The sequence below is a fragment of the Ixodes scapularis genome, unplaced genomic scaffold (assembly GCF_016920785.2).
Source record: "Ixodes scapularis isolate PalLabHiFi unplaced genomic scaffold, ASM1692078v2 PGA_scaffold10__122_contigs__length_95168666, whole genome shotgun sequence".
NCBI lineage: Eukaryota > Metazoa > Arthropoda > Arachnida > Ixodida > Ixodidae > Ixodes > Ixodes scapularis.
In genome coordinates, this window is record NW_024609836.1 from 67,013,881 (window position 1) to 67,082,392 (window position 68,512).

Genomic DNA, 68,512 nt, shown 5'->3' on the forward strand with positions numbered 1-68,512 from the left:
TCATGAACCAACTAGGCCAACAACAAGTTTTAATTGACATTCATTTTTCTTTTAAAGCGAAGCTGTCTATGGCTAGGGTTCCGTGGATTTTTCGTCTGCGTCAGTAAAAGACTCAGATCCCGAATTTGATGCAAAATCGCTTCATTCTATGCAAAAGCTTACACGCCTCATCACTTGGATATGTATTTTCAGTAGGTTCGTTATCAATAGACACCATTTTCAAGATCAGTAGACTCTCAGGTGGATAATAAAGGTTTCTCAAAAAATGGCCGCCGTGCAATTCGCGACGGCCATGTCTACGCTCGCACCGCCCTCTCTTTGTCGTCGTACCAGGCCCCGCTTGCGTGGTTTCCTTTCCTTCCGGTCTCTCGGGGTGGCGGTCCCGTCGCGTGTCTACTTTCCGCCGGGTGGCGGTCCCGTCGCGCGTGTCTACTTTCCGCCGGCTCCTCGGGGCGGCGATAGTTCGTACCTTTGTTTAAAATTCTGTGTCACGTCTGTGCCGCGTGTTAAACAGCTTCGTTGGTCATCCACCGATTTCCCAAAGTGGAATGGCTGATAATTTCTTTCTTTTTTTTAGAACAGCTCCCTTTGGCGCAGACATGGCGCAAATTGTGCACAAACACAACCTTTGAAGCAGCATGTAGCAGAGTTTTCGTTCTGGCGCAGTTTGGCCTAAATGGCGCTGCAATGGACCCTTTCCACATACCGAAGGCACCAGGCGGTGGCTGCACGAACTAAAAATCGAGGAAGTGACCTACCTGCGCCACCAATCGATAATGGGAGCTACGCTCCCAGTGTCTTCGCTCTCTGAGCTGCGGCGCGCGCCCAACGCGACTTTAAAGAGGGGCATCCGTGGCGTCCACCCAAACGTCGTGTTTTTCCTTCCGTACACTTTCTTTTTTTGTGTAACAGAATTATATATATGCTGCAATTACGTGTTCTACTCGTTTATCTAGACTCCTTCCAAATTTCCTCGATTTTTCGTTCCGACTTCCGCCGCTTGGCATCGGGCGCTCGCGCGTGCGCAGAACGCTTCTCGGAAAAGGTCCATTCCACCACTGGGTAGTTGAATTGGTTGAATGCCCTGCGGCACAGTGAGGCTTGCGCCCCCAAAGGGGCGATTGCAGCAGTTCTCGGTGAGGGTAGGCGGGGTCCCCGGGAAACGGAACAAATGGTCCCGGAACAAATGGTCCCGGGATAAATGGTCCCGGAATAAATGGTCCCGGAACAAACGATCCCAGAACTAATGGTCCCAAGTACAAACTAAAAAATTAGAAAAAAAAATAGTCCCAGCTAAATATCGCCAATATGGCTTCTGCGTTTTCAGATAAATCCGATAAAATCCAATAACACTCGCCGAATTTCGAGGCTGCCGGTTGCACGAACTCGACCGGTTTTTATATTTTTCTGGGGAGCTCAGAAATATTTTGCGCTATGGAAACCTAATGCACCTATAACGGCATCGAGCTCCGCTCCTTATGTGTGCTACCACTACGCGGCATGACGAGATGGAAGTAATTCGAGTTTCATGGCTTCAACAGCCACGAAACTCGAATGAGGGGGGAGCGGGAGGCACTCGCTTGATCGATCGAACGACCTACGCGTTCTTGTGCGCGTAGGTCACGCGCTTCCCGGAAATTGCGTATTTCGTGAAGGTTTTGCTGTTTCCGGTGCGCTTTATGAGTCAAAACCGTGCGCGTTGGTTAGGACGGCGTGCTTTCGGGCGAGCGGAGACCATCTGCGTCAGACGGCGAGGAAATGGCTGGGAGAGGAAGGCGCAAGGAATTGGCGCGACGTCACGAAATACGCAATTTTCGGAAAGCGCACGGCCTATGCGGGCACCTAAGAAGTCGATCTTGAGGTCTTGGCTCATTCACAGCTTTAGGAGCAATGTTTCGATCAGTCTTTGCTTATAAATAGCCTTGAACGTCCAAATCATACCCTGATCCAACGGCTGTAGATTTGACGTAGTGTTCGGCGGCAGAAACTTGAGCTCTCTGTTTATGAGCTCCACGTTCGTGTGGTGTGCCGAGTAATTGTCGACAAGGAGGCACGCCTTGCGACCCTGGTCTGCAAGCTCAGTGTCCCAGTCCTTGAGCCATTTTTCAAAGATATCGCGCATCATCCATGACTTCTTGTTCCAGGTGTATGTCACAGGAATATCGTGGCGGTTGCGCATGCAGTTCGGGGTCTGAAACTTGCCAACCACAAAGGGTCAAAGTTTAGTGCTGCCATCTATGTTTGCAGCCAACAGAACCGTGATGCGTGCTGTGTTTTGCTTACCGCCAGGGCACTTCTCCCCCGGGTGTCGAGCATTTGTTGCGGAAGCATCTGCCAGAACAGGCTTGTCTCATCAGCGTTAAAAACTTGCTTTGGCTGATACTTTGCGAGAACATTGGGCCACTCTTGTTCGAGCCACTTCTTTATGTTCTCCATATTGGCGTCCCCGCTTTCTCCAGAGACCGTCTTTCCGACAATGTCGTAATGGGCTTTGAAGCGTTGAAGCCACCCGCTACTTGCGGCGAAGTTTTGTGCTTTGTGAATGAACGCGAAGTTCTTTGCTTGTTGTTGAAGCATCAGCCCCGAGACCAGAATGTTCCGAGCCCTTGCGTCCATAAATCACTTGTGAAGTGATCTTTCCACGTTTTCGAAGGCCGGTGTCCGAACACAGTGTGCACGGAGTGCTTGCATTGTTCAGCCTTCAATATGATGTAACTTTTCGTCTTCAGCAGCGTGCTCAAAGTGCTTCGCGGTATGTTGTACGCTTTGGCGACGCTGGACTTCTTTTCTCCTTTTTCAACGTGGCGGATGATTTCAAGCTTTGTCGCAAACGTCAGCAACGTACGTTTCTTTACATTTGAGGCCATCCGTACACCACACGCGGTTGATGCAACGTCGGAATAACGAAACTATGGGAGCTATGCAACAAGCGAAGTGCATGAAAAAAGCGATACTGGTGATGCTGGCGATACGACCGAGCTGACTGAGCCTGTACTGAGCCAGCTAGAGCAACTTGGGGTTAAAAAGATGAGGCAGAAAGGAACAAAAAAGACTCTGGGGGGCCTAATCTTAATCACCGATCTTGCTTACGTAGTCGAGGGTATTCCTGCGCTTGCTTGAGCACGTGTTCATGTATTCTTATACCAGAACCTCCTGAACCCCATTTTCCGCTATACTCGTTTTCACCTAAAGGAAAAAGGGACGTTTTGCACATTGTTCATACGCCGCACGAAGTACAGTAGAACCTCGTTGATACGTTCTTGGTTGATACGTTTTCCTGTCCGTTGCGTTCAAAAACGCCGGTCCCGTTTTACTTCCATAGAGATACATGTATTAGTTTCCTGCCTGTTACGTTTGCTTTCCCGGTTGTTACGTCCAAAAGTGCCGGAATCGCGGCGCCTCGGCGCGCCGTGCGCCAAGGTGCCACGCCGGCTTCGAAGCGAAGCGAAGCAGAGCCGAACAGCCGAACCACGCATCGCGCGGCCGCGCGGCACGCGGGCGCCCTCCTTCCCTTTACTCCTTTCCCCCTCTTTCCCGGTCTCCTCACTGGGCTTTGCCGCTTTGCTGAGCTCTGCGAAAACGCTCGTTCTCTCTTGCTCTTTCTTTTCATCTGTCCTCTCTCTCCGGCGCGAGTTGTTTACGCGCCGCACGCACGCCGCGACGGCTGCACTTCCAGTTTCTGTTCCGCTCGACAGCTCGACTGCGTGAACAGTGCCGTTTCTGAGTGCGTGCGCGTTGACGACGGCCATGACATCCCGAAAGAGAAAAGCACTCTCTTTTAAAGAGAAGTTTGACATACTTCGCACGGTGGATCGAAATCCCAGCCGGAAGAGGTCTGAGGTCGCAAGAGAGCTGGGACTCGCGCCGTCAACTTTAAACAGTATCGTCGCGAGACGAAAGGAGATCGAGGCGAAGGCTCCTTTCTACCAACCAGGCTTTAAACAGGCTCGGGGTGCAAAACACGCAAAGTTAGAGGAGGCCCTGTTGGTATGGTTCAAACAAGCCCGGGCATCTTGTGTCAACATCGACGGAGGCATTCTGCGAGAGAAGGCGCAAGAGATTGCTGATCGTTTGGATATCGCGGACTTTACGTGTTCCAACGGGTGGGTCGACCGCTTCAGAAAGCGTCACGGTATTTCGTACCGCGCGGTGAGCGGTGAAGCTGCCAGCGTTGATCCAATCTGCGTGGAAGCATTTAAGTCATCGCTGCCTTCGATCATCGCCGAGTACCACCCACGTGACGTTTTCAACGCCGACGAAGCTGGTCTTTTCTTCAATGTGCAGCCGACGAAGTCATTGAGCCTGAAAGGTGAAGCCTGCCACGGAGGAAAGAGTAGCAAGGAACGGCTTACTGTTCTACTGTGTTGCAATGAGGACGGGTCAGAAATGATGAAACCGTGGGTGATCGGGAAGTTCCGTAACCCGCGATGTTTAAAGAACCTTCGTCGGATGCCCTGCCACTACCGAAATAACACTCGTGCATGGATGACAAGTGCTCTTTTCGAGGAGTTTCTGCGATACCTTGACTCACGAATGGGGTCGCAAAACAGAAAGGCACTCCTGTTCATCGACAACTGTCCAGCCCACCCAAAGGAGTTGTCGTTTCTCAGGAACGTCCGGGTGGAGTATCTTCCTCCGAATGCCACGAGTCACCTCCAGCCGCTCGACGCGGGCATAATAAAAAATGTCAAGCACTTCTACCGGAAGTGGATTGTCCGGCGATCGCTTGCCATGGTGGAACGAGGTGCCGCTCCGACCAAGCTCTCCATCCTAGATGCGATGCACTTTCTCGCTACAGCGTGGGACACCGTCTCTGCTACCACTGTGCAGCACTGCTTCCGCAAGTGCGGGTTTCAACGCGCGGGGCAAGTACAAGCGTTAACAAAAAACAACGCTGACGAAGATGCCGATGATTCTCAAGAAATGGAAGATGCTATGGCAAAAATGGGAGCTCCCATTACCTACTGCGAATATGCGTCGCTTGACGACAACGTCGTTACCTCTGAACCGCAGAGCATAGCGGACATTGTGGCCGACCTCACTACTGCCGACAACGAAGAAAGTGATGAAGAAGACGAGCAAAAAACGAACGGTGACGCTGCACCCACGTTTGCGGACGCGATCGCTGCGTTGGACACCTTGCGCCGCTACGTAAACGTTCATGACTGCGCGGAGAGTGAGAGGGGACTGCGGCTTCTGGAGAAACGACTTTTACTGCATACCATTAATTCGAAGCGGCAGGTGGATATTACGCGCTTTTGTGAACGTGTTTGAGTCCAAAAGGGTTCGGTGAGTGCATAAAATAAACCGTTGCATAAGAGCTGCTTTCTATCTTATATAGAGTGCCTTTAAGTGCGTTATCGGTTGCTGCGCTTTCCCGGTTGATACGCTTTTTTTCCGCGGTCCCCTGAAAAACGTATCAACGAGGTTCTACTGTAGTTCTTAAAAGATTTGGTTGTCGGAGGAAGAAGTGATGCTTTCGGCGTTTGAAACGTTTACGTCTTGGTAAGACAGCACCATATCCAGTCTAAAATATACCTATATAAGTCTTAATGCTCCACATAAAAGGGAGAATTAGTAATGCTCTGCGAGGAGCCAGACTTTTTTTACTACAGTTTTTGAGGTGAAAACAGGTATAGGTGACCCCATTTCTAAAAAATTTAACTGTCAAGTTGCTCATGTCAAGATTGCGAGCAAACTGCAAAAAATTAAAAATGTAAGAAATATTAATTTTTTTTAGTATGTTTTGCACGAGTGATTGACCAAGATCGTTGCGCTTGCGAGTTTGCCTTTTTACTATCAAGCACAACCCCCAGATACAGATAAAACCTAACTTTGTTTAATACACATAAATGATCCTTGCTTGCTATGATGCTTCAGTCGAAGACCTCTCACTGCTCTCAGCTTGCGTCGGTGGTTTAATATAATCCGGGAGCCTCTCCAGCGAGGTCTGAAACAACAAAATGGGCACAATGTTCGAATAATAATATTAATAATTTTTATTAGCGAATCATATATGAATCATATATAGCATAGATCTCACCGGGCCTAAATTTTTACACCTCTGTGGCGTCGGTTTTTCTTCCTGAAGGACACCGCACCTCATTTCTTGTTTGTCATCAAAGCTTTATGGCTGTGCTGGGGCACTAGATGAGTAGAAGATTAGGACCACAAAAATTTATGCTTATGCTCAAATTTTGATAGATTGCTATAGTTAACGGCCCCAAGTCCACAAAGCTGAACTGAGAACTGAAATTACGAGCCTATAGTTAAGAATAGGTCAAGGATAAAGTGGAAACCCCCCCCCCTCACTTCTTTCCACTTTAGCAAAGTGAATGCAAGAAAGGAGGTCGCCTTCTCTCCAGCGTTCACTCTGCTAAAGTGGAAAGAGGTGGGAGGAGCTTCCACTTCGTTCTTGACTTGTCACCAGCTATAGTGCCCATCTAGAAATTATTGTTGTAAGCTGCAATAAATGGCTGTTGTCAATAAGAGTCGATTCTACTTGGTTCAAAAAGAAAAAAGTAATGGGTCTGCACCAAAGAGGGAAAACATTAGATTGCCTAAGGATAATTTTTAGTCTTTTCCACAACAATCCCGACTTTTCCCTTAAAAATCTATATACACTAGTATAAGTATTATGCATTCAAACAAACTATTTTCTGACGTGTTCCTTTCGTGCCGTGCTAGTTTTATGAGCGTCCAGCTTTCTACCTAGATGTGAATTTACATAGTTTTGCCAGTGCTACCATTACATTTCTTGCCCTCTTGTCGTGCTGTGCTAGTTTTATGAGCGTCCAGCTTTCTACCTAGATGTGAATTTACATAGTTTTGCCAGTGCTACCATTACATTTCTTGCCCTCTTGTCGTAGCCTCGAAAGAGAGTCTTCTGTCTATTTGCATTCAAATTCCACAAAATAACATGTTTAGATGGGTCATCATGATAGAAGTTCCCTGGAGGCTCTAGATAGACTTCCCCAGTTTTCCTTGCTCCTAGGTACTCCGCTTCCCTAGCACGCCGTTGGGAACTACACATTCAAGGGCTGTTCACACGTACACTGACCACAGTGCAAACCAGGGTGTAGAACAGTATCCAAACTGAAAACTGGAGCAAAACCGCTATTTTCGACCAAACCAGGACAAAACCGTAACCGAAATCGGATGTTTGATACTGAACACGAACCAAGACAAAACCGTAATCTCACGTGGAAGTTACTATAGTTCATCGGAAAACGGTTCAGCGTAATAAAATGTGAGCTGCACCTTCTTGCGGGTGGCGGCAAGAAGTTAATAAATATTCGTGATCGTGGGGTCAGGCAAGCTCAAATATAACGGAACGAATAAATATATTTTATGTCTATGTGCAGCACGATTTGTGTTGCGCGTATACATACAGTTTCCTACTCTGTTTCACCTTGTAATGGAGTGCCAAGGACGCTACAGGTCACAGGAGCCAATTCACAGCTTGGAGGGTGTCACATGTCCTTCCGGTTGGGCGTAGCGACACAGAGTGTGTGAAGTCATGTGAAAAGCTACGAGCTATGGATTGGTTCGGGTACCTCATAGCATCCATCATGGTACATTGTAACGTGAAACAAAGTATCTGACTATGACAAGACGCTAAAGAACTATTCTTTGTGCAGGTGTGTCCTTTCCTTGCTGCTAAGCAACATTCCTCGAGGAAAGAGAAAGCAAATATAAAAATAAAAGCAAAAAGTCAACGGCTGTCAGCGTGTTTCTTACGCGGTGGCAAAATCTGCAGGCGCCAAGAGTCAAAGCCACGACGAGCATGACACCGTGGCACCAAAAAAAAAGAACTTTTTTTGCCTGTGCGTGCACTTTACAAGAGCAGAATGTTGGTTGTTTTTTTATTCTCATTTTTGTTTTTAGGATTTCTTGACCGCCCTTTGCTGTCTTTCTGCCCTTTAACTCGGTCATTCGAGCAAGGCGTGCGAGATAGGTAGTTTGAGAGTATGGTGCGTGCCACCATCACGGTGTCACTTTTTGTGCTGGCCGACTGACTTCACATGCGAGTGCTTTACTTTGGTACTGTTCCCGAATGCCTGCATAACCGCATGATTTGCAGCTAACCGCATTTCCAATAAAAGGTCAAGATCACAAAACGAAATTAGGCCTATATTTGTTTTGCTGTCCTTGTCTCCACAACCCATTTTCTGATTACATTTTTTTTTTTTAATGTGGAAGACGTGTTGGTTACGCTTTTTCTTAACAACTGGGAGCTGTGAACTTGTCATTCCGAGAACCAGTGCAAACCGGTTTGCGCTTAATGGAACACGCAACCGTACCATTATTTCGAATGTGCCACTGAACCAGAGCTGAACTGGAGTAGCATTCAAAGCTACCAAACCCGGAACGAAATAATGACTAGTTCGACTCCCTGGTGCTAATTAAGTTCTATGGACAAAGTGCCGACTTTGCCACTATATCAGCTCTTCGACGCACGTGACTTTGCCTTTTCCTGCCTACACACACAACGCAGGAGAGTCAACTCAGCCCTGACGCAGCTATGACTTCGCATTATCTCAGTGCAGAGATGCACGTGATGCGTTCACGGTGGAACCAATGCGCAACCTACCTTGGTCACCTTCATTGCGACGCCTTCGGGCAGGTTACGCTGCACGTACTCCAGGTAGGTGTCGGCCGTCGACCCGGTCAGGTGCTTCAACTGTTTGCGAGGGAAATACAATGCTCGGTAAACTGCACCACAACACAAAAGAAAGCAAACCCACACTTTTTGGTTGCACAATCTGACCGAAAGCCACTAAACACGCCGAGCTTCAAAGCACCGACACTTCGCCAATCTCGTGGCTCAACTTCAGCCATCCCATTGCTTAAACGGTCCATGAAATAAATTTTAGGCTGGGTAGATCATTTTAGATTGGAATCTTACTATTCACATGTCGTCTAATGGGCCAAAAGAAAGGGGGTTCTTGGCCGACAAGTGCCGCCGACAGCACTTATCGTCACCTGCGAGTGACAAGTTCCACAGTGTGCTTAAAAGGCGAGGTGGAGGCTTGAAGTCACAACCTTTTGGAACATGCTTGAGGTCACGAACAGGAACGTCACGACCACGTGATCTATTATTTCGCTTTCTAGTTGAGGATTGAAGCTAGGGAAAAAAAGATTAAAAGATTATATCATTGTCCCTTTAGCTTCAGTCTTCTTGTTGCTTCGGATGGTGCCTACCACACTGTTTCTCTGAGATTCCCCGACTCTTTCTGACTTTCCCTGAATACTTCAATTAAATTCCCTGACCATGACAAAACAAGGAAATGCAGAGGACAGAATCGCGGCAGCTCTTTGGGCCGCTCCCGTTCAATCCGGTGGCAGCTTACGCCACCTAGCGACCGCTGTGCAACCGTTACTCGGAGTGAAGGCCATCCGCGCTGCTGCGCGGCAAATCCTCCCACTCTGTTGCACGTCGCTGCGCCATCTGCATCACCCACTTTCCCCGACTTCTTGATGACTTCCATGATCTTTACGGGTGCTTTCACATATCTCAACAATTCCAAGTTGGTAGACAGCCTGCTTGACGTCAGCCACCTTGTTGGTTAAAATCATTGTTGCCACATATCTAAAGCGTTACGTGAAACTGCAAGAAAAAGAAAAAAAAAAAACTTTTCCGTCTTTCCGTATTGTTGAAAAAGACCACGGCGAAAAATCAACCTTGCCCGAGCTGCCATCTACCATTCCTATTTAAGCTTCAGGTAGTTGCGTTTTCGAATCAATATACTGCCAATTCAGTGCCCTGCTCCAAGCACCTACAAGATAACTCAGAAATGATGCGGCCTATTTAGTGACTCTAATCTGACCCAGAGCCCAAAGAAAGCTCCCAATAAAAAATATTAATATAAAAAAAAGAAGCTCTAATAAAAGTTGGGTTAATAAAGAAAAGGGTCACCTAAATTTTAGGTTTTTTTTTATACCATACTTCAAGTACATTTTATAGTCAGCTCTCGAAAAAAACAATTATCTTCACAGTTCACCAAAGAAATGTTTTTCCCTATGTTTCTACTGTGCTTATGTGTTTCTCCTGTTCCCACTTATGAGCACATCCTCAAAGGCACGCACCTGGATGACCTGGAAGTATGTCCTCGCCTCGTACTGCACCATGTGCTTCTTCTTGCCAAAGGGTGCCTTGAGCAGTGTCAGCCTGTGGTGCACCTTCTTGGGTTCCCAGCTGGAAGCAGAAGACAACTCATTCAAAAGTGGGACAAGGGAAGAGACAAGGACGACTAAACACCAACCTAACTTGGGAGTTACGAAGAATAAAAACTGTACTACCACAAGCACGAGCGGGTTATCCCCAACAATGCTTGCAGTGTATTCCCGGTCGGGCTAGACAGTGGCATGCCTCGCGGACTTCGCTCTCGCTTAAAATCAAAAAGAGTTTTTCTACTGCGTGAGGGCGTGACAAGTACTGCCTGAACCACCTTCTATCATCTTGATAGAAACTGTGCGCCAAAGTACTCGTGCGAAACAACTCTAGCGTTCTGATTGAAATATTTTTGGCTTAGGATAAATAAACACACTTTTGTAGAAAATAGTTTTTTTGAAAAGAAGAAGCGTTCCGCGCAAGTCCCTGCAGGTAAGTGTGGCTTCGAGGCCCTTAGATCTAACTATAGTCTGAAAAATCCCCCAATTTGACCCCAAAGGTAGTGCAGTGATGTGATTGGCCTAAGCCATTTTGGAGCCCCTCTTGGAGCAGCCAAAACAGTGTTTCGGAGCAGCAAAAGTGGCCTTTGGAGCAGATATTCTTAGAAAAATAAAAAAATAAAAAATATTAGTTTTAAGTGCTGTACAAATGAAGGGCACTTTGTGCTTTGACTTCTGTAGTGTTCTAATGTGACGTGTTGTGACAAAAGCTCCTGGTTGTGTTTTACTGCTGAGACATCCAACAAGTGTACAGTGCTGTAGGCGTTGCCGAGCAAATCCGAAAAACCATGCGCACTTGCCACCGTTTTACTGATTTCCGGCGTACCAGATTTTCGTCTAAAAAAAGCAAACGTAAAAAAAAAAAAAAAAAAATGGATAGCAAGCTTTTTGGCTGGTGCCTCTGCCGTGCAATCAAGTTCACAAACCCGTGAGGGCAACTTCAGCAGGCTTGCAGTTGCTCGTGCATTGTCACGCGAGCGGAGACAACGTCTGTTCAATCGAAACCGAAACCATGTCACTCCGCTCCGTCGCCAACTGATTCCCGAAATCGTATGCAAAATGAAATTGTCGAGCATACGACGAAAAACATGCCAGCCGCGCGTTCTTGTCAGGCAGGCAAACAAGGTACAAGCTAAACACATAAAAAAAAAAGCAAAAAAGAACCAGAACGCATCGGTGCAACACATCGCAAGCCAGGGTCAAAAAGTTCTTGGAGCGCTTTTTGCAACGACTGAACTCGAGACAAACAAGCGCGCTGTGCGGGCTCAGCGTGCATACATTGCCTTCTTTGCTTTAGCTCACTTCTCTTCACCAACTTTCTTTCGCAGCAGATTTTTCACGTACCGGAATCCCTCTCGAAAGAAAGCCCACCGAGAGAAACCTAGGTAATCAATATTTCGACACAGCAGTCTTTGAGTTGAAGATGGATTTTCGTAGTAATGTACGATTACAAGAAGGACAGGAATTTTGATGAACATGCGGTGGTACTTATAGTTTCATTTTAGAAATCGTCATATCTGCAGCAACGTGGGGACGGCAACATCCGACGTCGTGCAACCACGGTGACTAGAAAGAAGGCAGGGACCAAATATGGTTTTTCATGGCCGTTGCTTTCAGGAGCGAGTGCTTCAGTTCACAAAGTCACTCCCGCCACGCAAAAACGCGGCTTCGTTTCACAGCATGACGGCATGGCTGGTACCCGGTACGCTATAGCGTCGGAGCCTTCGCACACACCCACGTCTATTGTTAAAAATAAAAAAAAAAAGACGCGAGACGAGATTCACAGGACGACGAGAGCGCGAAACGCCGGATGGCGGGAAAGCCATGCAGGACCGGGTGGACAATTGGCGCAGGGTACTTGTATGGGTTGGCCGCTTGTGTATCATAACACACGCAAGCTCAATAAGGTGCTCAGTTTAGTTTCGGTTTTAAAAAGCGAACGAAATGGTTTTTTTGTTTGTCTTTTTGGTGCAGGTTTGGCACAGATTAGCCATATTTGGGCAAAATGTAGCAGGGTTAGCCCCTTGGCGCAGTTTGGCGCAATTGGCGCAGCAATCACATCACTGGTAGTGGCGAACCCACTGAGATGAGGTGGGAGGGAGAAACTACACTGCCACGTGAAAGTCGTAAGAACAAGCGCCTTTTCGTTCCAGCCCAGCCATAGCATGGTCGTAACAGCATGCATGCTTGGCAAGGACGCTTTTTAAGAATGTCGTTGCCATACTAACGTATTGGACACCGTGATGTTGAGCATCTTTGCTGCCTCCATGGCGTACCACTTGTAGCTGCGTAGCACAGCGGGGTCATGACCTCTGACCTCCACCTCCACATACTTGAAGAGCTTGTCCAGCTCCTCCTCCTCTTCCATCGTCTGCCCAGTTTTCTGAAACGGGACATCTGGTCAGCAAGTTACGCATTTATTTATTAATCAATCAGCGGGTTCCTTGCTGTGTCCTGCAAGCGAACTGTGGCTGCGAGGCGCTGCACACGTTACATTGCCATGCTTAAATTTAACGGGCTGCGTTGATGTGACACTGCAACGTGATGTAACGCTGTGACGCTACGTGACACCCCAATGTCACATTACGTTATTACATCCCGTGACACTGACGTCACATTGTCACACGACGCTGCAATTCCCCACTAAATTTAGTGGGCCACGACCTAGACACAAACGCACCTCAGGATCCGCTGCGGATCTTCGCCAAAAACGGCCACCGTCGTAAACATAACCTCGCAGTGTACGACACAGCTAATCCAAGCGGTCGATCGCCCACTTCTGCCGTCTTTTGTTTTGTGTAGCTTTTTCTGGCACGTGTATATGTTCAACATAAAATTCTGCATGCAATATTTCGTTAACATGAAAGCTCGCGCGTCTGTGCAAAACATTTTAGCAGCAACGGCGCGAAAAGAGAGAGACACATAAGTGGAAGACACACAGAAGGACAAATGGACGAGTTGTAAGCCAGCACATCCCTTGTTTGTCCTTCTGTGCATCCCCTACTTTTTTTGTCCTTGTCCTTTTTGCACTGTTGCTGCCAATACAAAAATTCTGTGTTCGGAGCTACTCTGTGAGAGTAAAGTGTGAGCAAGCGCTGATGCCGTCATGCATACGAATCACCATCCCGACTGCATGCAGAGCGAAAAATGTGGCTGAAAACATACACACACGTTCACAAGAGATTAAGGTATATGTACATAATTTGTTGTGCGTATTGGACTGCTCTGGATGGATGGATGGATGGATATTGGCTGTTCCCTTTATGTCGGGCGGTAGCTTGCGCCAACTAGCCTTAAATTATTAATTAAGAAATTTGTTTTTCCTTTTTTCTTCTATATTGTTTTTTCCCTTTACCTCTCTGCAACTACCACCGGGCGGGTAGAGTACTTTCCAGGAAGACCTATGGGGGATTGGGCAAAAAAAAAATTAAACACCGCCCCCCGCCTCCTCCCCCAGGCGAGGGAGTCGCCAGTTTTCCTCTGGTCAACCTCATCGGTGTTCCTCCTTAAACCACACCCACTGGGGGACAGGTGTGAGACTTTGGGCCGGAGCCACGCGGGAGGAAGTCCCAATATTCCTCTGTGCCTCCTGATCCCCAGCTGTGCTAATTGTTCGTCCTTGTTTCATTTTCCCTAGACAGTATCCACCAGTTTTCCAATCTCCTTTTTGTGATGGTAACCCTTTTTTTCTCCATTCCTCCATCCTCGTCCGCAAAACCGAGCGCCCCCGCCAAGTTCGCCAACCCCTCCGGGAGAGCAGGACGAAGCCTCGTAAATTCTAAAACAAGATGTTCCATTGTTTCGTTCTCATTTTGGCAAATGGCACATAATGTGTCCATTTTCTCGAATTTAGCCCTATACGTTTTGGTTCTTAAAACCCCCGTTCTAGCCTCAAATAGTAGGGAACTACCCAGTGAATTATCAAAAACATGTACTTTTCTTATTTGCTGCTTATGTGACCTATGAATTGTTAAAGCTGATTTTCCTTGCATCCTACCACTCCACATTTTCCTTTCGGCTTCTTTTACGCCCTTTTTTACCATTGTGTTCCGCTCAGTCTCCCCCCTAAATGACAGATATTTAAGTTTTAGTTTTCTCGTTCGGTTCGTCCATTTTGTATTCAAACTCTTCATGTATAAATACTTGTACACCTTTCTCGCCCATCGTACGTCCTCCATTTTTGTTAGTCTTTGATCAAATTTCAATTTGATGATTGCCTCTCTACCCTTAAAAGACGACCAGCCCATGTCCCCTTGTACCCCTTCCTTTGGCGTGTTCCCATGCGCACCCAGTGCCAACCTGCCTACACTTCTCTGTCTGACCTCCAATCCTCTCTGAACCTGTGAATGCATACACAACACCGCATTACCAAACGACAAACCTGGCACCATGACTCTTTTTCAAATGCCTCGAACTACTTCAAATCTATTATAATTCCATAGTGCTCTATGCTTCATAATAGCCGAATTTCTTTTCCCCTTTTTTAATATATTTTCCTCATGTTCCTCTAAATATTTCTTTCTCTGTTTCATCCAGACCCCCAGATATTTGTACTTATCTACATAGTCTATTTCAAAGTTCTGAATTATCAGCGGCGCCCCCTTTTCATCATTAAAAACCATCACTCCTGATTTTTCTCTAGTGAAAGTCAGACCAAGCTTGTCGCCCTCTCCTCCACATATCCCAATTAGTTCGTCCAATATTTCCCGGTAAGTATGATGTCGTCTGCATACATCAGTCCAGGTATGACTTGGTTTACTTTACTCCCTCCCTCCATATACGTCAGATCAAATCCCAAGTTGCTCTGCTCTAACCTGTTTTCCAATTCGCTTAGGTATACCATAAAGAGCAGTGGTGACAGGGGACAACCCTGTCTAAGCCCTCTTTTTATTGCTGCTGGTCTTGTAGTTTCTGCCTCCCACTTTATAACCACCTCATTATTTGTATACAATTCTTGCAAGAATCTAATCAAATATGATTCTAGCTCATACCTCCTCAGCAGTTCCCAGAGTTTTTCCTGACTCACATTGTCGTATGCCCCCTTGATATCTAAAAATGCTCCCCATAATGGTCTATGGTTTGTCGCTGCAATTTCTATGCACTGGTTGGCTATAAATAAATTATCTTCAAGCCTTCTATCCCTTCGGAAACCATTTTGGAGCTCACCCAGAATCTGCGTGCTTTCTGCCCACTCTTCCATTCTTCTCTTCACTATCTGCAAAGCTAGCCTTTTGATTTTGATGGCGATGGCAAGGCGGCGCAAGCTGCCGTCGGGTTCAAACAGTTCATCCAGTTATCGATTTACCTCTTGTGTTCTTGCAGCGTTACACTCAATATATTAGTAACTAGAACTAATTTTCATTCTCCTAAAGCAAGGAAATATGCAAAAAAAAAAAAAAAAAAAACGATAACAAATGAGCAAGAGTCTTACAACTTGAGCAGCATCTTGCTTAACGAGGCTCTGTGAGCATGCCCGAAGCTGGAGAGCATAGGGAGCCCGGTTCCGCAAGTGCTGATTCGTGGCGGCATTAAGTCCAGTTGTATCCCTGGACACCCGTCTGAGGGCCGCGTTGATGACCTAAAAAGTTAGGGATCAATCAAGCAAAGATTGGGATTATTTACCACACAAACAACGGCCGACTCTTTAGAGAGACCATGTTCATGATCTCGTAGCGCCCACCACATATGCAAATAATGTCTAGCCAGATTTTCAATGTTAGGAGAGCTTACCTTGGCTGTTGACAATACTCTTGAACACATCGTTGTCCAAGACAGTGACTGCGAAGCCCGAGAAACTTTCGAGAAACTCCTAAAATGCAAGTAGCATATCTGAATCAACCCGACCGAGCACGAGCGTCGAGCACGGCGACCGCAAACATTTTTTGCTGATATTGGATTGGATTGGATTTGCCGTTAGATTCTTAGTAACGCGATGATAATGATAATAGTATTGAATATTGGCTAAACATATACTTACAAATTTTAAAGTAGTAATAAATAATAAACAAATGAATTATTACTAAATTTAGTGCCTTATTTTTTTTTGTTTTGTATAAAAGTTATAGAAATAAATTAAAACTCTCAAATTGAAAAGTAACTTGCGCCACCTGTGCAGGATGCCTAGTTTCACCTCTTTCGATCTTTCGTATATTTATTCGCAGATTTCGCGGTTCAACCAACTGAGGGCAGCACCGTCGAACAATTTCCGTCAAAATTCGACTCAGCTGTAGATGTGCATCGTTAGCCGTGTCGGAAGCATGTTCTTTGTTTCGTAACGCCTGGCTCTTGTTGATCGTCTGGATGCGTCAAATGCGTAGCTCGAGCGAGCATTTTGTCGTCAAACCAAAGCAGCCACCGCTTCCATCACTCTAAGACGAAGGCTGGACATCTTGGGAGACATATACGGCTCCTAGAATCAACGACCTTCAAAACTCGGTGACTGCATTGCCTTTCTCTCTCCGATGTTTCTGCGCGATGTTTTGCCGTACGCGAGGAGTTTAAATGGCACAACAAAGGATCGCGCCGTCCGTTCCTTTATACGCCGCGTTTCTAGGCGCGCCTTTAACCCAGTAACACCCTGTGGCCCGTCTATTTCTAGGAAATAGGTTAGAGCACCACGGCGCCTGGCAGCGCCAGATTTTTCTGCTCGTTCCATGCGCGATTTATTTTTGTTGGCACCCTTCGCCACAACAGCTGACAGTGCTTTGAGGTCGCCCGTGAGTTCGTTGACGAAGTCTTAAGATGAGCAGCGGTCGCTTTTGCTCGCGTGCGAAACGGTGACACATTGTTGTAACGCCGAAGAACTCGTTTTTGTTTTTTTTTCTTCTAGGGATGCTCCCACGCAAGGCTCGTTTGGATCGCGGCGTGCTTGACTCTTTTTAGGCACACATCGGACGGGTGGGATTCTAATATGCATTTGGTTGGGAAGCTTTGTAACTGATTACCCTTAGTGATTTAGTAATGGACTGGATACAAGTTGGAAAACTTTTAGTAGACACCCTGGTATGGTGTCGGCCGTCAGTTCCGCCTCTATGGTTGGGCACAGGGAGCCATCAAAAGGGGGGCGCCCTTTTGTCAAAGTATATAAATGTGCAAAAACAATTACAATTGAAAAAAACAACAAAAAACTTTTGATTTTTTTTTTTTTTTTTAACATCGGAACGATTTATCTTATTCCTAAATTGCAGCATTTCAAAAGCTATTAATGGTAACAGTGCGAGTTACCTGGTGGATTGGAAAATGTTTTGCAACAATGAAAGTAGCCTAGGTGAAGAGACTAACTTGGTTAGAATGCCTTTCCAATGTGTTATTTGTGTCTGTACAAACTGTGTCACAGATTCCCAGCACATGACAGTAAAAACATGGTTGGAATGAAAATTTTAAAAAAGTTATGCAGAATTTTTAATAGTCCCGTAACAGGCTTTGATGGATGTTTGGATGCATTTGTGAACTGTATATGCAACTTGCAGCTCATCAGAACCTTCCTATGTGATGTGTTTGCGAAACGTAAGTGTGCCATAATTCTGTCGCTTTCACTTATCGTCAGCCCGAAAACTGTGAGTCTAACCGCCGAACTCACAAACCTCACTCCAACTGAGGCGCCCCTCCACTTCCTCGAGGACGGTGCAAGAGCAGGCGCTGGCCTACTGTGACGGCGGATAGGCGGCCCTCGCGCCTTTTTGAGGAAGTGCTTCAATTGGAGTGAAGTTTGTGAATTCAGTGGTAAGGAATAGACAGTGTTGAAGCCTGCTATCAAGACATGCTTGCAACTGACACACAAATGCTGCAGAGCAAGTGGCAACCCGTGAATATACACCATTGTTATGTGGAATGAATATGTATCAAAGAGTCTTATGCAATCTAAATCACAATGTTTTCTTTGTAGTCTGTAATGTCGATCATTGCTTTGTCTTTATTGGTGGTGCTCTTTTCTAACAGATGCACACAAACGGCCCAAGATGGGAGAACAAAACGAAGTGCAAATAGGAACACGGGTGTCTTGTGATGGCCACTACGGCGTGGTTCGTTACCTCGGACCTGTCATCGACACCAAAGGTGCTATTTCATATTTTTGTTCAACTCAATTACGCTTGTGCCAATTCTCTGTAGAATCGTGTCTCATTAACATGGACACCGTGAATACGGGTACAACGCGACATATATGAAGTCCTTTTTGGGACGGACTGGGTAGATACCAGCATCTTGGTCTCATTATTATGGACGACTCACATTATGAAGAATTTCTTGCGGGAGCGGAGGTTAAACGAGACGTATTGTTTTCCCATGTTTTGTTACTAATGATGCAATGCCATCTGGCGACAAATGCAGGAAGTGAGGAGAAGGGGAGCTTGTGCCAATAGACCCTTTGCGAAAATCTCGAAAGCCCACGCGTGCCACGCGACGAATAATGGGAGTCCTCGGTACACCCACTTATCGTCTTTCCCCCGCCATAATCTGGTATACGCGAGCAGGCGCAGGTTATCATGGCAACAACATTCGAGCGGCTGGGAGTCGTGTCGGACCGCGACACGCGCACGGAATTGGGAGAGAGGGTTTCACGTTGGCTATTTTGCAAGGGTGTCGCTATCTCATCCCTCTCCTTTGTACCGGCTCTGTCGTCTGCCGCACCAACGCTTTGTCAACCTAGCCGAACCCTACCAGATTTGCGGTGAAAAGTAAGTGGATTAAGTGACACTGCCAGACAAGAAAGTAAGTTGCAATGAGCAACGTATTCAAAGAAGTGAATAACTAGCTTCACCCGTCGCGACGCGTTTGTGCTGCCACTGCGCCACCAACAACGTACGATGTTCCAGTGGATGACGGATGGGTGCTGGCAATTGCTGGTGCTACTCTCGCACGGTCGCGAAGGTGCAACGAGAAAGCGCGTGATCTGTACGGTGTGTTCCCAAAATCCATACATTTTGCAACAGGTCTATTGGAGTGGATAAATTCAAGCAGCACCTTGTTTCACCTGGCCGCTGTGTTTGATTTATTTCAACAGCTATCGTTCAGCTTAACAAAAATTAAGGTCAAGTCTCTTTAATAGTGGTTCTTCTGAAAATTGAAACCGTGAAGAAAGCTACCTCCACCTGCTGGCTAAAGTGTGAATCAGAGGTCTGGGAAGCTTGAGATGTGTAGTTGGCGTTGCAAACATTGTCATTTTGGAGCCAGGAACAATGTTTTCTGATATCTTCACTCCATTTGCATCTAGAGGGGCACCGTTTTATCTTTTATGATCTCCATTATGCCTACGCTAATTGTCTTTAAAAAAAATTTTGCACATAGTTTACACATTGTGACTGTGCAGAGAAGTTCGTCCTTGCGCTATTTTTTGATTATGTTTACCCAACTAGCCCATCAGATGATTTTATTGCAGAGAAGTTCGCACAATATTTTTTTATTATTCTTATTTGTTTCACCTCAAGGGCCCATTAAAGGGACACTGACACCCCAAAAATTTTTTTTTTCATTTTTTGCCAGGCGTTTTATTATGGTGTCGGAGGACTACCCACTTAATATTTTGCAACAGAGTAGCGTATTTTTTTAATAAAGCCAAAAGACGCAACTGCTCGAAAACGAAACCCGACGGAGGTCGGAGAAGTGGAGAGAAGAGAGCAAGTGGCGGAAGTCACGTGGCTACACCCAACCGTGCGTTTTTTGTTTTTTTTTTCTTTTCTTTTTTGTAGCAGACGACACGACATGCGGCGTACGGGAACTGTTCGCCGTGCGATTCTTTTGCAGTTATGTTTGTTCCGCTCGTTTTTCTGTACTCCAAGATGACTTGTTTTGTACATTGAGGAGTTGGAGAATGAGTAGTGAGTGCCCGTGGTGAATTTCAATGATCGGCTCCGAAAAGAATACACCCAAGATGTTGCGTGAAGAGCTGGCTCAGATGTCCTGCGTCCTAAAAAAAAAGGGGCATTGTGCGACAGTTTCCGAAAGATCAACGGGATCGGGACCAATGGCTGGCTGCTATTCCTGTAGAACATATACTGGCACCTCGGAAAGCGGACGCTACCTGATTTATATGCTCCTTGCATTTTGTGCAAAGTGATTGAGTTCGCAGGTGTCAAAAAGGAAATCCCATACCATTTAATTCAGCGACGTGTCGTCCACAACATTTTTTGTTTTGTTTCTTTCTTAAGTGATAATTGTAAAAAAAAAAGAAAAAGATATGTAAACATTACAAAATGTTTTAAAAAAAAAAAAGAACAGGTTTTACGGGGGATCGAGCCCCGTCCTACCAAGTGTGAAGCGGACGCCTTTCCCACTGAGCTACTGGGGCAACTCTTTACTGCGAGATCTCTTTTCTTAGTAATAATTCAGCCGGTAAACTGTAAGTTGGAAAGTTTGATGCCGACTTTTCTCTAGCAAAAGCACTCCCGGGTCGAAGTCGGGAAGCACCACGCATTAGCGACATTCGCACCTAGTAAAGAAATCGTACGCGTGCATATTCAACTCGAAGTAGACACGTCGTGCTTGACATTTGCGCGAGCGATGTCTTCAGCTACGAGAAGGGAGCGACGGCTTGGCGACGTCTTCGGGCAAATCGGCTTGGTGGTCGGGCGTGTCGTACGGGATGAATACCAATTCTTTTGATCAGTCCCAAATTTCTTTTTTAAAGGTAGACAGAATTCGCCGGTACCACGAACGACAGTTCTGAAATAGAGGTCCCACGCCGTCCCCGCGAGTCCCACGATACGCGAAACGACGAACGCGCAGAATGCTTCCGGTTGTCTGTGAAACTTTTTTTTTCAATCAACGTATTTGCAGCTTTTTAGAAGCCACAAAAAATAGGTTTCATATTTTTTTCTATTTTTAATATTGAGTGTGTGCCTTCAGTCACCCACGACTTTGATTAAATTTGGTGGTCGCATCGATACCTTAGAAAACGGCTCGTGACCGCGGAAAAGAGAGTGAGCGAGACTCGAACCGGCCAGTTCTAGATCGGCAGTTTTCAGGTGGAAAGAAACCGAATTTCGAGCCGCAAATTCTGTTCTGGGTAGTTGAGCTCTCATATGTCACGTACAACTAAAAAACTCGGCGAGCATAAATACCCTGTCAGTGTCCCTTTAAGGGCATTGCGTAAGGGGGTTGTCAGAGGGAGAACAGAAATGCTTTTAGCATTTCAAATGTGTGCACCTTCATAAAATAGCAAAAAACCCTGTTCTGTTGCAAAAAAAAAAAAAAAGTATAAACAAGAGTTTTTTATGAGTCACCACATAAATGGAGAAATTAGTAACTCTCCACAGGGAGCTGTACTTGTCTTGTTATGGTTCTTGAGGAGCAAGTGAGCATAGATCCAACACCGCAAGCCTGGAGGCGGCCGTCTAGTGTTGCAATGGGGAATCTACAGGGTGCCTCAAATAGCGGCCAGGCTTTTTAAATCGACTGCAGAAATCGGTTTCTTAACCTATCGCGCTAAAATTTTGTGCAGCATTGCCCAGAGGTGGTGCATTTTTTTCTATGCTCGTTTGTTGGCGGCAGTTGACGTCACGACCGCTTGCGCCATCTCTTGTCTCCCATGCCAAATTATGCCCTATTGTTTGAAGACCGGTGGCTTTGCTGCGTTTCTGCAGGAGTTAAGCCTTTTTCTTTTTTTACTTTTTCCTCAAATGAGTTCGTTCTTTGCAAATTTTATAGGAAAAATGCACAACCTGTGGGCAGTATTGCACAAAATCGTAGCGCGATAGGTTAAGAAACCGATTTTTGCCGTCGATTTAAAGAACATGGCCGCTATTTGAGACACCCTGTATAGTTAAAGAAGTGCACTGCTGTTGCTGTTGTAGCAGTTGCTAAGATTGGTAATACAAGGGGGACTTCGTCTTTTGTTTATTTTCTGGCTTTTGGTCGATTTTAATCTTTTTTTTCCATCATTGTTCTGATTATTGTGGCTCTTCCCAATGTTTTACCTGCATCACTTGGTTTTTGCTGTGTCGGCAGGCACGTGGATTGGAATTGAATGGGATGATCCAAACCGGGGAAAGCACAATGGCTGTCACAACGGTGTGCAGTACTTTAACACCAGGTATTTATCTCTATCAACTGGTCCTTGTCCATTTGTGCTGTATGTATTTCATTGTTTATTAGTGTCTATCAGATATCAGCAACACAAGGACATTTTTTTCCTTTTTCAATATTGCAAAACGCTCAATGTCTCACATGTCCCATGATGGTAACATCTTTCTCTCTGGACACTCACCTAAACCGGACAGGAAAATGAGTGACCACATCGCAACAAACTAAGAACATTTGATCTTAGAAAGAAAGTGTGAATGTTTTACAGCATGTGACGATATTAATATTAGTTTTGTTTGCTTAGAGTAATGAAATGAACTTTTCGTCAAAGGTGTATTTCACGGGTCCGTTTTTTCTTGTAAAATTACAAAGCGTAGCTTACTTTCTATAAAAAATAGGGCCAAATTTCCAGGGTCAACGGCAGACGGTGAACACGGACGACTGAGGCGAGCGGCGGGGTGCGTTTGGCGCAGATATTGATAGATGGCGCTACCTCCTTATCGAGACTTCTCGCAACAGCCATGATTTACTAAAATGAAGATAATGTTTTTGTAGTACATCTTTGGTTTAAAAATAAATGCAAACAATAAAAGGGAAATTACAAAAAAAGATTGCAGTTGAATAACGACGGCGTTTTTGCTGCCGACGAATTTCGTCTGTGTGTCGTCTGCTTGCTTTCGCTGGTCAGCTACACGTTCCGCCACTTGACTCGATCTTCTACGGCGTCGTCTGCCATTGAACTTGGCAAGTTTCTTGGCCCTATTTCTTTTTACAAAAAGGGAGCTACGCTTTGTAATTTTAGAAGAAGAAACCGACCTGTAACATGCACCTTTGACAAAAAATTCAGATTGCTTTGTACAGGTGTCTATTTTTACAGTCCATTTTAGATCGAGCCTGGTGACTCTCTACATTACTTTTGTAGCTTTATTATGTCTCTTATCGTTAAAAAAAAGACTGCTAGCATGTAAAAATGTTTTTTTTCCGTTTTAATTGAGGTGATTGAATTTTTTTATAGCATACCTCCCCCCCCCCCCTCTCTTCCCAGTCTTCAACAAATGTTTTTCGTTAGTGGTCCTTTCACTTTGGCATTTGTTTGTTGTACTTAGCATCATACAACGCCCCCCTCCCTCCCTCCCTGCTTTATGTAATGCCCTAATTGGTCATTAAGAAACTGAATTACATTGAATCATAAATTAAATCACATGGAGATTATTTGAGAAAAACCTTAAGCAATGTCTCGAGGGAATATTTGACGACAATGATGATAACCCAAGTAATTATCAGCATTCTTTCGCTCAAACACCCGTACACCCGCAACACGTGCGCACGACGACGACGAACGATGGCGACCGTCGGATGGTGTCTGCACCCAACTCGCAGGTCCGAGACCGGCGGATCGTTCATCCGTCCCCAGAAGTTGGACGAGACGTTGAGTGTTCCAGACGCAATGCGGAGCAAGTACTTCGCAACGCTGCCTTGTCCGGACGGTTCCAAGGACGTGCTGTTGATGGAGGCGCCGCGTTGCAACCGCATTGTGGAGTTCGTCGGTCCGGAGAAAGTGTCCATGATGCTGAGGTGATGCGGAGCTTCTTTATCGACAGTCTTTGCACACGTAAAGGGTCAGTTTCTGGAATGCGAAAGAGTGGAAAAAACGTTTGGGTAAGGGTGGTGTGAGGTATGAGCTGGGTTCCGGCGGTTCTTTCGGCATATCTCTGCCAGGACGACTCGGAGGCGTTTAGGGTCCCCAGATGGCGGGTTCGAATCTCGGCCAAGCTTTCGGTTGCACGTCGAAAGGCCCCCAGGCGGTCGAACTTAGTCCTCGGTCCTCCGCAGGAGCGTATGCCCTTCGTCGAGTTTGGCACCCGAACCCCCCGAATTCGGCGTTGCGCGCTTTTACGAACCCTGCCAAAGAGGCGCTTTTGTCTCAAATGGACGGCGATTTCTCGTGCACAGTCGAGGGGAGACCATCGTCGAAGCGTCGCTGTCCCACATGCCGGTGGATCGTGCCGGCGACTTGGGAGAGGTGGCGCAGCTGGTTCCGAACCTGCGCTACCTGGACCTGAGCCACACCCTGCTGGCGACCTGGGAGCAAGTGGCGGAGGTCACGAGGCCAATGAGCAGGCTCGTCTCCCTCAACCTCAGGTGGGCGGGGTTGGAAAAGCGGAGGCTGGAGTGGAGGCATTTCAAGCCACACCCGTGGCTCGAGGTCGAGAGGTTGTGGGTTTGGAGACTTGCCGTGGTTCAAGATGGAAAGGCACCAAAACTTTGTTAAGGCCCTAACTTGCAACCTTCGAAGCTTTTGAGGTTTCCAAAACTTCCGAGTGCGACGGCCTTGAATTTTTTTGCAGTTGAGAGAAGTAGCAAGAATTCAAGATTTGTTTAAGTGAGGCAGTTTAATGTCCTTTCACATTTTTCGTAGATCACGCCTTATGGTCGGTGACAAAGTCGAGAACGAAGGAGAAGCTCCTCCCAGCACTTTCCACTTTAGCAGGGCAAATGCTGGAGAGGAGGCGGTTTCCTCTCAGCATTCGCTTTGCTGAATTGTAAAGACGTGGGAGGAGCTTCCACTTCGTTCTTGACCTGTGTTACAGGAAGGCGGTATGCCTCCCGAGTGACGATGTGAAAGAAGGGGACCGCTGACCGAGCGATAGGTCCACGCTGTGGTGGAGAGTCTTACCAATGAAGAGAGACGGAGGTGTGTGTCGGATGTATAAATGAAGTTTAATTTGACAGAGGTATAGTAGATAATTAGGCGCTATATAATTATCAAAAATCACATAGACACCAAGCGGCAGATAGCACAGGTACACACAGTATAACGGTTTACAATTTCATGCTCGGGGTTGCCTAGACAGTACTAGAAAAATACTAAGTTTAAGAGAGTCCTAATGGTGAACTAAAATAGGAGAATAGGTGAGTGCAAAGAAAAAATCTCATCTGGCGTAGAGGTGCTGGCGTCTCCCTGCGCGGTCCGTCCGAGGTGGAGAAATTCCGGCGGGTGGCTTGGCACACTGTGGGCGCGGCTCACTGGCCCCGCACGCCCACTTTTTGCGGTCGCACACTCACTGGAAGCTTTGTCCGGTGCCTGGCGTGGGGCCGTCGACAGGGTCTCGCCGCATCCCTCGACATCGCGATGCGTCCGTCCGCCTTAGAGTTCTCTCTCGCACTGTCAGTCCTGGCGACCCCACGGTTCCCGCACTCTCTTTGTTCCCACAATAGGTTGTTGCCCCCTCGGTCTGACCCCTGACCCTAAGGCAGGGTTCTTCTAAACACTAAGACCCGCCAGGCAATTCGAGCGCTGACGAAAAACACATTTCAACAGCGAGCTGCCAGCTCACCTCGTAAATCTGGGGCTGCAGAGATGTGTGTACCCCCCAAAACCACTCTCGGTTGTGTATACCCAGAAAACACCGAACATGCGGTCGCTTCAACGGAGCGCTCCCTGCGTAACCTGACACGTGCCTGGCCGCGAGCTCATCCGCCGAAGGCGGTCGTTTACTTCTCTGGCTATTATTCTTCCGCAGACGTCAGCACGACCCCCGTCGATTTCTAGAACATCCGGTTTCTGTGTCAACTTGACACCAACTATAGGAAAGGGCAAACTGCAGTCATCATATTTTTACTAATAATGTGGCACAAAAAGCGAGCGCTCACTGTGAAACTGCCGTCTTTCCAGCCTTAATTTTCGTCGTGTTGCGTCGACCTATGCCTGAAATTACGTCCCGATTGTTGACTGTGTACCAGTGGTATGTCTAAAGAAAATGGAGGAAGTTAGTATTAAAGCGAACTCCATATGTTGTCGCAACTCGGGTAATCCGGTCAAAGAGGACGACGCAACGCGGGTTCAGAGTTCGTGGTTGGGAAGAATATCTGTGCCATGCCCTTGTGCTTTGATAATTTTGTATACTAAAGAAGAATAAGGGGCAACAAAATTGTACCTAAAAGTACACTCAAGAGGTGAAGGGTCATGGCGTACATTGTTTTGCGTGCGTTGCAGCAAGAATGTGCTGGAACTTCCCAAGAGTGCGGCGGAACTGCGGGACGCCTTCAAGACCCTGCGGCAGATGGTGCTACGGGACGTCGGGTACAGCTGGGACCAGGTATGGGGGATTCTCGCTAGATGGAAGAGTGTTCAATAGACGAGCCGTCTTATTTTACGAGGAATCTCGAAGCCCTTTCTGCATCTTAAAAGCCTGCCGTGAAATGCCGAAAAAGTGGCAGTTCATATTTCGACAAACGATTGGGCGGAACCAGAGCGTGGGCTCTTGTACGGTCAAAAAACAGCAGACGGCAGTGGCCACCAAAGGAATTGCCAGACGATGAAAAATGCCTTTCAGAGGGTACGTCTGTTAATACCCAGCAAACAAAAATTAACTGCGGTATTTACAGCAAGTCCCTCGTGAGCCTGATTCTCCCTATGTGCCGAGCGTTTCTTGACGTGTTATCTGAAAACCTGGGAAGTCGGCTTGAAAAGAAAACTGCTTCAGAAGCTGATGCAAACTTAAAAATAAATTGTCAGCAAAGAGTATAAAAGAAAGTGTTGCATAGCCGCCGAGCATAGTGTCGGCGGTTATGCAATCCTGGGTTATGATCCCGGTCACAGATCACCAGGCGTAGCTGACACTACACCTGGCGATATCGTTTTTTTCTTCATGTTTTGTTTGAAAAATGTCTGTCAGGAGACCAAAGCCTCTGGGGGGGGGTGTGGCATCCGGTGCCACTCCCTCAGAATCTTTCTATTGGGCCAAAACCAGAAATATTTCAGCCGCTGACAGCTTTCCCGGGGGAGTGGCGCCGGATGTGTCCTTCTCATAGACTGTAAGCTCGTTTTTCACTGTTTTAGAGACTGTGATGCATCGCACATTTGCTTGTGTAAGGGGGGGATCCAGGCTGGGAGCGTGGATTCACGTTTTGCACGTGACTGCCACCCTCAGGTTCTGCATTGTGCCGAAATGTGGCCCTGGGTGGAGGACCTGGTGGTGTCCCTGAACGGCATCGACGTGCTAAGGACCCCTCCCGACTCGCTGTTCGGCCAGCTGCGGCACCTGTCCTTGCAGGAGAACCCCATCGCCTCCTGGGACACCGTCTGCAAGCTCGGACACCTTCCCAAGTGAGTCCTCCTTGCCTTTGGGAGGTCCTCCCGGCTCAGGGAGCCTCTGATAGTTACCCTAAAGAAAATGGCACGTTTATTCGGGCCAGGGACCACCATATTTTCTGCACGAAAGTCCGCACCCACTGATAATCTGCAGAAACAAATTTTGACTGAAAAAAAAAAAAGTGTTTTTTCTTATGTTAGGGCTGCACAACATATGGCCTGCGGTGCCACATAAACTTCAGGTCACTAGCCCAAAACGCATCGTACCCAAGTGCGCCAAAAAGCCGCAACTAAACTGATTTAGGAAGAGACACACTTGTATTACAGTATAGACTACTTACAACGTAACCGCTTATAGTGCAGGACCGGGTATAACACGGCTCTTCTGAACCACCGATTCGCCTCCCATAGAACTCCATGTATTTACATATTGCTTAAAATGCAGGCGCGCGAAGGGAAATACCGGTTATAGTGCGGTTTCTGGAACAGCCCGCCGACCGCGCCGACCGACCAGTGCAGCGAGCACGCTTCCCTGTGCGACACTAGTTGACGGCGCTAGCCGCAAGCGGCACTCGCGGGTCAAGGAGGTTGCTCGGAGAAGCGGGGAGAAGCGAAGAGAGAGGCTTCAGTTGCCATAGCGATGGAGGGACGCACGCACATGTCGTTCACGTGCGTGCGTCCCTCCGCTGCCTCCGCTGCGTTGGAGACAACCGCAACGACAGCCCAATCGCAGGTCGAGGAGAAGTGTTTGTGCGCGTTGCATGCCTGTCGCGGGCCGGCTTCTTCTATCCGCAAACACGGCGTCGGTTGTGATCGTCGACGTAGATGGCGTGGTGGAAGCTCATCGTTCCGCGTAAAAGCGCTATCCTTGACTGAATTTTCGTTGTGTGTCGCTATGATAACCCAGCACGTACTAGAAGGGAAGATCCACTTACTCGTGCGGCGATGTCGTGGCGGCACTCTCAAGACAGCAGAAACGCCCATGTCGTCGTGTTTGTTTACTCAGTGGTGCATTCTAGGCATTTGTGTTTTCAAACATCGCCCGGATTTCTTATTTGGAGCATTTCATGAATGTGCTAGAGTTGAAGGTATTACTGGCGCGTACCGTATAATGGATGTGAATTTTGACGCATTTTTATCACCGGAGAAAAGTGATTAGTTTAGCAATCCTGAACGCTCGCAACGTCCGTCCGCAACCCGCGACGCCGTTAAAAGGCTACACCAGGCAAAAGTCACTCATTTCTTTCAAAATATGTGACACACTTGAGAGAGAAGTTTACTAGTCTGGTGAAATAAGGACTTTCCTCAAACTAAGCTTTATTTTTCATCTAACATAAAATAAATTCTTTTACAAAGGTAAGTTGTCTCATGGCATGTATTTCGGCCTGAAAAATTGATGTTTTGGTTATAACGCGATACCGCTTATAGTGCGGATTTTCGCGACTCCCGCGACATTCGTTATATGCGGTCTACATTGTATTGCACACCATAAAGTTGTTTGCCGACGTTCACAATCTGTGCGAAAACATAGCTTTAGTGTGTTGCCATCAATCGCGTGCACAAACATTCTGGAAATCTGGTCTCGTTGTGCCACAGGGAGCAACGCAAATTTTCACGTCGGCTGAGTCGGGCATCGTGAAGTCCTACCTTCCAAATCGACACAATTTTTGGACTTGTCTGGCTGCTTTACAAAGTGCATGTTCATAACCTGCGGAGAAATAGGTCGTCGTAACGGGCGGAAATGCTGCTCGCCGTATCCCACAAAATGGAAACGCCTTTGTACCGAGCGATTGGCGAGAATAATACTCCACTTTTTATAATGCGGGAAGTAGTAGGTTATCGCCTACGGAGCAGAGCATTTGATATGATCCTAATCATTTATTTATTTATTTATTTATTTCGGGAGCATGGCCACATTCTCCCGATCGGTCAACCCCGAAATACAAAATTTCTCGGATAAATTCGAATCGTAAAATATTCTGCTCCTGAGCACTTTTGCCACTTTTTGTCGTGAATGCAGAGCCACCTTAGGGAATTCCTTGGTAGATGCGACATTCTAAAGTGCGTTAAGAAGAGAGGCAAGCCTCGATGATTCTGGACATTGTCGGACTGTCCACGACAAGAAGCTACAGCTATTCCCGTTAGGTGGCGGCCTGCGAGTTTCCAAGCGAAATTCGGTTTAGTCTGCACCATTTCTGCGTTGTGCGGCCCCGCCTTTGACAGTCTGCACATAGTGCATAGTCTTATCCGATACAGTGGGTGCGGCTACTTCCACGCATCCGTCATAGCGTCCCCCAAGTGACACCGGGATCCTCCTTGCGTTTCCGCAAAGGTTGGAGCAGCTGACACTGGCAGACTGCGACCTGACCAGCATCGCGTTTCCCGAAACTGCACCGGGTGAGAAGACTCCTCTCTTTGCCAGCCTGGTTGCCCTGAACCTGAGGAACAACCGGCTAGAAGAAGTGAGTACGACCCTCTTCTCTTCACTTTCTAACTACAACAAAATGCAGTATTTATTTTGTCTTTGAAATACTGGGCGCTATATTTTTTTCTGGATTTACAGATGCATTTAAAAAAGACATGCAACAGCTGCGCTATTTTGATCTGTGAAGGTAAATTATACGGCCAGGGGGCAAATATAGGGGGCTAATCGTCACAATACGTCCAATAATGAACTAAAACACGTTCACTAACTTTTTGATTGGTGAAAACAAACATGTGTTTCTATACGACTCCTGGAACAAGTAAAAGGCTGGCGGTGCGAATAAGAGTGCACCGCCACACTTCCCACGTGGCCCACATATTTTTAAGATTTACTGATTCAGCGGTTTTTGATGACACTCATAAAGTTTCAAACTGAAACCAGATTTCAATTTCCACTAATTAAGAAGTTAATAAGCACATCTGTAATGCCTAAAAAAAAAAAAAACTTTAATATCGCAATTAATTGTGTTGTGCATTTTAGATAGCAGGAACTTAATCTGCCCCAGTGGGCGACTGGTGTCTCTACGGTAGATGAGAAATTCGGCCAGCACGGCACAACCGCTAACCTGGCGTCTTGGACGTACCTCACGCAGTAGGGATACACGGTCGCACGCGGGTACGATGCGGACGACGACGAGAACGAGGTTTCACTCCACATGCATCGAGCTGCGGTGCGTTAGCGTTCTTGGCTACCGATTGCCCCCGTGCTTCTCACCCTATGATAATCAAGTTTTTTTTTTTTTAAGAAGGAAAGGTTTTTGGTGGTAGGCTTTTGTTTCCAAAAGAATTGTATATAAAGACAGTCAGTACGCAAGCTTTTTTCTAAATTATTTAGCGAAGGAGTGGCCAAACTGCGCCGCATGCAGCTCTTCGTGGGTCCAAGTGCGGCCTGAAACTCCAAAATGAAAACGTACCCCCCTTTCCCCTCGGAGAGAAATGCAAAATAAAAGACGTCTTGCGTTTCGGCAGCTTTCTGGTACTATGCATACAGCTGCTCAGGACTGCAGCGGTGTCATTCGAGTCGGACTTTGAGGTTCGTTTCTTAGCGAATAAGGATGTGCAGTAAAGAAACATGATGAGCAATTGCTTTACGAGTGGAATCCGTTAAAACCGCTAGCCAAAATAAAATAAAATTTAAAAAAACAACAAAAAACATTGCATTTTTTTATTTTGGTTTGATTCTTCACTTAAAACGCTTCGTTTTTATGATTCTTTTCATGTCTCTGTGGCCACTCCTAATCTAGTAGGAGCATGAACAGTGCTTGCAAGTTACTCAGGTTTAGAAGCATTGAATGAAAATATTGAATACGAAAAATTTGTCGCCTTTGTTGCGTTCGATTTCGTTGCGGCGCGTATGTGCTCCCACGACGTTCTGGGACGTCGGATTTCGTACCGGAGGTGCTTCACAGAGATTCTCCGTCGGACGGTAAGCTCTCGTCCTCCGAATCCAATTCTGAGAAGCGTCAAAAGTCTGAATCAGAAGAGCCAGCACTCCAGTTGCCACTGCCGTCGTGCAAGTTGACATCCAAAGTGACTGTCCCGCGTGTACCACCGGCGCGAAGCGTCCGATTCCAAAACTAAACCCCGGCAAATCGAAACACCATGGGAACATAACGTTTATAGTTTGCTGAAGACATTAAGAAACAGCAACACCTCCTCTGGTTTCGAGTTTAGCCGGGCACTTTCGTACGCGTAATTGCCGCCGCACGCACACGGCGACGATCGTCAAAGGGTTAACGAGCACCGCATGCCAAACCTTCGAGACATTGTCTGTTGAAACTTGGCTTCTGTGTTTTCATGACACCGTCTGACTGTCGCACAAACTTCGTCCTTCATCGACAAAGTGTTGCTGAGGAGGGCGGCATTGCATATGCAGTGGAGCAGCCTAGTGGAACTGGACAAGCTTGCCCGGCTAGACGACCTCATCGTCAACGGGAATCCGGTCACGGTGCGGGAGCGCCGTCACGTGACACGCTCCCTCCTGCTGGCGCAGCTCGGGAACCTCAAGTTGCTCGACAGGACGGAGGTAAGCTGTCGCTCTTTGCTCGACTTCCGCGAAGAGAAGCGTTTCTGGGTTGGGTGCCACTCTGCACACGCATGCAGTTCGACTGGTATGGACTTGTCCTCGGAACGATGCCTGTACAGTCGTGACTCTATGGCTGCCTTTGTTCTAAGAAGAAACCATCCGTAAAATGAGTTGTCCCTAAGGACAAGAGGAAATTTTGGATGGCGCTTAAGCTTTGGCTTTAAGAGTGGAACGTTCCACTCTTGAAGGGGCACTGACACCCCAAAGGTCATATTTTTTTTTATTGTCTAAAACGATGCAAGTTGTAGTCATAGACACGCAAAAAAAACGCATCACAAAAAACAATTTTTCTACGCACGTGCGCACCTTTTAATTTTTGGCGCTTTTCTCTCTTGCTTTTCGTCTCCTCGCCTCTTTTGATTCGTGACGTCAAAAAGCATGAAATTTGGAAGCTTTATAGGCGACATTTCTATAACATTTAAAAACGGCAATCGTAAAACATGTTTTTTTAACGCAATTGCGAACGCTCTACGGCCCTTCTTTTTGAAGTACCAAAAATCAGAGTCCTTTGTGATGTCGCCTCCTGGATTTGTACCCTCCCTCGGAAAACTTGGCGGCGCTCAAGCAGAGGATGATAGTTGGGTCGGGGAACTGGACGAAGAAACCGGTTTTTCACCGTCATCCGGCGCCCTTATCTCTCCCACTCCCTTCCTCCTCGCTTTGGGTCGCGGTGGCAACAGCACGGAGTCATGCAAGAAAGCGGACTTTCAGGACTCGGTATTTGGTTGCGGGAACTTTGAATTCGGTGTTTGGAAATTGTTTTTTTTACTTAACAAATACTGAATTCCTAATTTTCGAATTTTGAGGGTAATGTCCCGGCATCGTTTTCAATCGTTTCAGATAATAAAAAAAAAATATATGATTTTGATGTGTCAGTGTCCCTTTAATGGTTTGTTCGGTGTTGAAGTATCGCACTCTATTAGATTGCATCTTAGGAACGTGCTTGAGTACATACCGCATCAATTCCTGTTTTTTTTTGTTTTTTTTTTTTTACTAAACTTCAGAGTGACAGTTGTAGTTGTGTTAAGGAGCTTAACTCTATCGGTTTGATAATTGTCTCATTTGTCCCGTGTTCCTTTCGAGTTTAATCTTATTAGTACATTGTAAGTGCGACAGTAAGAACCAGCATTTTTCTTTCTTCCCTAGTCTTACATCTCGGTCGGTTACTGTTGAGGCTGGTACTGGAAATCTCACTGGCTTGTTTCCCGGCCTGTTTTTTTTTTTTTTTTTTAATGCGAAGTAACAGGCATGAACTCGGAAAGAGCGTCTAGGCCCTGCGGTAGTGCGTTCTTTCAAACATGCTCGTTTCGTCCCCGGTCGTACGTTCAAATTTCTCCGTTTTGGACGTCTGCAGATCAGCAAGATGGAGCGTAGAGAGGCTGGACTGTTCTACGTGAACCGAGTCTTCCCCCTCTGGATCCAGTGCGGAGGCACGCCCGAGGGGGAGGGCACGCCCACTGCAGAGTTCACCAGGCTCCACCCGAGGTTCCGCGCTCTTCTCAAGAGTGGGTTCAGCTTTCAATTTATCCATTTATTTCGAGAAGATGCGCGTGCCAACGTTTGAAGATTCGCGTTCCAGTCTGGCATTCGATCTGGCATGCCGTGCAGTCCTACCACACAGAAACTTCAAATTGCACATTGTCAAACTCTGAGGAGCCTGATTTTAACTGCCACTCTGAGTGTGTTAGAAGGTCGTTTTGGACGCTTTTTATGGCGTCTTTTTGTCGGCTTATTCTCACAAGTCGGTAGCCAAGCTTGCAATTGATGATGCCAGCTGTGGTGCAGTGCCCTTTGCTGAGCGGAAAGAGTAAGGCCAGAAAAGGGTAGCATTAGATTTCTCCAGCAAAGAAAAGACTAATAATTATGCAAGAAGTTTGTAGAATGTTTTTTTTTCTCTCGGAAGGAAAGACGAATTTGCTTCATTTTTATGTGTTGTAGTAAGTCCCACACCGCTTTTCTTCACAAAAAATAAAATGAAGTTACTTGGACGTTTAGAAATGACCTCAATGGCAAACAAAAGAGGTACCTCCTCTACTTTTTTTCTCATACCAATTTTGCCCAACAGGAAAACGTGTTATAGGGAGAGAAAGAGAGCAAGAGAGAGGCGCAGAGTACTTGAGGGGGAAGTTTCTGTCTATTCACACATTCAGTATAAAAAAAATATGACAAAGATATTTTTATGTGGTCCCTGCAGCGTGCTCATCATAGAATCTCTTGATTGCATTTCAGTCTATGGGGCACCGATTGAAAGCTCACAGAATGCGGTGCAACCCAACATCAAGAATCAACTTATCAGTATCCTTTCGAGTTAAGATGGCCGTATCACGTTGTCCAAGGCCTACACTCATTGGTATCATGCGACATCACCATTGCAGCCAGCCGGGGCATTGGATTTTGTGGTGCTTGCCTGGAATCAGATTACTGTTCAACAATGGGTCGCTCACAACTGTTTGGACTGTGGTTAGGTCAGTCAAGCTGGAGGGAACTGGTATACAGTACATACACATGTAATGGCCACACTTGTGCAATAGCTGCACTTCCAACTTTGAAAAGAAAAGTCAGGAAAAAAATAGTTTCAAGTACTACTCGTGCATAGGCCGCACTAGTGATTTTGGAAGGCTGAAAGAGCCATCTGCCTTGGGCCGCAAGAACTCTAAAACGACCTTTCAACTACTTCTGTGCTTTTGGCACACTCTTTGCACCGTTCCTTCCCCTCTCTACCGTTCCCACTTCGAGTTCTCTTGTTTGCAACTCTTCTCTTGCATCGTCATCCACATTTTTGCACTTGCAATCGGAGCCAGCTTTTTAGTTAGCGCCTTTGCGACTGTCGCCTACCTCAGCCTCCTCGATGGGCACGTACGCCAGCTGTACAGCCCACTTTAAACTAAAAATTGTTGCGTTCACAAAAGAAAATGGCAAGACAGCTGCCGGATGAAAGTTCGGCGTTGATGAAAAATGTGTAAGTCGTCGGTGTGGTCGAGAGATGCATTGGGAAAGACTAAGAGAGGAGAGCACTCTTTCCGAGGCAAGTGAACCATGTTCCTCAAAGCAAAAGATCTGCTTTTTCAGTATGTGACAGACATCCACGGTTTTGACAAAGATGCTGTGCTTGAAAGCTCTCGAAATCGCATGAAGCAAGGGACTTCCCGACACGGTTTCAAAGCCAGCAATGGTGGATTCGACACTTTATGATGCGGAAGAACCTATTGACCCCTACCGGACAACGATGTGTCAGCAGCTACGGGAGGACTATGAAAAAACGTTGCTCGCATTTCAAAGCTTTTTCGACATGTGCGGCTTGTTCTAGTTAAAGGGCAACTCCGCTTCATTTTTGATATTTAGAAAACTATGTAGCCCTCTTCACTATCATATAGGAAGCCCCCATGTCAAATATTACAATCTAATGCCGTCTATGTATTTAATAAACTGGCCAGCAAACTTTCAAATCAGCCAAGTCGCCGAACTCTGCCAACTCTAGCGTGCGACGTGAGGCGCAGTCGTCAGCGCAGTCAATGCGACAGAGTTGGAGCGGCCAACATCGAGCCACTACGTCAGAGGCATGTCTACGTCATCCTCACGTTTTGTTTGTTTTTACTTCTCAGAGCAAAATTGAACAATGACGTCATGAGTTTCTCCTCCCGGTGTTGGCTGAACGGCGTCCACGTGATCACTGTAACGCGGATGCGCTAGTTTGCGCTGCCCTGCGCACTTATCGGTCTATTTCTCCGCTCCCCCTCTCTTCTCTCGTCTTCTCCTCTTCCCCCTCTCCCCCGGGACATACCGTCCACGCCATGCGAAGCGACCTGCCCGTGTCGCGTGTCCCTCGCCCCCACGAACATCACAAGACCACGTGGTTCGACGTGACGTGGCCATGACTCTGACGACACGAGACCAACGGTGCCTGACGCAACCGAAGTTTCGGTTTCGGTATCAGCTGATGTTTAAATTAAGATTGCACAAATAATATTCCACATTTCACGAATCCGAGGACGTAGAGCTGTTAAGTAGTGCTTTATGAAATGGAATCACATGTAAGCCTGAATTTTTCGGAATTGAGCGGAGTTGCCCTTTAACAAAAGATGGTTTGACTTCCAACCTAAAAAAAGTAAATTAAGAAGACTTTTTTGTGTGTGTAATATTGCACTTACTTTTTACTCTAAATCTGGAGAAAAAAAACCTGTGGCCATTACACAAATATACATTCATTAGGTAATTCTAACTGAATATATTTGTGCACATTAGTTTCTGGATGACTGGGGCAACCCAAGTTGCCATACTAGCTCGAAACAAGAACAGGCAAAGTACTTAGTCATTTTAAGGGCTCTGAAAAATGTGGGCATTAATCTTGCGTGCTGTGATTGTGTGAGAGGACAACCGATTACGGCGAGAAATGGGAGAAGTGTGAAATGCCAAGTGCTCCTGCTTACATTCCTGACAACCGCATCAGCTGTGGAAATTGTGGCACCTCAAGATCCGGACAAGGGTTCAATCCGGAAAAGACTTCCTGGTGAGGACTTCTTTTTGTAATGCCACTGCGTGCACCGCACTTCAAAATAAAGTGTTAAAGGCGAACTTCATTGGATCTGTGGCCAGCACTTCTCGAAGAGCCACAGCCTCTTCAATACCAAGGAGAGCGGTCAATCAAAAATAAGATGTGTGAATATTCGAGATTTTGAATATGAATCAAATATTTTTCTTATTCGATTCATATTCGGTTTGAGAATTGCATATTCGGAGATTTCTGAATATCCGGTTATGGCCAAATATTCGGGCAAATTGCTAAAACTCCGCGTGTGGGACATGCCCTGAACATTCAGAGCTTTCTTTAAAAACAGTATTTAGTCGCTGAAAATTGCGGGTCTTGTAGCCATATCTTTAAATTCCCACCATTTACGTTATAAGTAGAACTACCGTGTTGCACGATTCAAATGCACCCCCTATTCTAACGCGCAGGCAGATTTCGCTGTGAATGGCTGCAGATTCTACCGCACAGGTAGAAAAATGAAGATTGAATGCATACCTCACAGAACAGATTTTATGAAACTCGCACCAACATAAAAATAGATGCCGTGCACTGGTCGCCGTTGTCAGAGTCCGACGATGGTTCTTCGCTGTCCACAGAGGTAATTAATACTTGCTTTTGTCTAAAGCAGTTTAAGTGCCATACTTCTAGGGCTTGTACAAGTGTGCGACCGTCGCCTCTGGGAGGGTCGTCTTCCGAACAGTACTTTGCGAGCTCGTCGAGTCACTGGGATTGCGAGGTCGCGCAGTGCTGCTCCGTTGTTGTCCTTTTGTTTAAGTAAAGCTGCTGAGTGGGATTTCTTGTGGGTTCTCCACCTTAAAAGGTCGGACACGAGTTCATAGACGCGAGAGAAAGCGCGTGATACGGATACCAGAATAGCAAATGTAAACAAACGGTCACGATGGTGATGGGGCTAGCTAGAGGGCTAGCCACCTTATACCAAGTATTGCGTGATTTTTTTGGTTTTTGGTGTTGACTGTAACGTGCATGCAGTTTTAGGCACCGATTTTGGCGAAAGAAGATGTGCATTAGAATCGTGCAAACACAGTATGGTATTAGCTCATGACAAAGGAGCAGTTTTGGTTTTCGTTTCACTCAGCCTGCATTGCAAGTCACTTTTCTAGCAACCTTAGCAGCTGCTGATATCTGACTTGCTGGCTAGTTGAGAGCAATTTCAATTGTTTTCTTAAATAAAGGTCACATACCAGTTTGTGTGACAACATGCAGGTTGCATTTTTACCTGCCATCTAGACGTGCAGTTTTGTGCACTCTTAATTTTGTCAATTTGTTTACCTTATCAGTGGCACCGTTTGCCTCCTTTCATGTACAGTTAAACAATTGCTGTGTTACCAGTTGCATTGTTTATACACTGCCTAGTTGGGTAGTTTCATTTACTTGAATTTCTTAACGTCATTTTCGGTTTTGAAGGTAATAAAAAATGTATTCACATACCTTATTTTGTTATTTCTTAATGGTACAAACATATTTGAAACATATTCAATATTCGAAGCTATTTTCTTTTTTCTAATCATCTTCGATTCGTATTCAAAAGTTTCAATATTCACACACCCCTAATCAAAAGATAAAAGGTAGTCACTGAATATAATTTGTGCTTCTCATCTGCAAAGTCAGAGTTCAGCTTTTGCTCATGCTCGTCAAACAGTGTTCATTTCTATTGTCAAGAATCGGCTTGCCTTTCTGTTGTTTCTTGTCCACTCACACATGTGCATCTAACATTGTCCCTTCATCTATTCACACATGTGTACATAACATTGCCATGCCTATTTCACCCACACATGTGCATCTAACATTAGTGTGTATAGCAATCGCCAACGATTGCTATATTTTTCTCATTATTTGCCTCATTTTTGTTGCTTCCAGTCTCCATGACGGTCGAGAAGCTGAAAGCAGTCGTGATGCAGCTGTACCCCCGGAAAGGCAGTCGCCTTCGTCTGTCTTTCGCCCACTCCGAGGTGAGGCGGCACTTCGAACCTCTGACCGACTGCAAGAGCACGCTCTGCTAGCAACTATGCTACCACATCTAACCATACTATGCCACAAGCTTGTTCAGAGTGGATTGTGATTTCGGACTCTTCTCATTTTTTTTTTAAGCTGTTGAAAAACCTGGTATCAAAACTGCTATTAGTGTGGTGAAATGTGCGTGTGCGTGCCATTGGAGTGCAAGACGGAAAAATAATGTTCACATTCGAGCCGACGCACCAGCCAATTATCTTTACTTACGTTTAGTCGCTCGACATAAAAGCGAAGTGGAAATGCAAGGCCTATTTCGGTGCCATGCGTCACGCAACTTCACATGTGCTGTCCCAACACCAAAGAACTAGGACAAAAGTGGGGACTGTATCAAGTGCTTCTAGGGTTCGAATTCTGAAGTGTGCATGGTAAATGTAAGAGGGTATAAAGATTTGATTGGATAAGGGTGGCGATTAATAGAATAAAAATGAGACATTTACAATTTTCTTTAATGCGAAATTAGAGCACAACTCTTTAGGAGGAGGAGGGGAGGGTATGCCCCTCTGTACCCTCCCATCCTTCTCCCCTCCAATTTAGCGGGAAATGTTTGCTAAATTTCCCGCTAAATTTAGCGAATTTTTTCTCGCTAAATTTAGCAAATTTTTTTTCGATAAATTTAGCGGGTTAAGTTTCCCTGCTAAATTTAGCGGGGAAACTGTGACGTCCCACAATGCAACTTGCACGGTTATACTGCAACGGCGATGCCGCTCAACCCGGAAACGGGCGCCTAAGAGCTGCGCTCTAGAAGAAGCTATGTTCTTGGAGCAGAGGCAGTTGCCTCCCTTAATAGTACAGTATTGCTTACAGTATTGCTTACAAGAAAGATGTCCAGCTACTAACAGATCTGTAACATGCTCATTGCCTATAAGCAATAAGATTTCACATAAAAAATTGCTTCTCGAGGTTTAGTAGTCTTATTTTTATTGGGATATGTGATATGGTAACTTTAGAAGATTACAAGTTACTTTTTATTAAGTTGGATATCAAAGGATCAAGTTGATTACTTTTGGGGTCAAGTACAGTGGAATCTCGTTGATACGATTTTCACAGGAACCGAAAAATAACACGTTCTACTCGAAAATTGTATTATCCGAAATGAGCTAGAAAATGTGATAAAATAAGCATACTCAGTGATAAACTTGTTTTTATTCAGCAGCCTTGAAGTAGTCGGTCACTTTGGTTTCGGTTTTCTTCTTTTCAATATCGATTAACAAATTCTTTTAAAAGCTAAAAAGAAAAAAAGATCCGCAGTTTGGTTGGCCAGCTTGCGTTCTCATCGGCCTTTTCGCGGAGAACTTTACCGTCGTTGTTCACACCTGCTGCTGGTACTTGTTAAAACCAAGCCACGAGGACCTCTTCCATCTGTGCATGCTCCGCACCTCTCGCTTGCTTGACACTCGCGCCAAAGACTTGCACCTTGTTGCGGATTTCTTCCCGCTTGTGCACCAGCGAACGCGCCGGAGAACAGACAGACAAAGTGAGAGCGCACTCAGAAAACGAAAGAAAATGCACGGAGACGAAAAAAGCGCGCAAGAGGTGGCTGAGGCGGTCATCACCGCCAACGCTCCCTACCGGGCGCAACGCACACCCAACCACGTGAAACCAGAGTGCGCTACTTTCCGCTTGATGGCAAACCGCGACGCCAGACTGGGCGGCCATGTTGGAACACCCCAGCATTAACTGGGGCTGCCCTGCTGTGACCGCACAACGAGCCGTTCGTGGCTCGTTAGAATGTGATTTGAGCTTGTGATTCCAGTATGTATACTGGGATGTAAAGGCATAATTTTTTTTAAATGCCCGTGAGAACCCGCTTTGGAGTTGTATTATCTGATTTCAAGCAAAAATATGATTGTAATGTCCGTATCGAAATACATTGCCGGGAATGAAGAAAAACATGTATTATACCGAAAAACGTATTATGCCGAATCTTATCAACGAGATTCCACTGTAATTAGACAATCTAAAACGTTAGTCTTGAAAATAGTGCGATGATTGCAATTAACCTGCTTAAGATGGTGTACTTGCATGGTCTAAGGCAGGGGTTCTCAAACTCTTCCGTCCCAGGGAAACCCAAAAAGCCTCGAAAGGTCCCAAGGAACACCCCCTCCCTTATTGCCAATCGAAAATACTGGGCAATAGAGGTGTTTTGATAGTGAACAAGAGTTTATTGCACTAACAGAATAGAGCAAAATGAAGGACTACAGACAGAATAAGACGGCAGAGGGGTTAACCTGGTAACCTGGGGCACAATGTGAAATGTATGTCAACATATTAGAGCAAAGGGTGAGGTTACTTCGTCCGCAACACCAGCTCAATTCATGGCTCAGTTTATGGAAGGTTAAACAACGAGGGGAGGCACTGCAATTTGGGTGCTTGCAGAACCCATGAGACTATCTCACGGAACCCAGCTTGAGAACCCCTGGTGTAAGGTTTGTGTCACCGCCAAACTGCTTCAGAAGGTTCTTCTCTAGTGTCAAAGCTGCTTCAACACTGCTTTCGGCAGCTCAAATCCTGACCAGTCTGGCTCCCGACTCACAACACTAATGCTATGTCAAATGAACTTCGCCTTTGCAGCAAGGCAAGGAGAGCATATTCAACAAAGAGCGCCAGAGCCTCCATTTTTACGACATCATGGATGGCAGTCGCATCTACGTTCGCTGGTAGGCGGTCGCTGGAAGATTGTGCAGGTGAAAGACCTGAAAGGAGAAAACACTGCAGCATCTCAAGTTTCGCACCGACGCTTGTGTCCGTGGACAATGTTTCAGAGAATGGCGTCAGCGCGGCACGGCACTCGGTGTCAACATGGTGTTCAGCAACATCTGCCTGCAGACATTGTGAGCCTCGAAGACCGGCTGGGTCGTTGCGTCGATCATTGGTGGCATCGGACAAAATCCCAAGCCGCGTCATGCTTGGTCATTAAAGGCTATAATGCATGCTTTAGACGTCATAAAATAATGTGAAACTGAGGGCGAGTGGCATATGTGCACTTGGTTGTTCGAACGCTTCGAAGCCTTCTGCTGGGCTGGTCTAGATTACAGAGTGAAAGATTAGGAGGTGTAAGAAGTGCTGTGGATGTACCGTGTATGGAGGGTTCTTAAAGAGGTGATGCAGCAATCTTCGAAAGAATGTGCAGTTTTAAAGTTTTACATTGTTTATCTTACCAAAAGGAATAGAGAAACTGACCGATTCTTTTGAAATATTGCGATTCTGTTGCATAATAGCAAGAAAAAGAATGGGAATATTTTGAGATTTGCAGCCACGGGGTGGCGTTCATGTAAACTAAGGTGTGATGCACAATGGTTATAATGCAATGAGTTGATGAGATGTGCCATTATGTGCTCAATCTCATGCTATGTTTGATCAATATTGTTGTTTCAACATGAGTAAATGCGTCAAATATGATTGACAAAGTTGTACCATATTCATTTTTAGTAACACCAACTGCCCGAGGTGGAAAAAAAATTCGGCAGAGACACTTAATACTGTTTACGTGTATGAATGCGAAAGCATTCCTACAAGCAGTGTGCTACTTTTTCTTTTTTCACACGGTGCTCCGGTGGTGACATCACGCTCCTCCATACCGCAGGTGCGGCAAACCCCGCCGGCTTTCGTGACAAAGCATTTGTGTGGCTGTGCTTGTCTTTGTGTTTTATTTCTGAGGCACATCCACCTTGAGCGTCCCCGCCGGCTTCCGTGACGATGCACCTGCATCGCTGTGCTTTTCTTTGTTTTATTTCTAAAGCATGTGCTTTATAACGTATTGGTGTGACCATCTTTTGGGCACAACACCGCCCTTTTTTTGCGAAATGGGGCATCTAAGGCTTTTGCCTTAAAGCTATTCCTCCCTTGAGCTTCCCCCATTGTGCGACTAAGTCAGTCACACTTCCTTACGGAAAAGCAAGCACTTTGCTCCCCCTCTTCAAATCGCTCAGGCCAACCTTCAAGGTCGTCGTGTAAACCGCAAGCAGAGGCAGTGCGCACTGGAGGCTCGGAAAGAGAATCCAACCTGATCCTTCCTATCACCAAAGCGCGTCACTGCGCACGTGACTCAGAAGACGGTATACGAGTTGAAAGTGGCTTTGAGGCACCGAAAATGTCATTTGTTTGACTTTTTTTTTTTTTTTTTTCTAAACAACCAACACGCATAGTTCTTTATTCCAGATATGAAAGGAAACAACTACCACGATTATTTGACCTAAGTTCAAACATTGTTGCACGGCGCCTTTATGGGAATAAGATTTTTCTCTAATTGTTGCCGGGACAGTTCCAGAGAGACGTCGCAGTTTCATCAAACCATGCTCATTTTACTCTGTGGATTATGGGTTTATGAAGAAATTACCGTATTTACTCGCGTATAGGTCGACCTGTTTTTCAAAAATCGCCTCATCAAAACTGGGGGGTCGACCAATACGTGAATCCCGGTATTATATTTTTCAACTTTTTTTTTTTTTCGGGGGTCCCGAAGTTAGGAGGTCGACCTATACGACGTATCGACCAATATGCGAGTAAATACGGTAATATTACTAGTTCAAGGGGTACGGAAACGAAATGACGTGGCCACGAGCTGTCTACCTTTCACTTCAAAATCAGCCAGCGAGAAGAGCAATGTGCATCGCGCTCGTGACATCAAGGGCCTCTGCACGGCCAAGGGTACATACAGTAGTTGCGAGCGTTGCCGCTTTCTGGCGTCAACGCGTGACCATCTCGCCTAATAGCAATATCCAAGGACTGTGCACCGTACGATAGTTTGCCCGTAATGTCATTCGCAGCCACGCCGGTATTTTATGTGCCGCAAGCATTAGGTCATTTATATAAGGTATTCACTGGGTGCCATATTTGAGCGCGTTATTCATGGCGTATTCGGGTGGAGGAGAGGGGGGAGAGAGAGAGAGAGGGAGGGAGGAAGGAAGGAGAGGAATGGTATGGTTGGCTTGGCAGAGGTCCTTGCGTCCTGAGATCAAGCTTCAGCACAGTGGATTTCTTTGTATAGCTTTGTGATTCCGTTCATGCCCAAGTTGTCTATAGACCAACACGCGGCTCTGACATCACGCCTGTGCGGTGGCGCTGTTGTCGCCACGGCACCTGCGCAGAAGCTTCACCTCATGTGAATTTGGATTCTGCGCTCGTGCAGTGCCCACACCTGGTGTGGGCAAACGCGGGCTTGTCTCTAAACAGCGTGTCGGTCTATACATTTGCGCTGTACTTCCGTGAGTGACACTGGGGCGGGAGGCATTCAATGTCGTAACTACATCGGCCTCCCGCCTGTCGGGTGGTATTGAGAAATTGTTTTGTTTGTTTTTAAATCGGTTTTCGTATGTTTATGGGCAGAAGACACGCATCTCTAAGGTGCTGGCAATGTAGTAATGCAATGTTCGGCATGTAATATTTTTAAATAACTGCGAGCAATAAATTTTAATGGGTTTGATTTATTGCAGTAGTACTATACAGTAATGGGGCAAATACAACTTTCCTTATGACTTGCTTTTTTTTATATATATTTTCTCATGATTTGCCAGTTGTGGTAACCATGAAGAGCATAGTCAATAGTTGCATTACATCAACAACTGAGGAGCGATTTAAAGATAGTTCATCGTTCTTCAGTTGTTGATGTAATGATCGACAATGCTCTTCATGGTTACCATAACTGGCAAATCATGAGAAAATATTTGGTTGAAAATATCTTCAACTAATTGACACCTTGCGGTCATGTTCAACCTGTCAATCATCTAAGAGCTTTGATGTTTGGGTTGCTATCGTGACTACTCCAAAGTGCCCGGTGAAGTTGTATGTTTTCACAACTGCGAGCATAATTTTATAAACATCATGCTCGCTAGGAGTGGCTATCTGATGTGCCGGTTTTATCGTTTCCGGTCTATTTTGAGTGTGTGTTATTTATTCAGTGATTTGGCAAATGTTTGGAGCACAAAGACATGGGCAGAGACCATTTCGGCAGTAAAGGTTTGGGAAATCAAAACACATAACAATGCCAAAAGCGACTTGCTGGCAAAGTGTATGTACGCTTGCCACTTTCATATTCCCATTGTCAGACCGAACCATTCTGTATTCTGCGCAAGTTCAACAATGAAACTGTTGCACATGACTGTAGTCGCACAAGATAATATTCGAACCTCGCAGGTCCATATTCTACAGCTGTGGACACAATAAATTAGAATGTGCCAAAGTCTTTGCCTTGTTTGCTGGCAGCACCACCTGGCGGCAATGGTGCATGCCTCCCTGTCTGGAGGACCTTTTGTCTCTTATCAAAGTCGGTATGCACACAGCTTACATTTTACGTAACCACCACCATTGCTTTGCACTAATGGGAACAGAGAAGTGCATTCAAGTGTTCTAGTTTGTTGTGTTCACAATCGTTCAGTGCCGTGAGCAATGTATAGTTGCCTAAATGCAGTTACACAAGCATTTAAAACTGGACAAGTAGTGTTGTGTTCAGAATGTCCGCTTTCATCATGTGCACATTGCACAGAAAAGAGCCTCTGTTACGATGGCCTTGCAGCGCTATTGATCACGCTGCTTTTGCCGGTATCCGGCAATCCATATGCAAACGATCCCACACCTCTGAAGGGACTATGAAATGATGTTAAAAACTTCTACTAAATAGTGCACCCAATACATTTTGAATGTTTGCAAGTCTTTTGCCAACAGTAATATGCCGTTAGTAAAATTCAAACCATGTTGTTTCGAGAATTCTTATTTTAAGCATCCTTCGATCGCACTGTGTGCTGCTTGGCTGTTAAGGTACTCTTCAATGGAAATCTGCAAAGCCCTAGTTTCTCGCTTGTAGCCATCTTCTCCTTGCATGGTCAATAACAAATTCCTGTGGCAACAAAGGATGGATGCACATGCAACTGTAATAGTAACTGCAGTAATTTTCAAAGCAAAGCCCACATTAGGTTCCGTTGCAGCTTGCAATTTGTTCCCAAACAGGAATGATTAAGCCACACTCTAATTTACTCGCTCGTTAACGTGTTTGTTCTTTTTGTTCGTCAAAGCTGTTTTTTGTGTCTTAACCAACCTTTGTTTTGCCAGCAAATAGGTTCCTATAGCTTGGCAATTTACCGTGATATTGAGTGTGTATACTGTTTTTGCTAGCTTGGATCCCAGGCAGTCAAGTGCCAGTGTTGGCATTGTGAGGGTCGGTCATGCAAGTTTGGGAGTCATACGAAATTCGGGTTGGTTCAGAGTGCACCATCTAGCAAAAAACGAGGCCATGTCGCCACAGTTGTAAAAATGGGACAACTTTTAATAATCCTACTCCTACAACAATGGTACTTTTGTTTTTTCTCACGTGCATGTGAGTGTGTGTGCTTATGAATAAATAAAAAGCATGAGTTACTCAACGCAGCATGAACAGGAATAAACGTGCATTGTGCTCGCTGCTCAAGTAGAAGACAGTTCGGTTCGAAAAAAATGTTTGCCCTGCCGCACGACCACTGCAACAATACGCACAAACTTACGAGGACGCATCCCCTGCATAGAACGAAGGTCGTACAAGTATAACAAAGTAAAAGAAAAAAGGAAACACTTCGAACTGTGTATGCAAAATCTAACCGCTACGTTTCACAATTGTCACATCCGTCACTTCATCATTCCCCACGGACATCGGTCTCCTGGGAACGCCTTGCCGCTTCATCTGCACACTACTTTTTAGAAAATCCTAGAGGCTAGTTTTATACTCTTTTTTTATAGTTGAAAACACAGACAGGCAGAGAGACCTGCACTGAGCACACTGAACGGCACGCACAAAAACTTTCTTGTCGCAACGGTACAAGGCTACAAACACTTTGCAGCCACCGTCAAATCGCCGCAAAACTCCGATAATGAAATGGCAGTGGCACGCTCACCCCACGTGTAGGTGGCCTGCACTGCAGGCCCGACAGAAATGCAACCTCGTGTTTCGCAAGCACGGAGGAACGTAGCCTATAGCAGGTTAAGAAAAGCGAGACATGCTTCCCCTTACAAAAGCTCTCTACACTCGCCTCCTCTTCAGCACTTGCTCTGCTGAAGAGGAAAGGGTGGAGGGCTTTGTGAAAGGAGCCCGCTATTCCTAACCTGCAAGAGCCTATTACTAACACGCTTTGACCAGTAACACGACTCGGCACCAAACGATCACTCGGACCGTCGGACAATTTCTTCCCCGACGCCTTCACGACCAGACAGAAGATAGCTTTGCTGAGCGTAAGGGGAAGGCTATAACCTTGCCTTGTCACCCCTCAAGATCATGGCACGTGTGATCGATGGCACTGTACACAAAGAAACGCGGGGATCTCGCAGCAAGCCACCGAAACGAGGCGTGGCAGTCGTTGCAAGTGCCGACACGCGGGGCGGTCGGCAAGAATCAGACGGGAGGGGGAGCCAGGAAAAAAAGACAGACGGGGATGCTAAAGTATACGGTACTGTAAACATTTCGAAATAATCTCAAAATATCACAGTGCAGTCTTGAAAGCCAGGGAAAAGAAAGAGCCAAGAAATCTGCCGTAGTCTTCGGACTCTCAAAGCGTGACAAACTTTGCCCCATTTCTTTTTTTTTTTCTACGCTGGACAAGCGAACAGAAATTGTATCTGGGCTCGGCTTGGCTAGATACCCTTCAAATTCCGTGGCCAAACCCGATCCATAGGTACACGCTTGGCTCTCAACGCTCCTGAAAGGGGAAAGCGCAATCTCAATCCTTTTTGAGGTCGTCTTGTAGTATGGGACGTGCTGCAGAACCATTAGCTCACACTCTTATATTTTCAAACATGATGTGTGTTAAACTTCGAATTTTAAAATTGTTAACATTAAAAAAAAAATTGTTTTTTTTTATATTTAATTATTATAAGTATGTTGCTTTACTTGCAGATGAGATGCATTTGCATGCTTAAAAAGGCATGTCTTTTAGCTTTATTACCGTTGCCATTTTCACTGCCTGGTAAGCTTTTTTATGCACCATATAAAATGCCAATTACCAATGGTTCCACCTTAATTTACTGAAAAAACATAAAAATGTCGCTAAAAAGTTCTAGTTAGGCGAGTAGATGTTGCAAAGCACAAAAACAAAGGCACAAAGACCAGCAAAAGGATGCAAATGCTAGGTTGACTTGGCAGTCATTCTCTCTTCACACTATATGGAAATGACAGAAGACCAAATGCTTTTGTTCCCGTATATCAAGAGGTAAACAAGAATGACCGTCAAGTCAGATCAGCATCTTTCCATCAGTCCCCCTTAGTACTGGGATGACCTTTGCGCCACTTTTTTTTGTTTATTCTTTGTGCAACTGAACACAGATTTGCACGAGAAAGTGTTGCATAAGCGCACACTTCTGGGCTGCAGGTATTCATACTGGCGAGTATCTAGAGCTGTGACTGACGTTCGAGCTACGGCAGTATGCAAATGAATATAAAAATGGAGCTCAACCTTTCGTGAAAGCCTCAAGGCTACGACACCACTGAATACATATGCAGCCACTTGCGTACAAAGCATGAAGACCAAGGGAGTTTGGGTCTTAAGGGACCATAAGACAATTGTTTTGTTTCGGCTAATGAGTGCCCTCGTGTCCAAATCATGCTCAAAGTGTGTGACCAAACAATGGCGAACCGGCGTCTGCTCAAGCTTTTGAAAAGGGTCTATTGGAAAGCACGAAACGGGCACCGGTTTTCGTGTGTGCATACTAGCTTTTGGGAAAACAAATGCCAGTATGACTTTTTTTTTTCACTCCGCGGTCGGACAGTCGCGTTCATACGATGCAACCAGGGGCGGATGCAGGAATTTCCTGGGGGGGGGGGGGGGTCAGGTGTCGGTCAGCGTACCATATGTTTAGGAACCCCCTCCTTCGTTTTACGCCCTAAATTTTACACATGCAGAAATCAAGAGGGGGGTCAGGACATCCGGACCCCCCCTCTAAATCCACCCCTGGATGCAACGAGTGCTAATGGCCACATACAACAATGCGGGTCACTGAAGACGTAGAAATTACGCAACCTCGTGCTCACTGCCACAATCCGTTTCATGATCCCCTTGGAACCCGCAAACAACAAAACTTGGGGAAACTCCTAAACCTCATAGTTTAGTGTCGTCCCCCGATCGTTTGCAATGAATACTGCAATGCGTCGCCACTTCGTCAACGCTCGCAACAGCTCGGCCCAGCTTCGCAACAGGCCCGAGATGGGTCGCTATTCCGTCCGATTAATGCACATAAGAACACTTCGCTTGCAAACACTCGCACATGGGCTTGACAGAAAAGGGCAGAACCCTATAAAAATATAGTACATATATTATAATAATTGAAAGCAGCAGTCAATTTCAGTTTTTTTGCCATTGCAAGCAACGTACTGTAACCTAACGGTTGGCAATGCACATACCTTTGGTGATTTGTAAACCGCACAGCCCACCCACCCACTCTATCTTCATTGCATCACAAGATGTTCCACACTTGAGAAGTTTTCCAGTTAGGTGTCACAAGAAAGGCCCTCGAGATTCGCAATGGGAGCGGGGAGGCAACTTGTTCGTGAAAACTGCATTATATAAAGTTCACGTGGCGGGTTACTCCACATAGATGCACGTTTATGTCGTCAATGATTAGAAGGTCCATGACTGTTCCAAATAAAGCGATGGGGCGAGATTCGTGGCACCGATGCAGAAGTGAAGCGAGCGATTGTGATAGCAGCAAAGTCTTTTCACTTTGGTTCCTGCATGAAAAAAAATAAAAAAATAAAGAAGTCGTTGGTGGGTGCACACTCGCCGATTCTAAAGGCTCTAGAGAGTTTGTAGGAACATGCATAGCTGGCAATTCATCGAGAGTTCCATCTCTTGAATGCTGTTAACGGTAAGGTCCCGTATTGGGGAGGAGGTCGAAAAGTGGCGTTCCCTAACGGCCACCGCGGGAGCTAACGCTGCGTGGCAAACAAACCCTCTGACCGCAGTCATTAGTGCATTCGCAGCCATGGAAGATGACAATGCGAGGCCCGTGAAAGATACGTAACAGTTTTTTTTCCTAAATATATCTACACTTCGTCTCACCTTAGCATGGACTTACTGCGAAAGTTGCGCGCGTTGCCAGCCTTGACTGTTTTGACCAAAGCACTCGCTGTACGAGCGTTTGTGCAGCCCCCGAGGCTTTATCCAAAGAAATCATGTAGCTCGCGCTTTTAGCATGCGCGGGTAGCAATAGTCAGTGCTAAGGTGAGACGAAGTATAGATGGAGGTAATCTAGTCCCCTCTTGCATTCAATGTCATCGAAGCACTCTTGGAAGGCAAAACAAGCACATGTGTGGTCGCACGCGGGCGTGCCAGGCCAGCCGCGTCGTGTCGGCCGCGCGCGTTAGATTGTGCGTGGCCGGCGCGGCGTCTGTGTTTTTCTGAGTGATTCACTAAACGTGCACTTCACTTTTCAGTTACCCTATCTCTTGCGACAGTCATGAACGACATCAGCGAAAGCAAGCAATGTCTCGTTGAAGGAGAGGACGTGCTCAACTGCTGTCATGTCATAGAGTGCAGCGTTGCACCAGGGCCGACGGCAGATATGTATTGTCGTGTACGTGCTGCAGTCTTGCTATTGCCATATTGCTATGAACAAACATGCAGCAAGTGCGGAAACAATGCGGCATACGCTAGGCGAGTGCTGGCATCGGAGCTGTTTGCCACACAGCAATTGTTTGCGGTGTTGATGACGATAATGAAACTGCACCCCCTATGGTTTGATCTAGAGCCACTAAATAAGCTGCGCTTAGAGTATCGGCACTCCGTTCCCCGACATTGTTGTGGGCGCCGCCATTTTGGCTCGTATGCAGAGCAGACACAACTGCTGATCGTCCTGATTCATAAGGGAGGTTTCCTCAGCATTAGAGTTGGTGTTAGGAAGGTCATCTAAGATTGCTTTGCTCTGTTGCGAACGGTTTAAACATTTGTGGAAGGCGGAAAAGCATTTCCTGTGATTTCAGATAAAGCTTCAGATAACTGGCAACCATGATTTTAAGCCACAATATGGCCAAGTGCCGTTACTCTGAAGCGTAGCTTATTTAGTGGCACTAGTTTGATCTCCTCGCAAAATAAGAACGACGCAGCTACACAGTGTTTGTGTCGTAAACACATTTACATAGTAGAGCGGTCTTGAAAAATAGACTAGTGGCGTTCAACAGTTCCCTACGGCACAGACTGTGTGAAGTTATTGAAAACATGCCACCTGCTGCCGAATTTTTCAACTTCTATACTGGAGAAAGTTAGGAAAAAAATTGTTTCACTTCAATTAACCAAGCTCTTTACCCATTTAAAAAAGCGCAGAGCCTAGGCCTATTAGTGTAACCAGATAGATATGTAGAAGTAATGTCTAAATTGTGAAGACCTCGTTCTCAAGTCGTCGCATTGGGAAAACCTCAGCTCTTACACATTATGAAAACCTCGACCTCAGACTTCTAGATAGTGATCACCCCATTTTCACGTTTTCAGTGTAAAAACGCTGGCTTTGAGCTTTCACAATGCGAGTCTTGACCTCGCGCTTTCGTATTGTAAAATCCTCAATCTCGGACTTTCACATAACGAAAAGCTTGTTCTCAGGCTCTCGCATCATGAAAATCTCGTCCTTGGGTTCTCGAAAAGTGAAAAAACCTTCTTCTCGGGTTTTCTCCCCACCGAAAAACCTCGGCCCCAAGTTCTCGCAACTTCAGAAGAGACCGCCTACCTAGCGAAGGGGGCAGGGCCAGGCACCTGGGGAGGAGGGACGCAGCCCCCTCGTTATCGGCACGCTCGCCCGCCGCGGGGGCGGGGGTCAGAGCTGCTGCTTGGAGCTCGCCGAACCCCTCGCCGGGCCCCCCGCCGTGGGCGGGCTCAGGCTGCCGTCCCGGATGGAGGCCTGCAGTGCCATGGGCGTGAGCCACTCCCGCGGCAGGCAGCGTTGGAGGAAGGGCACGCACGAGCTGAAGTATGCCAGCCGGTTCACCCAGGGAGGGATGCCCTCGCCACACAGCGTCTGCAGCAGAGGTGCAATTGTGACGAGGAAACACACTGGTGCCACCAATTGGGTTGCCGTGGAACACTTCCAATCTTATGCATCATTCTTTCGCTGTGTGCTTGAAATCATTCCGAGATAGTTTTAAGCATCCATTTGTCTCGCAAATATCACAATGCCTTCTATCTAGTTGTACGAAGATTGGGAGCGTTCCAAGGCTGCTTAATAAATGATGCCAGCGGGCCAGTCTGTCCAAAGACCCTTGAGGCTGCAGTTGGCTCCACCTCCCGTTTTCCACCCACCTTGCCCAGCGCCCCGGAGAAGTGGTTGCAGTTCTTGTTCATGAGGTGGTAGCGGTCTCCGCGGAACTCATAGCCCATCTCTTCCACAATCTTGCGCACGTCGCTTTGGTTGAAGTCTGTGTAGCCCAGCAGCACGCTCTGTCTGCAACGTCGGGAAAGAAAAGTGACTGCCTGCACTCAAGGCCTTTCGAGGTTTTCCCCAGATCGCGAGTCGTTAGCACCCAGAGTGTGCCTATGTCGCAATAATACTGAATGAGTCTCTTTGTCACAATCATACTGAGCATGCACCTATGTCGCAATCATACCAAGTGTGCGCCTAGGTCACAAGGAATGCCCAGCTGCTATTTGTGAAAGGTATTAAAGCTATGTGAAGGACACATCAAGCACCCACCACCGATTTTAAGCTTACCTAACTAACCCAGCTTCGTTTTGTTGTTAACTGTACCTCGGAGCGCTACGGTGCAAAGTGGTTAAGCCCATCCCATCTTCCGCCTTTTTGCTTTCAATTTTTCTCAATTTTGGGTGGCCACTTGGTATTTTACGGTGTTCATATCATTCTCTATCAAATTCATTGCCTGTTTATCCAGAACATATTCACCGCAGTGCATAAATTGACTTTACTCAAAGTGAACATAAACTCATGGAAGCTTCACTATTGCATACATGAGAGTTTGGGTTGCTGCCAAACAGACCCATCTTGACATGCTTATTACACTGCCAACATATTTGAGTTTCATGCTCGCACATGCCACAGCTAATAACAAGCTCGCTGTTATTAGCGTTGTCACTCACTTGTACTTGAACTGCTCCCCAAGGTCAGTGGCAAACTTGGGTGCGATCTCGAAGATTCCAGAGAAGGCAAATGGATGGCCCCCATACGCATACTCTGCAGGGATTGCACTCGCACGTCATCGAAAATCATGAAGGTCAACTACATGCCACGGAATCGCTCTTACTAAGTGCACTTACTGGACGGAACTTTCATAAGAAAGGTAGTGCAAAGCATAAAAACGTTAGTGCCTGCGAACCGGCTGCTGCAATGCAGAGGTTCAACCCACTGGCCAATGGGAAAAACCCTACCGTAATATACCGCACAGCACCCACTCAAAATTTAGAGATAATCGCAAAAAAATGGGAAATGGGCGCTTGTCCGGTGATCAATTCTACATATCAATCACCTGTGCATATTTTCTCAGATCTTAGAAATTTGAGAACGGGTGCTTAATGTGGAATGGGCGGATGCACGGTATTATATGGTGCTGCCAGAAAATATGCCTTCGATGAAAATTTGAGCTTGCTACGTGCAGAAGGTGATTTTGTTTCTTTTCTTTTACAGCCATCTATGCCACCATATACTTTCGATGCAGATTAATCAGGTTAGCAGTCATACTGTGCCAATCAATTTCTCTCTGCAGTGGCTGACACACATCGCAATATTTAGAGGTTTTGGCGGCAAACTTAACGATAAAAGTAATGTTCCACCGCATAAACATTCATGCAGCCAAGTTTGGTCTTTTTCTCTTCAATGTCGGATGTATTACTCGTAAAATATGGTGGTACTGAGCCATCTTGATCTTAGAACCAGGAAAATCGGGCACTACAGGGCGGCAAACGACGGAAAACCGAAAAATCGGCGCTGCAACCTACCTGTGCCATAAACTTCAATGCCGGAATGGAACACACCAAGGCCAATGGGGGATGTGTATTCGTTGATCCAATACTGTAAAGACATGTTGAAAAAACAGCGCGACTGGGACGAGGACACACAGAGACGAAGAAAACACAAGACAAAGCGCTGACTAGCAACTGGTTCGTTATTACAACATAAGGAAGAATGACAATGAAATGAAAAACATGGAGTCAAATGTTCGCGCGCTGGCTTGGCGCCTCGTGGAATATGCCCCTTTCTTCTTTTTTATCCGATTGTAGACTGGTGTTCTTCTTTCCTCAGGAGCTTGGTTTACCCTGAATCCAAAAACTTCATCTCGCTGGAAGTCATAGTCACCGAAGGTTGGCTCACACACAAACTGTTGCTCTTCATGATGTTGTAGGCTTCTACCATCTCTCGACTTGTTTGGTCGTGGTGTTGAAATAATATGCTGGTGTTTTCGAACTGCGGTTCGCACCCGCAATCTCTGCGATGCATCGCTAGATGTGAATTAGCGATGCCTTTCAAGGAGCTGTTTTGCTCTCTTAGTCGGACGTTTAAGCACCGGCCAGTCTGCCCGATATAACAGCGCCCACAAGAGAAGGGAATAGGGGCGTGGTTCTTCCAGCAACCCAATGCTGGAAGAACCACTCCTTTGACGCACGACACAAACTTTATTCCATGGTTTACCTTACATGTGTAATATTCTGATCTTGCTATCCCCTCCCTGCGTGCACGTACAGCGGAACATAATCTACTTAGTTTGTTTTTGGCTGAAAAAACAATGTTCACCTCGTGTCTGGACATGACTTTTTTAAGTCCGTGTGAAATGCGGTGAAGATAAGCAATGACCGAAACTTTCTTTTTTTCTTTTTTAACTGGTTCTTCCAGCATGAAATCGGAACTAACCTTTACGAGTTTTATTAAACTATCGCATGCTGATGAAATCATTGAGTCCGGGTATCCTGAATCCCTAATCCTTTGAATCTGGGAAGTGAAGCTAACGCCCATTTTGTGAACACATGATTTTGTTAAAGCAGATTTCAAACAGGAATATACCATTCCTCTTTTTACGAGCTTCGAATGCGCTGACTGGTAGTTTAGCAAACTCTTTGATGTTCTAGGATGATACAACCAGCAAATGTGTTCTATTGTAAATTCAACGAGGAGATCTAAAAACTGAATTTGACTCTCTTTTGGGGTCTCATAAGTGAACCTAAGGCCTTGGCCAAACTCATGGAATACTTTAAGGACGTAATCTAGTGTTTTCTCGCAACCGGAGGCTTCAACTTCAACATGAACTCTCACCAACTCGCCCAGTTATCGATCCTTATCACTGTAAAGCCAAACACAACCAAGGAATGCACGCAAAAGTGTTTCAAAAATATGAAAAATACGAAAAAAAAACACCGATCATTTTGCACATGCATGACAATTAGATGTAATTTTCTCCACTTGGCAGCGGACGGTCCTTGGAAGATGATATCAGCCGCAGATGAAACTACCTAAAGTGTGCCGACGCCTTTATTTTTAAAGCAGCGCATGGCAATTCTCTACACCTTTACACATAGTACTATAAAAGCAAAGCATGCCAGAGTGCTTATCGCACGGCAACCAATTAGATTAGCTGAAAAAAAACTAATGAAAAAAACTCTGGAGTGGTGACTACCCAAACGACATGGATGTTACACATGTAGCGATCTTCGTTTGGCTCCTCTATTAGGATATAGCGTGCCTAACACTGAATGAAGTTCTAATCATTGGTTACGATAAATGGAGCCAGTGTGCCGGTGTGTTTCAAGGGAAAACAGAAACGTAGAAGTGTGGAAACTTGGGTGAAATGGTGATGCGTTCAATGCCAGGTGCGCATGTTTCTTTGACTCATCCCTCGCCACTTTATGTACTATTGTCATTTCGCAAAACACGAATGTCGCGCGAGACGCAGCGTTTCGTGATCATACCATGTCATAGACATTCAGCGTCACCGGTTCCCGGGCCATGCTCGTCCACTGAAAGACTAGACCTGCAGAGAGAACACGAGTGGACGATTAATGAAAGGTGTTCCGACCAGAAAGCTTGGCTGCGGCTATGAAGAGCCAAAACAATGGCACTTGGAGAGGGAGAGCTTATACCCTATTCACAGAATCATAAAGGTCCCTTCAGCTAACGGACGTTTACGGTCGGCGGCGGATCAGTTCGCGGTTCTCCGCGCTTGGCATGTGCTTGCGACCCAAGAGCACCGTGTGAGTGGGGTATTAGTGTGTCCCCCTGGTTTCTCGTTTCAATGATACTAAATTGCAGTCCTGCATAATTGCTTCGTCATTGTAATGGCGAAGTGATTATGTCATGGTCAAAAAGGCAGCATTAAATGCTGGAAAAAAAAATATTCGGGTTTGCTCCCAATAGTAATTATTGTTGCTACTTGAGAAGCAGTCCATCCCGTATCATCTATGCATTCATTCCATGCTCGTGGTAAAAGCTTGAAGATATTACTTTGAAATTCGGCACTTGCCAGTCATTTTGCTAGTAACAGCAAAACACGAATTGGGTGCTGGCAACTGTGATTCCATGACTAGCTCCTTGAAACTGCAAGACGCCGTAACATGAATAACGACCCACGTTACATCTTCATTTTTTTTTTTTTCTTGGTGCTAGTGCCTGGGTATTCTGTGTTGGTGCTGAGTTTTGAATAACATTAATTTTAGTCTGCACCAGGCAATAGCGAAAATCATTGAGCTACTACAAAACATGATACATAGCTGGGGCAATAAAAGTGCAGATAACGGTAAACAAACTTATTGCTAAACACACTCTACAGAGCTAGGATCACTTTTGTGCACCTGCAGATCCACGCGAACACAGCTATGATACAAATCAATGCATTTATTTATCTTTTTTGCAGGTTCCCAGCATTGTATTTCCCATGGCCTTAACAGGAAGCTGCGGAGCTTCGCACCTGCTAGGCTTTCAGGGGTGCAACAGTGCCTACAACTTCAACGTTTGCTCTTCTGCAACAGCTGACGTCAATGTTTAGAATGAAAGACCACACTCTTCAAAGTGATACACGACCAGCCTGCTTGCCAGCCTTACTGTTCACGTGTCACTTTGCCTTTTTGCCAGCCTGTTTGCTCGTGGGGCACAAACAAGGAGGCTGGCAAGACGGCCTTCCCGGTGTTGCAAATATTTTGAGCTAAATGGCGTGACGTGCCACGCCAAACTTGATTTCCCTGCAGCTATATCTGTACCAGGGCAGATATCGGAATGCCACCACTTTTAGGCAGGATCCACCGAAGCCAGAGGTGCAATACATTTACTTCCCACCATATTCATTTGCCTCAATGCAGAGGAAGTGTCAAAGATTCGTCACAACCAGCAGGCAACAAAAAGACAAAATGCCCACAAATATGCTGGATCTTTGGTAGCAACCCAAGCACTAGTCGTACCACCTTGCATGCTTACACATCTTTCCATGCTCTTCTGGGTACCTCGGTGCGTTTAGGATGGCTCTAAAGCCAACACCACAACAGCTAGAAAGGTGCGAAAGGAGAGAGGTTACGATTAGCCGTCAATAAACCTAAGCAGGTGACGCGAGCTGGCACCGAACACAAAGGGCAGAGCCGTTCGTCATCCATCCATTCATTCATCCTGCAAACCTTTACGAAATTAGGTACTTGAGGAAGTAGGAAAGTCTGTATGAATAGATGCGTGAAAGTGATTCAGAGGTGCGATGTAACATAAAACGACGGTCACAATAATGCCGCGATCGTTGCATCCAAAATGGAACAAAAAAAAAATTCAAAAATTCGGTTACATCAGTCTGTCAAATAATCCACGACCGTTGTCAAATTGTTACGCGATCGATTGAGTCGTTACAGTGCCAACGGAAGATAAACGGCGCCATAGAAAGCTTGGCAAATGGCGAAGTTATACAGCCTGTAGATTAGCAAATGACCATGAGGGAACCAGACATTAACATGCAAAGAAAGGGATGATCCATAACTCGCTCGTCGACGATGTAGCCAATATTCCACAGAACCAAGCCAAGGCTAGCAACACTCCCAACTCACCTTAGCTCTCCGATCAACGCGGTTGCTTTCTGAGATTACCCCGCCTGCCTCGGGGTCCTTTACCCTTTGTCCGAGTCAGACATACCGGGCGAACACGATACGACAAAAACAATTTTGCTCGTGTAAACGACCCTACCTCCCCGCACGATTCATTTCCGCCATTTAAAAACCTACAATTGGTACAACGGTAACGCTGGGTTCGAGAGTGTGCGTGGACGTCACATACTAACCCTTAAGCAGCCCAAAGTTTAGTCACGTGATGTTTAAACAACCCTGAATAGGCTTTAAGAGCTGACGTCACAAGCGTTTGCCGTCTGTTCAGGGTTAGCACTCCGATTTTAGCGGTACTATTGCTGAGTGACGGAACGTGTCGAGCTCTGTGGCAGAGGCTACTCAGTTGCACGCGAATCCCGCTAGGGCGCTAGAGCCGCTCTTTTTTCAGCAGCGCGTTTTTGTCGCACTTCGAGGGTGTGTGGGGCTGCTTCGGCGTTATTTCAAGTTATCAAAGGTTCAAGAGTGTTTCTTCTATTGGAGATTCGTCCAGTTCAATAATGGGAGATGTCGCACTGTTTGTCTTCACCCTATTCGACACGGGAGCGCTACTCTTCCTGACTGTCTACGTTGTATCCTTTGAAAGTTTCGAAAAAGCGCTCGGCCACTAACCGGCGTTTTCTTGCACTCCGACGAACAAAAGCGACAAAACCTCTCGGAACCCCTACTACCTACGTCTTATTTTTAGGAAAGTAAATCCTAAAGTGAGCTAGTTTAACTTTTTAAAACTCCGCAAGTGGCGGGAGTTGTGCATGAAGCTGATCGCGGTGCAAGTGTTTTTGCGGTCCTCCTTATCTGGAGCGCAGGTGATTACGCTGTCGGACCTGGAATGCGACTATTTGAACGCCCAGCAATGCTGCTCCAAGCTGAACATCGTAAGTTGACTGCTCCAGACTCGAATCCTTCGTTCCCGAAGGAAACGTTGGCGTGCTCTGCCAAGATTCAATTCAATGGACGCATAGTTCGCGTGTGAAACCGGAAAAAAAAAACGTCGGCATCGAAGAGATTCATATTTTGTATCCTTTGAGCAGTCTTTCATTGTAATATGTGCACCCCAGATTTCAGAATGCACAGACTGCCTGAAAGGTTGCAGCAGTTGCAGTTTACCTCTTACGGGTGTTCTCGAGTGCAATTCAGTCGTCAAAATCGCCATATAATATTAAGTCGGTGAACGAAATGCAGTGAAACTTTTCAAGAAAGTTTCTTTAGATGGTGCATTTGTCTTACTTCAATAGCGTCCGTGTGTAGGTTTCTGGGGAAAATAAAATGCCATTCCTATGCACAGGAAGAAGATAGACAACAAAACCATATGGCTGGTACTGCTATTCAGAAATGGTACCACACATGCTTAAATCAGCAATTGGTTGTTCATCTCAAAAGACACTTCCAAGTTTTTGCTTCATGTGGTACTACTATCCGTGAGTGGCAGCGCCAACCATACGATTTGTTTCAATTTTTTTTTTTTCACTTTGCATAGGAATAACGCATTTTTCCTTTCTTGCATTCTTCTCCATATGGACCAACATTCGCGAAATTTGAGCACAGTCAATGCACCACCTAAAGACACCTTTTTGTAGAGAGATTGTTGCACTCCGTTCATTGGCTCATTTATACTCCTTTTTTTTTACGACCGAAGAGTCCTCGAGAACAGCTTGTAGGTTGTCCCGAACATGCATAGTCAGCACATTTAGTAGTGCTGCTTTGAGTCGGTCGGTAGGTTGTCCTCGACAGAGCTGGCGTGTTGTTTTGTCGCCGCAGTGGGTGCTACCGGAGGTGATCGCTCAGGTGGCCATGACAGTGGCCTTGTTCCTCGTCAATTTCCACTGGATTCTGTTTGGCCTCAACGTTCCCATGGTTTGCTGGCAGGTTTACAAGTGAGTGCCTTCGGTGGCAGGATTATACTCGGCGTCAACTATACTGTGCTACGTCGTCGTGGCTAGCATAATTCTCGCAGTGCTTCAGCGTTGTTAGAGCTGCTTGCATGAGTGCATGCTTTGTTTTTGTGAGCATGAGAAGTCCCAAGCTTTATGCCTTGCCTGTCATTACCACCGTGGTATTGTTTTTAGCTGGCAGCAGTGCCACGATGGCAAAGACCAGTTCTTTGAAAACTAAGTTCTAAATAAAACAAAGCAGGCACAAAATGTAAAAAAAAAAATAATAATAATATATAAGGCTTAATACAGAAAGAATAAACAGAAAGGACGGACAAGGACGGACATCTTTCGACTTGAAAGTCGAAAGATGTCCGTCCTTGTCCGTCCTTTCTGTTTATTCTTTCTGTATTAAGTCATCAAAACCAACGCGCTCACGTTTAACTATAATATATAAGGGGTTGTGTTTTCTTTTATTGCCGAACAATACCTCTGCAGAGTGCAATCAAATGCTCAATCTGCCCATTTTTGATAGCATCTAATTCTTTGTAGCCTTGGAGTATGTACCGATTATGCTGCGCTTTATGGGCATAAATTGTGGGACTGCTTTCACCTGTGGGATGCATCACCAAACTATGCAAACTGTGCATCACCAAACTCTCGGTGTCCGACCAAATATAGCGTTCACAGTCCAGGCCAAATGTCAACATTTCGGAGCTTACTGGCATCTTATTCAAAAGTTGTCGGTGATTTTCTTAAACTTTCCATCGCAGAAATAGGGCCCATTTCCAGTGATTTGTGTTGTACAGCCCCTCGTAATCGTGGGCTTTGTCGGCCACCATTTTCCTGTCGCAAATTTGCGAAAATCACTCGTGACTTTTGCACAAGACAACAGTTAGTTCCAAAACTTCGGCATCCGGTTCGGAACGCTAGCGCTACATTTGGATGGAGACTGAGCGTTCAACAATGCATAGTTGAATAATGCAATTAAAAAAAAACTAAAGTATTTTTGGGGGGTGCACCCTGCACAGTGGCTGCAAGTGACTGTACTTGCATGAACGTCTGCGGGGGGCGAGACTTATTACCGTGATGATGCGCAGGTATCTCTCGGTGCCAGACTGCAACTTTGGCGTGTACGATCCGACGGAGATCCACAATCGCGGCAACCTCAAGCGCCACCTGAGGGACTCTATGATAAGGCTCGCCTTTTACCTGCTCTTCTTCTTCATCTACCTCTACTGGTGAGTGACACTCGCCACTTCATTCAAGGCCGATCGGGGGATCGGTGGCCAAGTGCGTTAACCTGCCACAACTCGTAGCATGTGGAGCGGAAGCTTGCGCTCGAGATCTCAGGGATCCTAGATTCTATCCCCACCCCTGCCTGTTTCAATCTGGTCGAGCATCGTACAAGAGTGCATTTGTTTATCGCTACTGTCTGGTACGTGTTAAAGACCCCGGGCTTGCAGCTGTGCTACGCCGACAAAACATCCCGTCTAAAGCGTGTGGCGACGCTTCCAAAAACTCAGGCGGACTAACCCCGCGCTGAACTGAACACGGGAATCCTGGGTTCAATCTCCACTCCTGCCCCTTTTGATCTGGATGAGCATTCTACCAGCATGCAGTCATGTACCGCTACCCCAGGTCAGCAGTCATAGTGCACTGGCTGAATTTCTCATGCGCAGCGTGTAACTGTTGCCATCCTCCGTTTAATTTGCTTCCTTTTTTTTTTTTTTGCTTTAGCACATCGTTGGGAGGCACTTATGTAACAGATCACGTTGGCATAGAGATGTGCCTTGTGCCATAGGATGGGGGGGAATTGGGGATCGGGGATCAAAGGATGTCAATTTGGATATGCTCATCCTCTTCTGCATATAGCAGTGGGATTCCGCTTTCTGGTTAAGAAACAATGTTTAAAGGGCAACTCCGGTCGAAAACAAAACCAAAATAAATTACTGGTATCTCTTTAATGGCACAAAATACGATCACAGCCGAAATATAACGTCAAAGTGAAGCCCTGTACTCCACTGAAACCGATTTTAAAAATGCGAGCAGCTGCTCTTTAGCGGGCGGCAAGCGGGATAGCTTTAATCAAAGAACACTGGCGCAGCACCCTTGTGACGTCGCATTGCGGTGGAGCTGCGGTGGATTGGTTGTACCGCAGCACTCTTGCGACGTCACGTTGCAGCCGTTATAGCTCATAAAAAAAAAAATCTGTCACCCTTTTAGATTTTTTCCGTCTTCACACTCACGCAGTTGTTTTCGTCCGTTTTGATAACGACGTTCTTTCTCCAAAACAGCATGATCATCGCGCTTCTAACTACACCAGCACAGCAGAGCGAGACGTATTGAAGACAGCAATCTATGGATCTTTGAACGATGGCAGGTAAGACTTTCTGCTAAATTACGAGCACCGACTGTTTAAAGTCGCATTGTTTTACCGGTTAGTTTCATATTCAGACTGTACATTGGGTTTAACAACTAATATAGACAAGCAAGAAAGGGCTTTTGTTTGTCCTTTAGTGCAGAGTGCGACTGTTTGCAAGTACAGTCGCCGACCGATTATTCAGACGCTTTCACCGAACCGTCACTCACCCCATAGGGTTAATGTATAACATTGTCCAAAATTTCGGACACCATAAAGCTCATTGCTCAATATTTCTGACAAATTTTGTCTGATTTCTTCAGTTTACAGCCACAAAACAGCCGCCGCGATAGCGCCGCGAGCTTAGTCACCGCCATTCTGGTTGTTTTGATTTTGCCTTGTAGCCTCGTGAAAAGTGAGAAATATAGAGCAGAAGTTGCAGAAGAACTTCAAATTGACATCAAGCAAGTGTAAAGTGGCGAATATGCGCAGAAGTTTCATATTTTGGCTCAAAGCAATTTTCCGGACCGCTTGACTATTGGGCAATTTCGGGGTCCCCTCAGAGTCCAAAAAATCGGTTGGCGACTGTACGGAACCAAATGCAATGATCATTTTTTTATTTTATTTTTTTTATTATTCACAATGGTGGTGTCATTTATTCTTTACCTTCATGTTTTGTCAGAGTTGTTCAGACGTACACAGTTACAAGCACAATATTTTTTTCGTTGACTCAACAGTCGTAGTGGGGTCCCAGATTGAAATAGCATATGTGTTCACATTTCGTGCGAATAGACTCTTTCCAAAATTCAGTCTGGCCACTTTGATCACTATCATCATCTGTGGAACGGCATCTGTGCCATACCAATGGGGGCCTTCTAGTGACTGGTAAAGGGAGACGTTGAAGATGCTCTTGAGCGGATCTTGCAAGGCCTGTACATTCGGGGGGTCAGCACGACGCGACGTGGGAATTGAACACAAGAGCTAGCTACGTAAGCGTTTATTTCTAATAACTCAGATTCAGTCAATCTGTGGGCGGCACACAATCGGCTTTAAAGCACTTCGGTGTATGGAATTTTCTCGAGGCATCCAAATGGGTTGAAGCTTTGTTCTGAATGCAGGTTCTTGGTCATCATCGAACTGAAAGTGATCGAGAAAGAACTCGCACTGAAGAATTCCTCGCGTGCCGTTGACTTGCGAAAGCGGCGGTGCCAATACAAGTTCATTTCCGCCATTGATATGGCAAAACCTAAACTGCTTTACAAACCACCAGATGGCACTGAATTTACAGTCTCGCGAGAGAGTTCTAGTGGTAGCGAGAAATTCTCGGTGTAGCACGTGAATGGCAAGGAGGAGCTTTGACTCTTACCTCCGATGCAAACTTCTTAACTTCACTAGCACCTCAACGTTTTTCGAGCATCTGTCGCTCTCATTCTCTCGGCGACTCAGACATAGCCTGAAGCAGTGTTTTCAATGTCACTGTTTGTTCTATCAAACGTGCTACAAGCATTCATTACATAATGCGACTGCGACACAATTTCTATTTTTGCAGACGTCCGGCCGCGAAAGGCGTATTTCGACGAGCCGCCACGGACACGTCGGCGCACCAGGTTGTGGCCCTGCGCAGTTTCCGCCGAACCAACCAAAGTTTTCTTTCTTATCGCGCGGACGTGTTGACAAAGAGGCAGCTATGGCGTAGCAATCGACTTTCGATTTCTGCACGGTCACAGAGTGCGCATGACTAAGCAGACTTGTGGCGAAGGACGGGTTCCGATCCGTCTCTACGGCACGGCGAATGGAGCTTGCAAAGCAGAAAGAAAAAGAAAAAACAAGTTGTCTGCGGTCTTCCCAATTTTGTATTTTTTGTACTATGTATTTATATGTGTGTACATGAAGGGAAGCTCTGTTTTGTTCGTTTGTTTGGATCATCTGTTCGTGCCAGAGTTGGGTCGAATGAAATTAAGTGATGCCAGAATCGTTACGTAACGTCGCTAACGAGGAATCCACGGCGTGGTCAGTACAGTCACCCCAAAATACTGAGTCACCCTGCTTTGTCCCTGCTGGAAATTCACGCTTAGAACAACAGCATTAAAACGTAACTGCAGCGCGAGACGTTCAGATGCTTCGCATGTTTGGCCAGGTGGGTAGCTGGTCTATATCTTCCTTTGTTTTTCTAGGAGTGGCGGGGAAAACGGAAAATATTAGACGTTCGAATTCTTAACATATTTTAATGAGAAAATGTGTAGGATGTTTGTCGAGTATTCAACAAAGCAGTGTACAGGACTTTCCTCCATCTAACATGTGCTACTACTTTGAGAGGCAGTATGGACCCAGACGCTGAAATTCGCAATCGCGAACTTCGACGTTAGTGTTAATGTCAACAGATTCTTTGTGAATGAAGGTTTTTTGCTGTCTCGCCTATTTTGGAAAGACGGGCCATTTTTGTTTTAACTGTTCCCTTAGGCTTGGAGCCAATTTTTCTAAAATGAACAAATGTTTTGCATTTCACAATGCATATGTTTTAAATACCAATTCCAGAGATTATCAAAATGCATTTACAACATTGAATGTAGCTATGTTTTTTTTTTTTTTCTTTTCACTGTTTCAGAATTTATATAGGTTGTAAACGAAGCCTGCTTTTTGTATTGCATCGAGAATCTGAGACGACGAAGAACGGAGTGCGACCGGCATTGCATAAATTGGGGAAGGGATGCAGTCACGTCACTTGAAGCGCCCTATCATTTCCAAGGTGTCCCGGGACATGTACATTGTAGCATTAGCGCTTACCGTGAATCGCCCCTTAATATTTAATTCTTCACGCTCTTTTTCCACCTGTACAAATGCAACATTTTAGGCCTAGTGTTTCCCTATCGCAGTGTGGCACTTTACTACTTACTCACGATGAGATTAAAATAATTAATTTCTTTGTGCGAACGCGAGCGAGTGTTGGCAAATGCGTGTGTGTTTTTTCTGTTGTTGGTTTTCTGCTTGCAGAAAAAGAGGGGAACCAAAGTGTACAGCATGTTGAGATCAGCAAGCGTGCGTCTGTGTAACGAATTTCCAGGGAATAAAAAAAAAAAAGAGTGCATGCTTTTACGTCAACGAAGAAACAAAAACAGTGTTTGTCTGTGTCCGTAGGCTCCGTGGCAACCGTCAACGAAGAAACGGAAACTCTCTATTCGAGTACGATGAAAGTCATCTGCGTTTCTCTTCGCCACCTTCGGTGACCGCTCCCAACAGATTTGCGTTGCTTTTTGTGGGCAGAAAACGGGCAACAGGCAATACATGTCACGTCGGCTGTTTTTGCAGTTCAAAGTCATCGTTGGCTATACTCCGCTTCACCTTATGTTGTACCGCAGAGAAGGATAGAAGCACGAGCTCATAGCGTTAGAAGCTGCTTTGAACGCACGAGAGTTTGTGCCCCCGGGATGTGCCCTAGAGCAGGGAGCTCGCGCTTGTAGCCTTTCCTGCGGTACATCATAAGGTGAAACAGAGTATAGTGTCGCCGACGGATTAAGAAGAGCAAGGCACGGCACGTCCCCGGCATTTCGTCGTCGCCCTGCGGCTAACGAGATTGCAACATTGGCCAATAAGAACGCAGAGTAATATATTGCAAAGCAGAAGCATGAGCGCAATAACCACGTCTTGCATTTTTTTTTAAGTTCTTTGAACTAGACTAACCGTGTGCCCGAGCCTTTTTTCCACTGAACCTTGCCAACGACGAGGTTAGCTTTTGTGGGAGTTGACGTGGAGAACATTTCTACCTTTGGCAAGAATTGAACTAAGTTAAGTATAAATGAAAGGCGCAATGGTCAATCTCGGCCTGAGAAATGCGGGGCGAGGCGGGTCTTGAGCACTTTGTCGCTCTGCAGTCATTGAGATTGCAGCATTGACCGACGAGAATCCCAAACTGCAAATCGAGAATGCGCTGTGTTGTTGTCTCTGTTCACGACGCAGTGCGTTTTCGATGCAGACGGCGCGGCCACGTTTGGTAATGCTCGAATCTCGCGTTCGCGGAATGAAGAGCCAAGGGTGTCCCCTACGTTCGCGACGTTTAATTGTGACCTCCGTCCGCCGAGGTGCGCGGGGTGTCAGGAACTGTCAAAGGCCCTCAGAGGCTCCAACACGTTTTTGACGTTGGTTTCGACGACGCTTCCGTTGCACACCATCTGTTGCAAGACTAGGTGGAGCTTGTGGAATTCGGTGATGATCTGGAAGTCGTGGTGTCAAGGTCCAGCCTCGTCTCATATGTTAACCCTCGCCCGATTTCGCACATGGTTTCACCGGAGATGCAAATTGATTATTTTCCTGAAAATCTAGGATCTAAAGTACGAGCCATTTACAACGTGCTTCACACTAACGCTTGCACAAAATCGCCCAAAGTTCATGCCATTCTTATCGTGTGCATGACATTACAGTAGCCAATAGGAATGAAGCGACGAGCATGTACATAGTATGCCCTGTCCTGCGTCTCTCAAGTTGTCTATGATTATGGCGTGCTGCGCAAATGACCAAGGGTTATTGTAGACCACGTGAAGATCTGATGCACAGCCGAAATCTGTTGCATGGCACCTTCACCACAGTAAGCCTCCGTCGAATCGCAGGCACCTCTGAAACTACCACCGAAACAGTTTCACTGACCAAGGGGTGCTCTCTGTAGGCCAATGCTTGTGCCCCACAGACAGGTTGCCCTCTCCTAAACCGGGTTGTGTTATCTGTTGTCTCTGCTGAAAGGAAGGGGCCATTTAAGACTCGAGATGAGAATGCAAACTGTGCAAAAGGATACATGTTTCTCCGTCTGAAATGAAAAGAACAAAATAAATGGAATGTCTTGCCACGTTACAATCTGCGTCAATTTTCGACCATGGCACTCGGAAAAAATCAATGCAGCTTTGCGAGTGTTGTGGCATTCTGTTGCAGCAGGAAAAGGTGGAGATTGCGTGAGATCTCTCCACGCTTTACCAAAATCAGCACTGAAGAGGAGAGAAGGAAAGAGTACAAAGTGGCCATTCACGGCCATTTTGTATGTTTTATTCTATTCTATTCTAAAGTTAGTGAACCAAGTTAGTGTTTGACTTGTGAACTGCTTGCGGTAAGTGCTACATAGAGCGTGTAGAAGTCTTGCTGAAATTCTTATTTCGGCGAGCGTTGAGAAAAGGATTTTTCTGAGCTAGCCAATGGCTTGGCTATGGCTAGTTTCGTGTCGGCTACTTGGCAAGTCTTACCACGCCTGCGAAGTAGACGTCCAGGACTTGCACGAATGCATGGACAAACTCGTACACCGCAAGGTGGTTCTGAAAGGACCAAACATGGGCAGTGCTTTTATGCTGTGCCCCATGTAAGCAAACCGCCATGTTGAAACTTGAATGTCAATTCTCAGAATTTCTCAGTGATATTGCGCGAATCATGTTCTTGTGTTTTTGTTTGTGCTTTGATACACGGTGATATATCGCGAATAATTGGTTTAAGACTTTGGCATTAGATTCTTCAGTTTCAAATGAAAATTGATAGATAGTGTTGGAAGTTAGGGGAATCTCACTAAAGATTTTACAAAAGTGCTGCACTTAAGTATTGTATGCAGCACATCAATCTAAGAATCGTAAGAAAATGTGGTGATTTCTTTTTCCTTGGGTGCTATGACAGTAATGATGTAAGTATGCTATGGAAGTCATTCCTACCACCTGAACTGCCAAAGTGTGCAGGAGTAAATAAATACATGAAATTGTTTCATCAACGCCACATTTTGCAGCAAATCATTAGATTGAAATGGACTTTCTTGGTATTTTATTTACGGACATAGACATGTCATCAACCATAGAGAAGGAGATGTGGGAGGGAATATTTAGACAATATAAAGTGATCACTAAAACAACGCCGAAATGTTCATCTCATAATAAATGTTATTAACAAGACTCAAATCGTACAATAAAACTTGTTTACATATTTTAAGTAATAATAAAACCATGATAACAAAATATTATAACAACAAATCATCTTTTTTTTATGTAAAAAGGCTTGCAAAGAGCTGACCTCTGCACCATCAGTGCCAATGATGAACAGGAGCCTTCCAACCTTCCGGTAGACAATGCTGAAGCCCTCGTGCTCAAAGAATGAACACTGCAAGGAAGCAAACGTGTTTTAGTACTGGGGCAACCTTACAGACATCTAGATTTTCTTTCTAAGCTGTCAGTAGGTCAAACTATTGGTTTATTATGCCTCATGTTACATCAACCTGGTGTTCATATCGGTCCCCGATGGTATACTCTTAAGTAGAGCAAAAGCTGGAATTTACCAATCAACAGCTTCACTTTTAGTGAGAAGGCTCGAGAGCCTGCATTAGTTTAATTTGGTAGGATAGTGCTGTTGTATGTAATTATTTTAGTTCGTTGCACTTTCTGTAAAGCTGAGAAATTTATGTTTAGTTTGTTGTGATATCTGTAGAATGACAAATTTGTCTTGTGTCTCCTCTATTACTGCACCTGTTATCGCAGCTCTTTTAAATTACTTCATTACGTCTAGAATAAAAATAAAAAGCACAACATGATTAGTGCCTCCCACTCGTGGCTCCTTACGACACTCATGCTGAATCATTATTTTTTAGTCACAATACCATAAAAGTGGTTCATTTTTTTTTGTATTTATTCTCAAATATGGAGTGTATTGTTTGTTATCTTTTTTGTGTGTCTCATCTTTCAAACTTGACTAAACGCGAATTAATCTATAATTAGTATCTTTTTGTCCAGTGTCCTTGGCACAAATTTGTACTAATAAAGTTCAAAGGTATAGTTTGACGTCTTAGAATATTTGAGTATGCATAAGTCGATCTTTGGTAACCTGTAGTGTCGTGCAATCGATCATTAATCACA

The 68,512-nt window shown here is 45.8% G+C and overlaps 6 protein-coding genes and 1 pseudogene across 9 annotated transcripts in view; 3 read left to right on the forward strand and 4 right to left on the reverse strand.

The window, feature by feature from the left end:
* Positions 1 to 1,873: 1,873 nt before the first annotated feature.
* Positions 1,874 to 2,867, reverse strand: LOC120844949 (annotated as a pseudogene).
* A 648-nt stretch (positions 2,868 to 3,515) lies between these two features.
* LOC120844937 (tigger transposable element-derived protein 6-like) lies at positions 3,516 to 5,281 on the forward strand. The gene has a single exon (XM_040216959.3). The coding sequence runs from the start codon at positions 3,748 to 3,750 to the stop codon at positions 5,272 to 5,274; it is 1,527 nt and encodes a 508-aa protein (XP_040072893.2). The 5' UTR covers positions 3,516 to 3,747; the 3' UTR covers positions 5,275 to 5,281.
* A 536-nt stretch (positions 5,282 to 5,817) lies between these two features.
* LOC8038345 (28S ribosomal protein S10, mitochondrial) lies at positions 5,818 to 16,079 on the reverse strand. The gene is made up of 6 exons (XM_029974578.4): positions 15,904 to 16,079; positions 15,605 to 15,751; positions 12,402 to 12,556; positions 10,090 to 10,198; positions 8,594 to 8,683; positions 5,818 to 5,950 (listed from the first exon to the last, which is right to left on the reverse strand). The coding sequence occupies exons 1-6, from the start codon at positions 15,931 to 15,933 to the stop codon at positions 5,867 to 5,869; spliced, it is 615 nt and encodes a 204-aa protein (XP_029830438.2). The 5' UTR covers positions 15,934 to 16,079; the 3' UTR covers positions 5,818 to 5,866.
* Positions 16,080 to 16,330: 251 nt separating this feature from the next.
* LOC8038332 (tubulin-specific chaperone E) lies at positions 16,331 to 41,815 on the forward strand. Its single transcript, XM_029974579.3, has 14 exons — positions 16,331 to 16,608; positions 18,112 to 18,228; positions 22,117 to 22,201; positions 23,572 to 23,766; positions 24,145 to 24,333; positions 26,189 to 26,291; positions 27,126 to 27,301; positions 29,619 to 29,748; positions 31,647 to 31,796; positions 33,211 to 33,361; positions 34,086 to 34,151; positions 36,304 to 36,363; positions 38,260 to 38,351; positions 40,984 to 41,815. The coding sequence occupies exons 2-14, from the start codon at positions 18,132 to 18,134 to the stop codon at positions 41,071 to 41,073; spliced, it is 1,584 nt and encodes a 527-aa protein (XP_029830439.2). The 5' UTR covers positions 16,331 to 16,608; positions 18,112 to 18,131; the 3' UTR covers positions 41,074 to 41,815.
* Positions 41,816 to 45,652: 3,837 nt separating this feature from the next.
* LOC8038334 (deubiquitinase DESI2) lies at positions 45,653 to 57,529 on the reverse strand. Of its 2 annotated transcripts, none has more exons than XM_040216976.3 (7): positions 57,366 to 57,529; positions 55,260 to 55,321; positions 53,298 to 53,370; positions 52,443 to 52,536; positions 51,651 to 51,792; positions 51,082 to 51,369; positions 45,653 to 49,093 (listed from the first exon to the last, which is right to left on the reverse strand). In XM_040216976.3, exons 2-6 carry the CDS (start codon positions 55,296 to 55,298, stop codon positions 51,169 to 51,171), a joined length of 549 nt encoding a protein of 182 aa, XP_040072910.1. In that variant the 5' UTR covers positions 55,299 to 55,321; positions 57,366 to 57,529; the 3' UTR covers positions 45,653 to 49,093; positions 51,082 to 51,168. The 2 variants fall into 2 exon arrangements, with proteins under 2 accessions (XP_040072910.1, XP_029830441.1); XM_029974581.4 differs by lacking the exon at positions 57,366 to 57,529 and adding an exon at positions 56,758 to 57,291.
* A 226-nt stretch (positions 57,530 to 57,755) lies between these two features.
* Positions 57,756 to 64,762, forward strand: LOC8038335 (protein cornichon homolog 4). The gene is made up of 6 exons (XM_002412519.5): positions 57,756 to 57,988; positions 58,223 to 58,291; positions 59,175 to 59,290; positions 60,388 to 60,528; positions 61,585 to 61,670; positions 63,199 to 64,762. Exons 1-5 carry the CDS (start codon positions 57,917 to 57,919, stop codon positions 61,634 to 61,636), a joined length of 450 nt encoding a protein of 149 aa, XP_002412564.1. The 5' UTR covers positions 57,756 to 57,916; the 3' UTR covers positions 61,637 to 61,670; positions 63,199 to 64,762.
* Positions 64,763 to 65,679: 917 nt separating this feature from the next.
* LOC115315335 (AP-4 complex subunit sigma-1) overlaps positions 65,680 to 68,512 on the reverse strand; it is a 4,810-nt gene continuing 1,977 nt past the window's right edge. For all 3 annotated transcript variants that reach the window (XM_029974589.4, XM_029974587.3, XM_029974586.3), the window contains exons 3-6: positions 67,677 to 67,763; positions 66,872 to 66,940; positions 66,433 to 66,444; positions 65,680 to 65,857 (exon numbers count right to left, since the gene is read on the reverse strand). In XM_029974589.4, the coding sequence (XP_029830449.2) occupies positions 65,738 to 65,857; positions 66,433 to 66,444; positions 66,872 to 66,940; positions 67,677 to 67,763 (288 nt within the window). In that variant the 3' untranslated portion in view covers positions 65,680 to 65,737. The remainder of the gene's footprint in view (positions 65,858 to 66,432; positions 66,445 to 66,871; positions 66,941 to 67,676; positions 67,764 to 68,512) is intronic.

What these genes read in the sequence shown, in the direction of transcription:
- LOC120844937 (XM_040216959.3), top strand. Translation starts at nt 3,748, where the DNA reads ATGACATCCCGAAAGAGAAAAGCACTCTCTTTTAAAGAGAAGTTTGAC.
- LOC8038345 (XM_029974578.4), bottom strand. Translation starts at nt 15,933, where the DNA reads ATGTGTTCAAGAGTATTGTCAACAGCCAAG. An exon ending in AGCAAGATGCTGCTCAAGTT is followed by an intron (nt 12,557 to 15,604) that starts GTAAGACTCTTG and finishes GTCCCGTTTCAG; the next exon opens with AAAACTGGGCAGACGATGGA. An exon ending in AACATCACGGTGTCCAATAC is followed by an intron (nt 10,199 to 12,401) that starts GTTAGTATGGCA and finishes TTCTGCTTCCAG; the next exon opens with CTGGGAACCCAAGAAGGTGC.
- LOC8038332 (XM_029974579.3), top strand. Translation starts at nt 18,132, where the DNA reads ATGGGAGAACAAAACGAAGTGCAAATAGGAACACGGGTGTCTTGTGAT. An exon ending in GTTCCGCGCTCTTCTCAAGA is followed by an intron (nt 33,362 to 34,085) that starts GTGGGTTCAGCT and finishes ATTGCATTTCAG; the next exon opens with TCTATGGGGCACCGATTGAA. An exon ending in TGTCTTTCGCCCACTCCGAG is followed by an intron (nt 38,352 to 40,983) that starts GTGAGGCGGCAC and finishes TCGCCTTTGCAG; the next exon opens with CAAGGCAAGGAGAGCATATT.
- LOC8038334 (XM_029974581.4), bottom strand. An exon ending in GGGGAGCAGTTCAAGTACAA is followed by an intron (nt 51,793 to 52,442) that starts GTGAGTGACAAC and finishes CCGACGTTGCAG; the next exon opens with ACAGAGCGTGCTGCTGGGCT. An exon ending in TCTCCGGGGCGCTGGGCAAG is followed by an intron (nt 51,370 to 51,650) that starts GTGGGTGGAAAA and finishes CCTCTGCTGCAG; the next exon opens with ACGCTGTGTGGCGAGGGCAT.
- LOC8038335 (XM_002412519.5), top strand. Translation starts at nt 57,917, where the DNA reads ATGGGAGATGTCGCACTGTTTGTCTTCACCCTATTCGACACGGGAGCG. An exon ending in TCTTCCTGACTGTCTACGTT is followed by an intron (nt 57,989 to 58,222) that starts GTATCCTTTGAA and finishes TCTGGAGCGCAG; the next exon opens with GTGATTACGCTGTCGGACCT. An exon ending in GCTGCTCCAAGCTGAACATC is followed by an intron (nt 58,292 to 59,174) that starts GTAAGTTGACTG and finishes TTGTCGCCGCAG; the next exon opens with TGGGTGCTACCGGAGGTGAT.